The sequence below is a fragment of the Diceros bicornis genome, chromosome 28, assembly GCF_020826845.1.
Source record: "Diceros bicornis minor isolate mBicDic1 chromosome 28, mDicBic1.mat.cur, whole genome shotgun sequence".
Taxonomy (NCBI): domain Eukaryota; kingdom Metazoa; phylum Chordata; class Mammalia; order Perissodactyla; family Rhinocerotidae; genus Diceros; species Diceros bicornis.
Window position 1 is genome coordinate 42,043,193 of NC_080767.1, and position 60,948 is coordinate 42,104,140.

A 60,948-nucleotide genomic window follows, 5' to 3' on the forward strand; every position below is an offset into this window, starting at 1 on the left:
CTCTCAGCAGCCCATTCGGGACAGGAAGTCTTTAAACTAATGAAGCCGCTTACACAGTGTCCACACACGGATCAGAACCAGGCGCTCCACAAACAGATTTTCCAGAAAAACAGAAATTGGCAGTTTTGCCTCAAGCTATTATTGGGAGGGAAAAAACCGTGAATGATTTAAATGACAGAAGAGGAAACTCCCCAGAGGCCCCGATTCCCCTCTTAGACTGAGCAGGGGCCGGAGAAATCCCACGAAAACAGTTTCAAGCTCTTCACCCGAGCTTCCCCGCCCGCGAAGTCCTCTCCGTCTTGTAAAGCGGCGCTGGCAGAAGGCCTGCGGGGAGAAGGCAGGCGGGCGCCGCCACCGGACCGCCGTGAGGCCTCAGGCCAGCCTTCCCCGCTGCGCCCAGGTCCGCAGCCTGGACCCTGAGCCGGACTCTGGAAACAGCCAGAAGAGAAGCGCGTAACCGGGAGCAGGTGGGGCGTCGACGCTCCCTTCTGTATGACGTTGCTCTCAATTGTTAACCCTAAGCAGGTAATAGGTTTCGGGGGTGGCACTTGTGTCCATTTGCCATCTGGACTCGGGTTCAGAAGCGGATGACCCATCCGCCCATGACACACGCCGTCACTCGTCCACGCGTGGCCTTTTACTGTACTTACCCATTTGTTCCTGCATTTGTTTACCCACGTGTTACTCCAATGAACACCTTTGGCCCTCAAACCCCAGAACAAAAGCATTAACTTACGTGCTCTGGCCATCCCACCCGCTGCCGTCCTGCCACCCCAGAGATAACTAGAGCCTGCGCTGGATGTTTATTTGCCTTCTTTGGTTTTTGCAAACAGTTTTATCACACACAACGTTTGCCTAAATCATCTACCGTTCAGTTGGATCGCTTCGTTGATAAGATCCATCCCCATCACTGGCTGTGCCTCGTCTCCACTGCTGTGTAATAGTCCCACCTTCCCCGCGTGCCCTGGGTGCATCCTGCTTTTTGCACAAGCAGTGCTCCCAGTGCACTCGTTCCAGAGCTTCTCGGGCCTCAGGGCGTGTGAATGTTCAACTTTATAACACGAGCCCCAATTTTTCCAAAGCGGTTGTTGAAATCTATCCTTCCACTAGCAAGACAAGGCCCTATAGACCCCACCCCTGTCCACCACCCACGGGGGCACTGGACTGGATGTAGGACGGAGTTGCGTGTGGTCCTCATTGATGTCTCGTGTGCTGTTGCCGTGTCTTCCCTCATCTGAGAGGTGCCTGCCTGTGGCTTTTTCCCATTTTGCTGTTGAGTTGTATGTCCTTTTCTTATTGGTCTGTAAGAACTTTTTTTGTGTGTGTGTGAGGAAGATCAGCCCTGAGCTAACATCCGTGCTAATCCTCCTCTTTTTGCTGAAGAAGACCAGCTCTGAGCTAACATCTATTGCCAATGCTCCTCCTTCTTTCTTTCCCCCAAAGCCCCAGTAGATAGTTGTATGTCATAGTTGCACATCCTTCTAGTTGCTGTATGTGGGACGTGACCTCAGCATGGCTGGACAAGAGGTGCGTCGGTGCGCGCCTGGGATCTGAACCCGGGCCGCCAGTAGCGGAGCACACGCGCTTAACAGTTAAGCCACGGGGCCGGCCCCTGTAAGAACTCTTTGTATGTGCTGGATACTAATCCTTTGTCCACTACTCACGATGAAAATATCTTCCCCCAGTTCATAGCTTGCCTTTTTGCTCTCTTTAACTTGTCTCTTAATAAACAGGAATTCTTAATTTTAATATCTTCAAATAGACCTCTCTTTCCTTTTTTGGCCAGCGATCATTGTATCTTACTTAAGAAACCCTTTCCTCTTCCCTCCTCACAGCCCACAGGTCGGGAGAGGCTGGGGCACTGAGAGAGAAGAACAAGGACCCTATAAATGAGGAATGTCCAGTAGGGAGAAGGCTGGGGGAGACCCTGAGACACCCCAGGGTGCTATGAGGGACTTGAGTGCAGAGGGAGCTTGGGCCTGGCTCTCAGGGCTGGGAGCAGGTGGCCCACACGGAGCAAGGTGCCTGGTGCCCTAGCAGGAGAAGAACATCAGTGAGAGGCCCTCTAGGTGCAGTCACAAAAATCCCACCTCAAGGGGCTAAAAGCAAAGGGAACATTTGCTCCCGCATATCGTGCGAAGGCCCTGGCTAGTTCATTCAGCTGCCTGACCACTTCAACCCTCTGTCCTCCCAGCCATTCTGATCCTCAGGCTGGTGCTCCTCAAGACTGCAAAATAGCTGCCACAGTCCCAGGAATCACACCCAGACCCACAACACCCAGTGAAAGAACAGTCTCTTCCTCAAACCTCTTCGAAGAGTAAGAGAACTTTCCCCAGAAGCTGTCTTTATCAACTCACCTCTGTCTTTATCAACTCACCTCTGTCGGCCAGAACTGCCCCACCGACCACACCTAGACTAGCCCCTGGCAGGAAACGAACAGCAGGATTCTCCTGACAGGCCGAGACACACGGGATTCACCTTGTCTGGGAACAGCAACCCTGGGGGTGGGTGTCCACTTGGGGTTTGATACCAAGGCAGAAGAGGGGAGGGCTGAGGGCAGGCGCCACCAGGTCTGCCACAAGGAGCTGGGCTGAAGGAGCGCCTGGGTGGGGGCCTGACGGCTTCCCCCACGGCCACCGATGAGTCCCACACATCTCATCATTGCAGGGAACAGGAGAGATAATAGCCCACTTGTACAAGCACTTTTACATGTACTAATCCATTTAACTCCCATTTTGCAGATGAGGGAACTGGAGCCCAGAGAGGTCGGATGACTTGGCCAAAGTCACACAGCTCGTTAAGTCATAGAAGTGATATTCAAGCCCCAGCTCCACAGCCCTGATCATTAAGCTACACTGCCTGAGCAGCGGGAGCTATCCCGAAGGGTACAAGGAAGCTGGGGGAAGGCCAGCAGATGTGAAGGAGCCTGGGGCTGGGAGGAGGAAGAGGATGCAGAGTGGCCCACATGGCCTTGCACACCCAAGGCCCTGGGGCCCTCAGCCCTCTCCAGGGAGAACCGGGCCAGTGCCCAAAGCTGGAGGGGGCGACAGACAAGTTACATCCTGGCAGAGGGCGGCAGAGAGGAGCGTCCCCTGCACAGGGTCTCAGGGCCTGGTCATTTCTGCCACGCTACGTGGCCTCTCGGTGGCTAAAAAGTCCTGGATGGGCGCCTTCTGCCCGTGGGACATCCTCCTACTGCCCTCCCCCAAATCCCACCCTCCTCAGCATGTTGCCCAAGACCCCCTTCTGCTCACCGCCAAGGGGGAGAGCGAGGATGGAAAGAGACGATGCAGGGAAGGGCTGTGCCCGGGGCTGGCACGTCCGACGCAGGCAATGATAGCAGCTAAAATAACAATTATGATCCTCTCTGTGGCCTCTCACTCAGTCCCAGCCCCCTCGGCACTCTTGTTGCAGGTCCGCGGATGGGAGCTCTCCTCCCCGCACACCGCAGCACCGGCTGCTCCTTCCACCTGGGAGCCCCGCCCCCGCCCCCCCCACGGCACCCCCACCCCCTCCCCCAGCTTAAGACCTCACTCAGCATCACCTCCGCATGCAGCCCTCCCCAGGCTGGGTCAGGAGCCCCACCTCTCCACCCCCACCGCGCACCCCGTATCACCCAGGTCTGGTAATTGCATCATCCTGCTCCTCACCCTGGTCCCCCTCTGGACTGGCAGCTTGCTGAGGGCCGGGCCGAGCCTCGGGCACCTCCATGAGCCCAGAGCAGGCGCTGGCCTGACCCAGCAGAGTCGGCGGCCTGCGGCCTGGGCTGCAGCTCCATCAGCCCAGCCAAAGCTGCCTGCAGGCCCGTGGACAGGCGTCCCTCCTGGCAGCCTGACTGAAAACCGGAATCAAACCTGGGTGAGCAGAGGTCAAACAGCAGGGTCTGGGCTCTGCCCCTCTGGTCACCAGGGAATGGTGTGGAGACACTCCCGCCCTGCAGCCCAAGCGCTGCTCGCTCTGGGAAGGGAAGCGTGCAGGAGGCGGAGAGCGGCAGGCAAGGACACACCCAGGGGACGCTGAGAGCCGAGCTCTTCCTGGACGATGGCTCCAAGCCCGCCCAACTCCCTCAGGCAGATGAAACACACCTTGGCAACGCCTGGCCTTCCACGCAGCGCTGTCCCACAGAAACGCACGGGGCCACATTTAAAAAGCAAAGGAAACAGGAGAAATGAGTCCCGATAATACATTTATTTAGCCCAATCTATCCCACGCACCGTCAATTCCAACGTGTAATCAACATAAAGATTATTGAGCTGCTTTACGTTTTTCTACTGAGTCGTCAAATTCGGGCGGTACTAGACAGCACCTCTCCTTCACACCAGCCACATTTCAAGTCGCCAGGTGAGGCCTGGGCAGCCACATCAGACGTGCAGCGCAGAAAGGGTGAAAGACCCCTCCTCACTAGGGATGGGTGGACAAGAAGAAAAACCGCAAAAGCACTGTTTTGAAAAGAGAAGCCAACAGTGAAGGCCAGCAGCGGCCGGGAAAGAAGAATGTTTCCGAGCTCAGCGTCCACGGAGCCCAGCGCTGGCTGTGCCTCCCAGGAGCGGGCTGAGGGTGTTGGGACTGATGCTTCAAGCATTTAAGCACCCTTTGCGCCAGTCCGAGGAAGGGCGTGACTGCCCCCTGCTGGACACTCTCCTCCCTGCACCCCCACCTCTCCAGCGGGAGAATCCTGGCACCCAGTGGGCAGAGCTGGCATTTCTGCAAGAGGCAAGCTCCCACGGCCGGCCGGGCTGGGGCTTGGACAAACAAGAGCCCCCGGACTCAGTTTACCAAAACCATCCGAAATGGGTCTGGGACCAGAGTGAGGAACTTGCCTTGAGCGTAGAATAATTTAAGGGGACGACAGAAGACTCCGTAATCAAGATAAAAAAATATGTAACATAATTTTTTAAATCAAAATCAATGCAAAAATATCCATGATGAACAAAAAATAAAATGCTCAATAAATACAGGATCTGACGCTCGCCTCCCACTCGTCCAGCCCTGGCAGTGGGAACGGGTCCTTCTCGGCTGCAGGGAAACCAACCTAAGTCGGCCCAGGGCTCTCCCAGATGCCGGAGGTTCTTGCTGGAGAAGGTGGGTGTATTAATCTGTTCGGCTGGCATAACCAAGTACCGTAGACTGGGTAGTTTAAACAACAGCAGTTTATCTTCTCACAGTTCTGGAGGCCCGAAGTCACAGATCAAGGGGCCGGCCAGCCCAGTTTCCGGTGAGGCCTCTCTACACCGTCTTCTCACTGTGTCCTCACAGGGCCTTTCCTGGGTGCACGCGCTCGGAGAGAGTGTTCTGGTGTCTCTTCCTCTTCTTAGCAGGACACTAGCCCAATGGGATCAGGGCCCACCCTCATGACCTCATTTAACCTTAATTCCTTCCCTAAGGGCCCTGTCTCCAAACAGTCACACTGGGGGCTAGGGCTTCATCTTGCGGATGTCGGGGACACGAGCCAGCCCATGACAGTGCGATACAAATACCTGAAGCGAGCAAAGACCTCTGCTGCCTCCCCTCTCCTGCCTGGTTCTCCTTGGCTGCCTGGAGGGAGACTCTGTCGACCGGCAGCTGGACCTCAGAACCGGTCTACAACCCCAGAACCTGCCCACAACCCCAGAACCTGCCCAGCACCCTCCAACCCTTTGGCAGAGACGTGGGTTAAGCGTGGGCCCAATAACCCACATGATCCACCTGCCTGCACGACACTTGGCGTCCCCCCAGCTCAGACCAGGCTTCCCCGCCTCTCTTCAGCAGCCAGGCCGTGGGGTCACCCGCCAGGGTCTTCTGGATTCAGGGCTGACAGTGGTAAGGACTCTTTCTGCCCCCATGAGGATCCCACCAGTGGCCTCCGAGTTGATGGATGATTAATTTCTAGGACTCCCCAGTGAGGGGCCCGAGGTCACCCGATAGTAAACCCAGGACAGCCCAGATCATGCACACAGGCAGCCTCTGCCCAGGCCCGTCCAGGCCCTGCCCAGGAGGACCAGCCCGCTGTGGAGACGGAAGATCCACCACGCTCTCTCTGGGCACCTCTGCCAAACAGAATTGATTTCTTGGGCGATTTTGCAAAAGGTTCTAGTCTCCTGTTTGCACAAAAGTAGCTTGGCGGGTGCGAGGAGGAGTCTGTCTACGGCTTTCTCTCTGGGAGGCACAGCCAGCGCTGGGCTCTGGGGGGGCCACAGGGAACATTCTCTCTTTACGGCCATTTCCTGCACCGACCATCGGCTTCTCTCTTTTTATTTTTTTTAAGTGCTTTCCCAAAAGAATTGAAAACAGACATTCAAACAAAACTTCTTGGGCCAGCCCCAGTGGCCTAGTGGTCAAGTTCGGCGCACTCCACTTTGGCGGCCCAGGTTCGGTTCCCAGGCGAGGACTTACACCACTGTCTGTTAGTGCTGTGACGGCAGCTCACATACAAAAAGAGGAAGATTGGCAGCGGATGTTAGCTCAAGGTGAATCTTCCTCAGCAAACAGAAAAACTTCTATGCAAATGTTCACAGCAGCATTACTCACAACAACCAAAGTGTGGAAACAGCCCAAATGTCCCTCAACTAATGAATGGATAAACAAAACGTGGTCCAGCCATACAACGGAATATTATTCAGCCTTAAAAAGGAATAAAGTTCTCGGGGTCGGCCTGGTGGCACAGTGGTTAAGTGCGCATGCTCCACTTCGGCGGCCTGGGGTTTGCAGGTTCGGATCCCGGGCGCACACTGACACACAGCTTGTCAGGCCATGCTGTGGCGGCGTCCCATATAAAGTAGAGGAAGATGGGCACAGATGTTAGCCCAGGGCTAATCTTACTCAGCAAAAAGAGGAGGATTGGCATCAGATGTTAGCTCAGGGCTGATCCTCCTCACAAAAAAAAAGGGGCGGGAATGAAATTCTGATACATGCTGCACGGATGAACCTCGAAAACATCATTCTAAGGGAAAGAAGTCAGACACAAGAGGTCACGTGATTCCTCTTATATGAAATATCCAGAATAAGCAAATCGAGAGACAGAAAGCAGATAGGTGCTCCCCGAGTGTGTGTGTTAGGGGAGGGGGGAGGATTGGGGAGCGACTGCTTAACGGCCACAAGACTTCCACTTGTGGTGACGAAAATGTTTTGGAACTAGATGGAGGAGGCAGTTACACAACATTGTGAATGCACGAAATGCCACCAAATCGTGAGCTTTAAATGGTTAATTTTATGTCACGTGAATTTTATCTCAATTTTTTTAAAGTGCTTTCATCCCTGCAGGACACTCTGAACTCCAGCAGGGCCCCAGCTTTGAAGCCTGGGGTGGTTTAGAAATCTGGGGAGCTCCCGATTTTCTGGGGGATGCTCGATCTCACCATTCATTCCCAGTGCTCCAGAGCTGGCACTTTCTATCCCCCAGACACAAGGACAGAAGTGTGTTCCTTCATTAAAAATTTTTGCATGAAGTTCCATTCCAGCCTTGAAGACGTCTTGGGGACTCAGGTGCGGCGGCTGTAAAACATGGCCCCAAAGTCTTTGACTCTCTTCCCATTGAGAGGTGGGGTCTCTGTCTGGCTCCTTGAGGCTGGGTGGTCTGTGACAGCTTCGTCCAACCGAGGACGATGGCGGGGGGACCCGGTACGTTCAGAGACCGGTCAGCACATGCCAGGCGGCTTCTCCTGGTGCTCCTGGAGCGCCAGCTCCCTGCACGTTCCCTCTGGGGAAGCTCCCTCTCGGAAGCTGGGAGAAGCCCAGCCCACGTGGAGAGGCCACGAGCAAGTGCTCTGGTCAACACTGCTGTGGAGTTCAGCCTCCGTCGCCCACACTGTGACGGTCCAGCCTCAGGTCACCTCCAGCATCAACACGCTCCCAGCAGGGCCCCAGATGACACGGAACAGAGGCAAATCCACCCTGGTGCACCCAGCTCGAATTCCCAACCCCCAGGCTCCGTGAGCATCACAAAACGGGGCTGTTTTATCTTAGGTGATCATGGTTGGGGTGGTGTGTTTCACAGACCTAGATAACCACATCATCCATGGGGCTCTTTATTTGACTGACGGCTGTCCCATCACTTCCAATTTGAACAACCTGAAATTGATATCGTTTTCTATCTAAAAACTCGTGTTTTGCAAACGTCTGAGCTCTCCCATGTAAAGACGGTGAACAGCAATGTTCTCAGGGAGTACGGAATCTGCTGGAAAGCTCTATTGGTCAGAACTTTCCACTGCAAGGGGCAGAAACAAGACCCGAACCAGCTTACCCCAGAAAGGAAGGTGCCGGCAGGGCGGAGGCAGCCTCAGCCTGGGTCCAGTGACCAAGGACAGATTATCTGCCACTCCCTCTCGGTAAACCTCTTTCCCTCCTCTGCAAAAGAACCCTCTCCACGTGGCCAGGGGAAGGGACGATGTGGCCACAGCGTTCCAGGTTGACATGGTCCCACGTCACCAACCCGGCTGGAAGCTCTCTCCCTTTGGTGCGTGTCACGTGTGTGGAAGCACACCCGCACACACGCGCACACACAGGAAGCATTCTATCCATACAGGGAACGTTTTTGTCATAATGTCTGTTTCCTTCTAAGCTGCATACACACTCACGCACATGTGCACAGATGCACACACATATACACCTGTGTATACACACATGCACACTCTCACACACACACACTGGGTTATACAAACTTCCCACACTAACATCTCAGCCATCTACCCTCTCTCCTCGCTTGGCTGTGGCCCTGGTTCCCAACTGGCCACGTGAGCTCTTACAACCCCAGGCAGATGGCCAAACTATCATTTTCCAATGACACTTTCTACGAGGGAGGCAGACAGATTCTTTTAAAAGACATCTAACAGAGGGAAATATTTCCACTGAAATATAAAAATTACTACTCCAGGGGCCAGCACGGTGGCATAGTGGTTAAAGTTCGCGCACTTCACTTCGGTGGCTTGGGGTTCGCAGGTTTGGATCCTGGGCACAGACCTACTCACTGCTCATCAAGCCATGCTGTGGCAGGCATCTCACATATAAAACAGAGGAAGACGGGCACGGATGTTAGCTTAGGGCCAGTTTTCCTCAGCAAAAAGAGGAAGATTGGCAACAGATGTTAGCTCAGGGCTAACCTTCTTCACCAAAAAAAAAATTGCTACTCCAAAGAGCATTTTTAATCATTGCTTTGAAGCTGGGAGGGTCCTGGCAGGGTGTGGAACTTGGGAGACATGTTTTTTATTTCCTCCTGCCTTATTTCTCCTCTGGAAGGACGCTGAGGGGCTGGCACCTGGTCCTGGCCCCTGATACTGATCCTCAGGCTTTCTCGAGGCTCCCTGGCTGGAAACAACACCAACACTCCCATCTTGAAGCCGTTCTCCGGGTTTGCGAGGAAGGAGACGCGGCTCCTCGGCTGGGAGGCTGGTCCTCGCCCCCCCCCCCCGCCCCTCCTCTCACCCAGCCAGCATCCACGCCTCGATTCAGTCTACAAATATTTACAGAGTGTCTTCCATGTGCCAGATGTGTGCATCCATCAACTGGAACTCGCCTTCAGGTTGGAACATTCAAACCAGTTAATTCTCCCATTGCCTTAAATCAATCATGATAAAAAAAAAAAAATCTATGAATTTGTGAGTTACAAGATGCTCTAGGAGATGGTAGCTCAGTGCGAGGGGCAGCTCCTTCCTTTGTAATAGGCATATTTTTACACAAAACTATAAAACCTCCCATTCGATTTTCTGCCAAAATTCAGATCCCCTCTTCCCTCTTCCAGAAAGATTCATTTAAAGCAGGGTTTGCCCACCACGGCACCACTGACACTGGTGCCGGACGATCTCTCGTTGTGGAGATGGCCCGGGCACTCGCCGTAGGATGTGGATCAGCACCCCGGCCTCCGCTCACTAGACACCAACATCCCCGGACTGTGACAACCAGCAGTGTCTCCAGGCTTTGCCACATTTACCCCGGGGAGGCTGTGTCACCTCCCGTCGAGAACCAGATTTAGAGGGAATAATTTTCTTAGATTTTGGGTCTTTTTTGAGCCTGGTTAGAGAAGTTAAGGATCTCATTTACAGGCCGTGGGGAAAGTCTTTGTAAATCATTTGACCCAGAACATTTTCTTGAGGGAAAAGTCCCATCAAGCAGGACATTTTTACACGGAAATCTTCTGACGGCACGTTTTAACAGCTGTCTTCCCCCATCCCGTTAATCCCTCATTTTCTCCATAATTATGAGAGGTATTCTCTCAGGTTTCTATTTTTGACCAAGCTTTGTCATTCGTGACACATCTTCGACAGCCTCTTCCACTGAACACGGTTTGAACGAATTTCCTGGGAGGGAGATTTTAACCCGGGGCCTTTCATCTCCAATATCAACAGCAGAGGAGCGTTTCTATCAGAGCGGGAGTCCCCGAAACGCGACGCGCATAACCGCCTCAGAAAGAGAGGGCCCGGAGCCTGGGCCCAGCCGGGGCTCGTATCCGAAAACGCGGTCCTGCTTTGATGTTTCTTCTTTCTGCGAATCTTTCTGACGTTCGGCTCCTCTCTGTGAGTCCTCCTGCTCCCTGAGGAGCTGGCGCCCGTCACCTCCTGACCTCCCGGCTCCGTCTTGGTGGAATTTTCCATCCAGGGAACGTCCAGAACCAGGGGCCCCGATCCTTCTGACAGTGATAAACGCCCTGGGCACCCTTTTGTTCTGTGAAGTATCCAAAAGGAAAAACCATCCTTTCTCCCTTAAGGCTTTTACACAAATAAGCATAAGACTCAGTGGCAGGAAATGAGAAACAGAAGGGCCCAGTTCTTTCTTTTTTTTTTTTTTTTAATGAAACCTAGTGAAATTTGTACTCAGTTTATCCTAGTGGGAGGATTTGTTTAAATTATTTGAACTTAATAAATCCTCATAATACACACTTCTTTTAAAAGCTAAAATGCCGTAAAACATATTCCTAACACCAAGATGACTCCACACATTTCTTTCAGGAAAAACGATGGTTGTCTTCAGCTGGAAAAACAACCCTGAACACAGTCTGCCAGAGAGGGTCACTGTGTTTTTTAAAAACCTTAAATATTTACTTGAAAAGCGTGGGTTTGGGCCTGCTGGTAGGAGCACGGCTGCGTACATCAGAATGTGTACTTTATCCACCTAGGATCACATTAAAACAAGGAGAGTTTTTTAAACTCCATTTTCAGAAAAACTAGGAGATAAGTATTCAGTGCAGACTCCGAAAATTCATGTAAGGGAGGAAACTAAAACTGGGCAGAAGCCCCAAGGAGAAAACAGAGAAAAGCGGCTCAGAGGGTGGTGAGGGGCTCCAGAGCCGCGAGCTCAGGACGCACCGGCAGACGCGGCTCTCGTAGGTGAAGGGGGCTCCATCTGAGGTGAAAACACTTGACCGTCACAAGTGTGGGGCTGCAGGAAGAGGAGGGAGTTACGCTGTGGCAGAAGTCCACTCGGGCCCAGTTGGGTTCAGAGAAGGTAGGGGACACACGTCATCACACGGACCAGCTGTGGGCAAGAAGCCGTCCCCCCCAGGGCAGCGGGGAAGGGCCGGGCCTTCGGGTTGTGAGGGCTGGAAGGCTCCCTGAGCCCTCCTCACAGAGCAGCTTCCTGCAAACAGCTGGGCCAGCGCAAGCCACGAAGGCAGAAATCCCCAAGTGGACGAGACCAAACGAAAAGGCTTCTGCACAGCAAAAGAAACCATCAAGCAAATGAAGAGAGAACCTGCCTAGGAGCCGCCCAGCTGAGCCCCACCCAAACTTCAAGTCACAGCAAAACAAATCCCGTTGTTGTTGCTGTCATCTTAAACCAGTGTGTTTTGGGGCGGTTTGTCACAAACCAGTACGTAACTGAGACAATTACATTAAGCTGGAAATCAATAACAAAAAAAATTTAGGAAATTCCCATGCTTGGAAATTACTATAAAATTACTATGAGAGTTTTTTTAACTAAATGATAATGAGAATTTAATATATCAAAACTTTTGAGATGCAGCTTAAGTCATGCTTGGAACTTTATAGCCGTAAAAAGTAAGTAAAAATAAATAAGAAATGCTAAAAATTAATAGCTAAGCATCCATCAAAAAAAAAAAAAAAAACAGAAAAAGGATAGTAAAGTGAAGCCAAAGAAAAAGGAAGGAATAATACAGATAATAGTAGGAATTAATGAAATAGAAGAGCACTTAGAAAATTTCAACATCAAAAATTGATTCTTTGAAAAAACTAATACAATTGATAAAACCATGGTGAAAAGATTAATCCAAAAAAGAGATAACGTAATCAATACTGAAAATGATCACTACAGACCTTACACACACACACAAAAGACACTAAAGTGAAATTATGGACAACTCTACACCAATATGTTTGAGAAGTATTTTAAATGGACAAATTCTAAGAAAAATTATCAAAAATCTTATTCCTATTTCCCAAGTGGCTAATCTTGGACTACCCAGCGCTCCCACAACTCCTCTGGGGACTTGCCTGTCCCCCCCTCAAGCACAGCCGATGGGGGTGGACAGCTGACCCAGGGAAAGCCAGCCATAAAGTGGTCTGTGACCTGTGACTGGGAGTCTGGCTCAGAAAGGTGACGGACATCAGCCAGTCTCCCTCCCTAGGAACCGAGCTCAAGCACCAGAGACACAGATGCTGGTTGTCGGGACCCTGGAGCCAAGCATTCGGGGTGCAGCAAAGGCTGGTGGCTGTGTTTGGGCCATGCCCCTCGAGAAAAGTTGGTCAAATTGAACAGTGACCTGAGACACGGCCCAGAGAGGCAGCAAGATGTGCCTTAGGATACAGCTCAAAGCTTCCCGGCCTCAGCCCTCTGCGCCTGCACAGTCAGCCCTGGGTTCCCTCCAGGAGACAGCCCTGCATCCTAAGAAGACAAACTCCCCATCACGTGAGCCTGTTTGGACAGCTCTGTGCTCCTCTTCCCCCTCATCCTCCCAAACCAATCAACCAGCCAGTGGCCCACTTCCTTACTCCCCTCCTGTCTGTCCACCCTCTGCATCCCCAACTGGGCTCCCCACTCCTCCTGAATGACCGTGGCGGTCTCCCAACTGTCTCAGACCTCACTCCCATCACCCCAAAGTTCTTATCCACAGCAGCCAGCTGGTTAATCTTTCTAGAACACAAACAAGAACATGCCACTCTCCTTCCCAGAACAGTCCCAAGCCCACAGCACCTCATCAAGCATCTGATGCTGGAACACCGTGCTGCGTGTCTCCCCTCCATCCCCAGCATCCACTCTCCTCTCTCCCCACTCTGTACCCCCAGGCTCCCTGCCCTCTGGCTTCTAGTGGGATCAGCCAATGGGGGCCCTCCAGGAGACCAGGGGCGGGAGGGAGGAAGAGGCTTATTTACCACCCCCATCCCTGCAGGCCCTGGTCTGGCCACTCTCTCCCCCAACCCCTCAGGCTAGAGGTGCTAACAGCCCCCCAGGGTTGCTGGCCCCTGAAAGCTCCCCCTCCCCCTGCTGGCTCCCTTAACCTACCCCACTGTTTGGTAAATTGTCCCCTCATTAAACCCACTTATAAACACCAAATACATGCTTTATAGTTCAAATAAAATGTAGCCGTTAATTTGTATTAAAATGTAAACCCGTTGTAGGGAACAAAAACGGAATGTGGAGGAAAACGTTTTTTTTTTTTCTTTTTTTTTTATAATTTTATTTTATTTATTTTTCCCCCAAAGCCCCAGTAGACAGTTGTATGTCATAGCTGCACATCCTTCTAGTTGCTGTATGTGGGACGCGGCCTCAGCATGGCCGGAGAAGCGGTGCATGGGTGCGCGCCCGGGATCCGAACCCAGGCCACCAGCAGCGGAGCACGAGCACCTAACCACTACGCCACGGGGCCGGCCCGGAAAACATTTTTTATAGATCTCCCCCTCCTACCCTGCCCAGCCCTCTGCCCCTCATATCACCAAGACAGCTCCCACAGTCCTTCAGGTCTTGGCTCATCTGTCAGCACTGGGAGCCCCCCGACTCCCCCCACCACCCGGCTGGGAGCAAGCAGGTGGGCCGAGGGGCCTTACTGCCTAGACGGCCGACAGGGAGCAGGGTGGGGACTGAGCCACCGCCACCGGGGATGTGGTTCGGAAGCCATGAGCCTCCCTCCCCAAGAGATGATCTATGAAACTTCCAACAGGGGCTACAGAAGCCTGACACAGTCCTCAAATGTTCCCATCTTTCTCCACAACGTGAGAAATGTCACCTGCTTGTCACTTTACCATAGTTCCATCAGAAGAGAGGCAGTGGCAACCAGCTTGCATCCTGCTCATGGGTGGGTCTCTCTTGTCAACTTCTTCTAAGCTGGGCTGTGAAGCAGTTTAAAAAGACAAGTTCATCAGCAAAGAGCTGACAGGCCAGTGCTGCTAATATCCCATCATCACACAGTATTATCTGGAGCAGGAACAAGGGAGACTGGGTGGAAATCCCGTTTTGCGAAGCCTGTCCCTTGGACAGGCTCACTGTGTGATTCATAAAAAGAACCGACTAGTCAGTTTACAGCCTGACGGGGAGAAGGGAGTCTCCTCTGGTTTGGAGACCAAGAAGCCTCCTAACCCTCTGGGCTCTGTCTTTCCTGGGGCGCCGCCTCCTCTGCCCCTCACTGGAGGGGACCGCCGGAGGGTAGGGCTGGGTCTTGCTGCCTCGCCATCCCTGGCAGGGTGCAGGGCGTGCCTGGTGGGGCAGGTGCTCCGGAGGGTGACGTGGGATGGGAGTCCCACCACTTTTCCCTGAGAAAAGGCTCCCGAGGGCTTCGGGGCCTTGGGGGTAATCTCTCCTTTCTGAGCTTCTATTTTCCCGGTGGAGCGGCTGGATGGGCTGCTCCCTGCCACTGTCATATTCTACGTGCTCCCCGAACAACACCCCTGAGAGCCACGGGCACAGGGACCCAACCTTCCTGGATGGTCCTCGGGACTCTTGTTGGTGAGAAGAGCCGAACCCATGAGACTGGGACGGGAAGGCCCAGCGTTCACAGCCGCTGGAGACCACAAAAGCGCGAGAAAGAAGGGCCCTCTGGGCTGCGTGGTCTGCAAGGCTTCACGGGGGAGGGTCCCGAAGCCCTGCTTAAGGAGCCCTGGGCTGGGGGTGGAGGGGTACCGCGGGCAGAGAAAGGAAAAGACCACGGGGAGGGGTCTTCTGACGGGTTTAGTGATCGTAGATGAGGGACGGGTGATGGGTAAGAGGAGCCAGTGACCTGGAAGGCAGGACGGAAGGTGCCCAGTCACACTTTTGAGGACCAGAGGCCAGCAGGAAGAGGCGGCGAAGATGCAGTTGGAGACGGACGAGGAAGCCGCTGAGGGGCCAGAGCCGGCTCAAGAAACTCCTCGGTGAAGCCAGCACCTCAGGCCTGCAGAGGACAGCGATTACAACACAGGCTGTGTCCCTCTAAGTCACGCATTCTCGAGCGGTCACGTAACTTCTCTGGGCCTCGGTTTTCCCATCTGTGAAATGGGGTTGGTGATGGTACCTGCCCTTAGGACTGTCGAGAGCACTCACAGAACTGCAGGTGCAGCTCCTGCCTGGAGAGGGGCCTGAGTATTTGCGGGGTGAATAAATTGGGGGTCCTGCAGAGTGAGAGGAATTCGGGCTGTGGAAGCGCCAAGGGCCGGTGTGGGATGGGGAGGGATAGGCGAGTTCCCGGGGGAGCGATGGAGCAGATGGAAGGGGTTTGTATTTTCCAGGACCATGGTGCTCAGGGAGGCAGGGAGAAGCAGGCTCAGAGCATTTCTGAACGGTCAGAGGGGATTCGGGGAAGAGGCGGCTACATCTGGTGGGCAGATGGCCCTGCGTTGGCGCCACTCCGTTGCAGACTGTGATGCGCAAAGGAGGCTTTAGAGAAGCGAGGCTGGTGTTCCACGCAAGGCGACGTCTCTGCAGATGGTGCTCCTGGGAGAAACGTCTCCTTCCTCGATCTGGACGGGGACGGTGCTGGGCCTGACCACTGGACCGCCGTTTGAAGGTGTGCATGCACACACGCTCTGGCTGGTCAGGGCCTGCCACCCCAGAGCGTGCCGAGAGCACGACCAACAGCCACCGTCCTTCCTGCCGCAGTGAGACCTAGCACTCAGCCTGGGAAAGGCATGAATCCGGGGCGGGCCAGTGCATCCTGGAAAGGGGAGACCCCCGGGCAGTGTGGACATCCGGCTCTAAGCCACCCGGGAAGCGCTGGGCCCTGGAGCCCCAGAGCTAGGAAGGCAGGCCCGGTGGGCTGTGGTGAAGGGGGTCTCTGAAAACACCCTGGGTTGGGGGGCCTGGCCTCTAAGGGACCCTTGAGTGGGGGCTGGACCTACGGGCCCCAGATCCGGGCACAGAGCAGCCTGCCTGGGTCCTCTATCCTGGGGGTAATCTTCCTGGTTGATAAAGGGCAGGGGGCACCTCTGGGCGTCAGAAGGTGGAAGCCGGCAAGTGCTGGGGCTGCAGAGAGACCAGGCTTCAACACAACTGAGTTGGGAGCTACGGGGGCGCACAGGGCTGCCCTCTGCATCCTGAGGGAGGGGCCCCCTGAGCCCGGGAGCCCGGGGTTATCTTGATCACATCCTGAGCACTGCGAGCGCCACTGAGAATTTAAAGGGTGGACAGCCAACGTGCCATTATGTCACTGGGTTGTCTCAGTAACGGTGGGTGGTAGGGACCGTCGCCTCAGTACCTGTAGGGAAGCTGACGCAACTTCCCACAGCTCCTCAGCCATTGTGCAGCAGGGCCACAATTCGAATCCAGGACCGGCTGGCTGGGGAGCTCGGGCCAGTCCCAGGGGCGTCCCTGCACTGTGTCCCCACGACCCCACCGTCCTGGGTCGTTTCCTCCCTACTTCCAGGTGCCTATTTCAACACAGAAAAGTTCAGGCCTCCAGGGATACAAAGAGGTTAGAAATGGTTGCCCATCGTGGGTGCTTTGAAATTTCCTCTTTACAGATTTTATAGATCTCTCAAATTTCCCACAATAAGCCTGTATTACTTTTACAAGTTGGAGAAGGCAATACAAATATTTTAATAGTCTAGAGATTAAATCATTTCCTCCCCTAGAAAGATTCACGCTCTGGAGCAGGCCTTCCCAACATGTGAGATATCCCCGGGGGTGGCAGGGCACGCAGTCCCACTAGATTTAGGTTTTGCAAATAGGAAAAGTAATCCAGGGAGAATTTGGGAGAACAGAGTGAGTCATCAGGCAGGCTGTGGGTGTCAGGGCGAATACGGGGCTGGATGAAATCGCCCCAGGACTAGCTGTGACGGCAGCTCCCTCTGGAACCCCAGGCTGCTTTGCATTGTGGGAACACACATGTGGGGCTTTCAACACGTAATGGGTTCTGGCCTGCAGAAAGGAGCAGGAGCATACAGATTTAAACAGATTAACGTCGATGCAAGTTGTTTTACAGAGCTGGGGAGGCAGAGGGCGAGGGGAGAAGCGATCAGGCTGCAAGCTGACCAGACCCTGACCAGCTGGGTCGGTCTCACCCTGGGCACCCAGCCACCCAGAAGGGAGCCCGCACCGTAGGCTCCAGCGCATATCTAATGGGTGAATAAAAAGCACAGGAATGATGAAGAGCCGTCTAGGATGGAGGGTGGCTCTGTCCCTGGTTCCGACCCCTAGGGCCATTCTTTTTTTTTTTTTTTTTTTTATTGAGGTCATACTGGCTTGTAACATTGTGTAAATTTCAGGGGTACCTTATCATATTTCAGTTTCTGCATAGACTGCATCGTGCTCACCGTCAATAGTTTTTATCCATGACCGTACACATGTGCCCCTTCACCCCTTGCGCCCTCTCCCCACCCCCTGCCCCTCTGGTAGGCACCAATCTGTTCTCTTTGTCCCTGTGTTTGTTCATCTTCCACGGGGGTGAAACCACGCGGACGTGTCTTTCTCCCAGGGCCATTCTTGAAGACACACTGCAGGCGAGGCTGACTCCTCAAGTCGTGCCTCTGATTGCAGGGATCAGACTCGCACCCCAGCCTGTCTCTCCTCCCCGTGGGAAGGGGGTGGATATTAACTGCCCCTTGTCCTGGTTTCTCTGCCCATCCACAGCCCCAGGCCCAAGGTCTCAACCAGGAGTCCACAAGCTAAGTTCTCAGCCAAGCAGGCCCCTGGCTCTCCCCGGAGGTCACCATGCCACCTGGAACGTCAGAAGCCAATTCAGCATTGCCCCGCCCCACCCCCTGCCCTGCAGCCTGGTCCCTTAGGGCCAGCTCCGAGTCGGCAGCCCAAACGCTCGCAGGCAGCACCATAGCTGGTGGGTCTCAACCTGTCTGAGCATCAGAACCGCCAGGAAGCCCCGCCCCAACCCCAAAGCTTCTGATGGAATTGACCTGTTGAGGGCAAGGCCGGGGGCAGAGCCGACCCTGGAGGAGATTCTCAAACAGGCCAGGAGCAGGGGGTGGCAGGGACGTCTGGGATGGAGGCCCTTTGAGCCCAGCTGGACCCGTGCCCCAGCCTCCTCCCTCCTCCAAGAGACTCCTGTCCCGGGCACCCTGTCCCACCTCCCAGCTTCCATCTACTTCGGGGACCCTGATGCCACCCCCTCCCCACACGGCACACAGCAGGCGCCCAGTAAATGTTTGCAGACCCCGGGGCCAGTGGGCTGGGGGCGGCCCTGGGGCTGAGGCCTGAATCCACCTGCCCCTCGAGGCTGTACTGGCTGGCCTGGGCTGGGCGTTGAGGTGGGGCTGGCCGGAGTCAGGGGGCTGGGGGACCTCTGTACTGAGGCTCGAAGAGGGAGGGGGCTTTAGAATTTACTAGAAGTTTTCCAACTTTTAGCCTTGGCCCCTCTTCCATACCCTGCCGGCATCTCCGCTACTGTGTCTGACCCGCAAGTTCTACAGAACCTTGAAGGGCCCCTCCCTTAGCTGCCCAAAGGCCACTCTGCCAGCCCCAAAGGAGCCTGGGGAGGGAGGACCTGACTTCTTTCCTCAAGGGGTCTGTCCTGGGCCCAGTGCACAGGGAGGAGCCCTCGGCCCGCCCCAGCCAGAGGGCGGAGGGCTTGGGTGCTACTCCTGGGGGAAAAGGGGCCTCAAAAGCTTCCACTGGACATCAGCCTAGGACGCCCACTGCGCCTCCAGCTGTGGTCGAGGTGCGGGTGACAGGTGGGGCGCCTCCTGCCTCCAGGGACGCGTAGAGGAAGCAGCAGCCTCCTCCTCCTCTAGTGTGACCACTACCCACCCCGGTGCTGGAGCCAGACCCAGGCCCCAGGGGCCACCCGCACTCTCTCCCCACACCCCACGTTCCAACCGCTCAGCAAGTCCTGTCAACTCTCCACCGAAATAAACCCAGAATCCGACCCCGCCACCATCACTGGGCTTCTACTCTGCCCTAGAGTGCACCATCCCACCAAGACCAGAGAGACGCTTTTTACCTTCTTCAAGTCTGGTGAATTAAGATATAACACACACAGTAAAATTTACCGGTTGGAGAGTGGAACTCTGTGCACTGTAACGATTCTGTACTGTGTGGCCACCCCCACAGTCACGACTGGAACGCTTCCATCGCCCCAGACCTTCCCTCCCGCTGTTTTCTAGTCAACCTCCTCCTCCTCCTCCCCCCACTCCAAACAACCACCGATCTGCTTTCTGTCACTTGGCAAGTTCTAGAAGTTTATGTAAATGGAAGCGCACAGGGCTAGTCTCTCCCGTCTCGCTCCTCTCACTTGTTACGATGTTGCTGAGACCCACCCACGAGGTGCCTGTCAGGACTTGCTCTTCTTAGGGCTGAGTATCTTCCACGGACGGAAATTCCACGATTTCTGTAACCCATTCAGCAGCTGACAGACAGGGCTGTTTCAAATTTTAGTCCATTAAGAATAAAGCCACTATGAGCACTGGTGCAGAAGGTTTTGTGTTGCCGTGCTATTTTAACCTATCTTGGGTAAATATCTAGGAGGGGAATTGCTGAGTCACGTGATAAGTGCATGTTTATAAGAAACTGCCCAGCTGTTTTCCAAGGTGGCTGCACCAGCATTTTGCGATTCCGCCAGCCGTGTCTGAGGCTTGCAGCTGCTCCACGTCTCCACCCACGCCCGTTATTGCCAAGCTTTCCAACGGTGCCTATCCCAGCCATACCGAACCAAGCGGGCTCGCCTCCTGGTGAGTTAAGTAAGACTCTGCACCAGTGGAAGTTGTCTCACAAAGTAAAGCGTGTTTGCAGCAAGGAGGAGGCCATGAGGAATCATTTCCAAAGTCGTGGCGTCCCCGAACAGAGGGAAGCAGGAACTTTTATTTGGTTGGGGAACGAATGTTCAAAAGGGAGAGGCGGGTATTTCGCTTGCACAGGCGCAGTTGGAGAACACGCTTTCACATAAGGAGGCCTAAGCTCCTCCTGGAGAGATCTTTGCGTTAAAGATAAGGCCAAGGTCATGGGCACAGCTCCTGTGGTGAGCCTTGGTCAGTTTCAGGATGGCTGCTGGTTACATCTCCTTAACACACAAAAGGAAAAGAAACAACCTGGAAAAGCAGGTAATTGCTTCCAAACCCACCTTCGGGTTTCTCAAGGCCCCTAGTCGGTGACACCAGTACGTGTAGCACTATCTCACTGCGGTTTGCAGGGATCCTGTGAAAGTCTAATTGGGGCCACCTTCCTTTCCCAACACTCTCCAAAATCCCTCTGGCCAAATCTGGGACAATTTGAACAACAACAAAAAAATAGTAACTAGTTATAACAGATAAAATCAAATCATGGCCCAGGAGTCCATACTTATATACACACATGCATGCACACATAAACGGGAGAAGGGAAAGTCTTTCTTACGTAGAATGCCAACTGATAAAGACAGAGACCGGAATTGGAAAAAACACCATTTGGCAACCATCGTGGTAATATTTTTTTCTGGCAACAGTCATCGATGGATGCTAATACTCATGGGCAAAAGTATGATGAGAAACAGGATATTTACACAGTCCCAAAGTATCCCCCCTCAAGCTACTCACTCATTAAAATCAATAACCTCACAGTGGAGAATCCACCTTCATCAAGCGGTCAGTATCCCCACTACCAGGAATGGGACAAACAAACATCTGTGCTCCTGATCTAAAGCACGGAGAAGGACACAAGCTCACTTCTGTGAGCTCCTGGCAAACGTGCACAGCCTCAATCTACCCACAAGGAAGCATCAAAAGAAAAAACATCAGGAGGCCGGCCCGGTGGCATAGTGGTTAACTTCGCGGGCTCCACTGTGGCGGCCCAGGGTTCGCAGGTTCAGATCCTGGTGCGGACCTACACACCGCTCACCAAGCCACGCTGAGGCGGCGTCCCACATACAGCAACTAGTAGGATATACAACTATGCCATACAACTATCTACTGGGGCTTTGGGGAGAAAAAAAGGGAGAAAAAAAAAGGGAGGAAGATTGGCAACAGATGTTAGCTCAGGGCCAATCTTCCTAAAAAAAAAATCAAGGGCATGCTACAAAATAACTGGCCTGAACCCTTCAAAAACGTTGTCAAAGAGCAAAAATTCAACCCAGTAAATTTAAAGATCTAATTGGCTTTACTTAGCGATTCATGAATGGGCAGCACACCAACCCCTCCCCCCCGCCCAGCAAGCAGAAAAGAGCTCCAAGGAGCTGTACAAAATGGAAAGTTCTAGAAAGCAGAAGAGTGGCTTATTCCAGGCAAGGTCACCTTCTTTCAGGGGAAGGCAGAGGGTTTATCAGGCAGATTACCTCACTAGTGTTGATCAGGAAATTCCAGACTGCTTGGTTTAATATCCCACTCCTGGGACAGACTGAAACTGCAGTTGGGTTCGGTATGAAGTCTTGGTGGGGCTTAGCATAAGCGACTCCATTGCGGGCCTGGAGTTCCTCTTTTTTTTTGGTCAAGAAGATTGTCGCTGAGCTAACATCTGTGCCCATCTTCTTCTATCTTGTACGTGGGACGCCGCCACAGCATGGCTTGATGAGCGGTGTGTAGGTCTACGCCTGGGATCCGAACCTGCGAACCCCGGGCCGCCAAAGCGGAGCGCAGGAACTCAACCACTACGTCACGTGGCTGGCCCCCTGTTGTTTCTTTTTAACATCAAGGTCATGAGGACAGACAGACTGAGGAACTGAACTGACTCAAAGTAGCCAAAGACGCACGGAATTCAAGCCGCCTGCGATCTGAGTGGGTCCTGGGCCAGAGGAGAGGTGTCCTTTCGCTATAAAGGACATCACTGTGTCATCACGGTGTCAGCAACTTGAATCAGGCGTGTAGAGCAGATAACAGCAGTGTGTCAATATTAATTTCCTAATGTTTATCATCACACTGCGCTTATGTAGGACAATGTCCTTGTTTTTAGGAAACGTACACAAAATTATTTAGAGGTAATGGGCATCATGTCTGCAACTTACTCTCAACTGTTTCATGAAAAAAATGAGAGAAAATGAGAACAAGAAAGACAGATGTGGTAAAACGTTAACATTGGGGAAGTCTAGGTTAAGGATATAAAGGGCAGTGTTTGTACTATTTTTGCAACTTTTCTATATACCTGAAATTATTTTAAAATAAAAGGTTTACTAAAATAAAACCCTCCAACAGCAACTCAGGGCTCTTAGAAAAATATCAAGGGGCCGGCCCGGTGGCGTAGTGGTTAAGTTTGCATGCTCTGCTTAGGCGGCCCAGGGTTTTGAGGGTTCAGATCCCGGGCACGGAGCAACACACTGCTCGTCAAGCCATGCTATGGCATCATCCCATATAAAGTAGAGGAAGATGGGCACACGTTAGCTTAGGGCCAATCTTCCTCACCAAAACAAAAAAAAAAAAATCAAGACCCACCAATGTGGGCCTGGCCATCTCTCCCACCTCCAGCGTCCTCCTTGCTCCTTACATCCCAGTCACCTGGCCTCCTTTCCGTGTCCCAGAGCCACCAAGCACATTCTGGCCCCCGTGCCCTGCAGGGAAGCCCCTCCCCACCCATTGGGCGGCTCATACCCAGACATCATCCTGGTCTCCGCTCTGATGTCACCCTCCCAGAGACGACTTCCCTGAGCAAGGCCCCCATCCATCCCGTCTTGACTCCCTGGCCTTGCCCTGTTTTTCTTCCTAGCCCTTTTCCCCTCAGCACACAGCACATGATTTCTCCCTCAGACTGTATTTATTTATTCCTTGTTAACCCCATCCCCTCCCTCACGGGCCACCATGGGGTGCTCCTCTCTCATCTGCACTTTCCCTCCGGGAAACTCCCCACTCGGCCAATATCTGATTAGGGTCCATCCTCTCCACTGGCCTGTGCCTCTCAATCCTTCCTCCCACAGGGCCACCATGTGCTCCTATAGGACCTTCTTGTGACTTGGCCTTCCTTTGTGCAGTGAGCAACCTGCACACCTGTACATGGCCACCTTGCCCAATTCAGCAGCCCAAGAGGGGAGAGGAACTCTGATCCTGTCCCTCTGCTGCTCAAAGCCCTCCCGTGGCTCCTCACTGCATTCTGATCAAAACCTGGATGTGCCTTGCTCCGAGCTCCTCCAGCCTCACCTCATCGGAGCATTTACCTCACACTCAGTGGCCGATTCTCACCACACGGATTCCTCACTCACACTGTGGTCCTTGGAGAGCAGGGCTGGACTTGCATCCCCAAGGTCTGGCACACAGAAGGTGCTAAGTACACGTTTCATGAGTTCGTTGACACTTTCTGTTAGTATCTGTCGGGCCTGTGCCAGGCTCTGAGGACGACCCTGCAGGCGGGGCCCCCACTCAGGGGGTGCGGCAGGTAACCATGCATACAGCACCAAGAAGGCCGAGGCTGGTGGGTCAGGTAAGGCTCCCCCCAGGACAGAACCACTGACGGGGACCTGAGGTGACACTGAAGTCACGTTTCTGCAGCTCCCCATCTCCACTCCTCAGTGAGCACTGGCACAGCCTCGGACCCCAGCTCCCTCTCTGAGCGCCGGGAAAGGCCTGTGGGGGTCTTCCTGCCCAGCCTCCCTGAGGCCCGGCACATAGGGTCCTGCCCGGGGCACAGTGGCACCCTCCAGCGCCAGCCCGAGGGGTTTACCTGTTTATTTTAACAGCTTTACTGAGATATGACTCAAACACCACACAATTCACCCATTTAACGTGTACAAATCAGTGACTTTCAGTGTATTCACCACAGTGGACTGTGGAACATTCTCATCACCACAGAGAAACCCACACCCTGCAGCCATCACCCCTAATCCCCACCCCCGCCCAGCCCCGGGGAACCCCTAATGTACTCCCGGCCTCTGCAGATTTCCCCAAAGATGACGGCTGCCCGGTTATTTTTACCTGCTTTCTGGATGGGTGCTCTGGCTCTGCCGTGCTCCCCTGGGGTCTCCCGGCAGAGGCGGAGAACGTCCCCTCTGAGCCCCTCCCCTGGCCCCACATGGAGCAGCAGGTTTCCATTCCCCATCCTGGTGGACGGCAGGGGGTGCCGCGCCCCGCTGGATGTCTCCTCCAGAGACAGCTAACTATGATCTCAACCCAACCCTGGAGGTCACTTAAGTGCCGCTAAAGAAATGGGCGGTTTGCGCTGACTCCAGCCGGGCCCCCGAGGACACACTGGTCATGACTTAGGAACTTTGTAGCAAGACCGCAGACATCTGTAATTGGAGCTAAAACAGGACAAATCACACCCAAGGAGCCACCTGACCAGATAAGGGTCAACGTCGGCCCAGTGGCAGCCACTGCCGGGGGAGCAGGGACATCCCGGGCTGACGCGAGGCTTGGATGGGATCGGCGGAGAATCCTGTCTGCCGGGGACCCTACTGCTCAGCAAGGGCCTTCGGGCCAGCACAAGGGCATTGTCCAGGTAAGGGAATCTCGCCCCTTTAGATGTCAGATCTTCTTCACTTTTTCTTCTTTACTTTTCCTGCTTTTAAAGGAAACCCAATTATTTCCCAACTTAGCAAACTTGACTTTTATAAACATAAGCCGCAACTTTGTGGATGCTGAGCGAGATTCTGAACGTCAAGGGCCCTGCGGTCGCGGGCGTGGACTTGAGTTAGGACACCTGTGCAGCCCGACCCCCCTTATAAGGGGAAGGGGCTTCCCACATGGTCTGTGAAGCCCTTCCCAGTATTAAGACCCCCCTTAAAAAACCAGCAGCCCCATACTTCAGCTCGGCGGGCGTGAAAAGACTCCTGGCTGCCTTCCTTTTCCAGACGTCTCCTCCCGCAGCAGTCAGGGACAGGAGGGGCTGGGCGGCACACCCAGGGCTCAGAGCCCCACTCGTCCTTAAAAAGCTGGCAAAGAGGAGCAAACAAGCCCAAGTAAGTAGATGAAAGGACATGGAAGGAGAGGAAACAGAAGTGCAGAGACTCCATCCGGGAGGCGCATCGCAGCGCGGCAGAGGAAACACTTCTGTCTCAGCTCTCACGTGTCAAGGGCGGGGAGGCCGGCACTCCCATCCTCAGAACGGGGAAACACTGCACAAACAGAACCAACGAGTGTTCTTGGTCCCACTGGAGAACTGAGGTTGCGGGGCAAACTGCCGCCCCGAAATCTGGAGAGAGGGGAATTCAGACAGTCACAGCCCAGACCCGCCACCGGGAGAAGCCTCTGCAGCGGTAACCGCAGGCACGCTCCGACGGGAACACGGGGACCGCGGCAGGCTGAGCGTGCAACAAGAGTGGGGGCCAGTCTGGGGGGCCACATGTTCAAGGGCTTTCCCTCCAGGAACCCCACCAGGTGCTCCTGGGGAAGATCTGGGAAGACTCCTAGCATCCCTGGCAGGGGCAGGGGGAGGGGGAGAGAATGCTGGTGAAACACGCCAGGGCCTCCTCCATCCCCACCTTCCCTTACAACTGACCCAGGGAAGACCAGCCCCACACCCTGCCACCCCGACCGTCTGGGTGCTGCTGGCACCTCCTCCGCCTGCCGCTCCCAGGCCCCATCCAGTGGGCTTCCCGTGGGTGGCAACCGGGGCCAGGGGCTCCATCACTCAGGCTCCATGCCCTCGGCCGGCCCTTGGGGCTGCCTGCCATGTTCCTTGTCAGGGGCATGGAAGGTCTGCTCACCCCTTCTGTAGGGCCAGCAGCTGCCATTCCCCACACTCAGGAGTTCCCCAGGCATTCAAAACGGTGATATTCTACATCTATCGTTCCTTCTTCATTTATTAGTCGGAATACTTTGATAAAAAGACTCCCTCATGTACTATTTGGCTACCCGGTAGCACAGTTCACATGGAAAAGGCAGGAAAGATGCTGGACCCTTCCTCTTCACTTGCCTGTCTTCAAGAGAAGGAATTGCTTCCTTATCCTCCAAAGGTGACCAATTTGGGGTTTTTTAAAAATGTGATAGCAAACTCATGGATTAAAACCTATTTATGAGTTTCAGTCCATCGCAATGATTGTCTTTATTGAAGCTCAGGTTCTCTGGCAGGAGAGCGTCTGCAGCCTCTCTCCAGGGATGGAGGATGACGACGTGCCCTCCCTCAAGGCAGAGGACCCAGGAGGCAGCTTCCAGCTCTGTGCAGTGAGGCCACAAGGGGAGCCTCTGAGCGCTGGCTCCAGCGTGGAAAGGGGGTCCAGAACTAGAGGGGAGTCACACGCTCTAAACTTGTCCCCCAGACCAAGGTCTCAGGGTTGATGGTCGATGTCATTCTGTCCACTTGAAGTCTTCAATTAAGTCTCAACACCAGTGGTAAGAAAACTAGAAGGTACCATCAGGGTCAAGACTGTAATATATCTACTAAATTTTTACCATTTTTATCAAGACAAGCTACAAGTCCTGGGTCTGGGGCAGGACATTTTGATGATGCACTCTCTGCCATCGGCCTGTCCTTTGAGCCCAGGGTCTCTCGACCCCCCAGGGATGGGCAGCACGAGAAGAAGCTCTGTCTTCTCATTTGTACCTTCTCCGAGGGACAGGGTCCTTGCTTGGACATTTCTCGAGGAGGACCTTCTCCTCCACCTTGTTTCTCAGCTCCGGATTCTTCAAGAAAATGTCCGTGAAGCAGCTCTCTCTTTCTTCAATCACAAATGTTCTTTTCTTGGCTCCTTTCCTTTCACAACCCTAAAGGCTCGAGGCTGCAGCCTTCAGAGGACGCCTGAACTGACTGTCTCTGCAGCCCACGTATCAAGACCAGCTCTGGGCGTCTTAGGAAGACCCAGCAGACTCACAACAGGGAGACCTCTTCCTTCTCTAGGTCTTAAGGGCAAGGCAAAGCTTTGTTGTTTTCCAGTAGATCAGCCCAAGATATTAGGAAGATCCACAGAGCAGACACCATTGTAAGACTCACTCTCTCTTGGTGTCTCCTCTCAACGCCCTGGGTTTCTCCGCTGAGGTTTTAGGCAGACTTGCTTCTCCTCCAGCAGGCGGGGGACTCAGGGTGGCTGTCAGAGCAGGGCCCACACAGGGAGGAGCGGCTCATTTGTCACAGTGACGCTGGCAGCGGCCCCCACGGCCCTGGAGACCTCAGACTGTGCCGGTATGTTCTGTTCCAGCTCTCGGAGCAGGAGTGGCTCCTCAGCCAGCGAGTCTGAATGACACTCCTGTTCATCTTGGTGACAGACCAGACTGCAGATAATAACAGCCCCTAGGGTCCCACGGAGCCGACCAGTCGCTGCCTCCTCTACCCAGACCATCTGCTTCTGAGCCTGCCTTCCGAGGTAAAACTCATCTCCCTGAACATCTTCCTTTAACGCTGACCTAACTGAAGACACGCAAGTCTCTACTGCGTTTACGTCTTCAAGGCTGGAAAGAACACACAGCACTCTTAGGGTCTCCATACGTGAGCGAACCACACGGAGTGAAATGAGAGGTCCCTTCCGCCCAAGTCATCAGCTTAACCAAACAGCGGGTCACTCAGCTAGTGACCTGTATACTCGGAGGTGCTGCGTGGCCAGGTCAAAGCGTCTGTCTCTCTGGCTTCTACTCTAAGAGAAGAAGTTCGGCTAGGTTTTGCATCTCTCTTTCCGGTCAAGCTCCATTTGCCTTTCAGGCGTAAGATTGCGCAATGCCTCTTCCGCTGTAACCGGAGACCGTGGTTTCCTAACGTGGGTTAGGAAGCAGTTGAGTGGCTGCTTTTTATAAGAGGGCTCATCCTGCTATGTAAACAGAGCAGAAGGTGCCAGCTGGGCAGTTGTTTCATCTCTGAGCATTCTCACCTCCGTGCCCCACCAGCTCTCCCCATGCACATGCCACCTCTGCGGGGGCCTGGCAGGGGCAGCTCTCCTGTCCTTCCCTCCATCCTGGGCTTTGGGGGGAGGGGGGGCAGTGGTCAGGCGTGTGGACGACCACACTGCACCACCCAGGTCTAAAGTACGAGCACGCTTGCTCATCACGTTCACGGGGACTGAAACGCTGTCAGCTGAAAACTCCAACAGTAAGTGACAAGCCTAGACTCCCAGGGAGAGGCTGGGTCTGACTTCCTGATCCAACGGGGGGGAACCCCCACTGCCCCAGCTCTGTGCCCACCCTGTTCACTCCTCCCCCTCGGTTTCCGCAGCCTTGGGGCTTGGCCCCCAGAGCCTTCCTGAGGAGGGAAGGTCTCCCTCCTCTGGACCTGCCATCAAGGAGGACGGGTCCTGTGGGTGAGCGAGCGCGGCAAAGGCAGCCCAGCCTGAGATGCAGCTTACGCCCACACGCACACCCCACGCGGCTCCCCTCCCTTTCTGAGGGGCCCAGTGGATCTCCACCTTGACCCACAGACCCCTCGTCTGTTCTGTCCACCAGCTCATGACGTGACCGCCAAGAAAGCGGCTGGACGTTCCTCCTGGTCACGTACCAGAAACGTTCCCGAGGCAGAACACAAAAAGTGTGGTCGGGGAGGGGGGATATTTTTGAAGGTTACTTTAATATAAAATTAGATGGCGCCTTCTGGAATCAAAGAGCATAGGTTTCTCTCTCCCCTGTGGGCATCTTTCAACTCCTTTCAGTCTTGGATGGTCCTGAGGTGAGTGGAAGGCATGGATCTCCACGAATCTCTTCTTTTCTCGAACGGCACCAAACTCACGTCTACACAAGGAAACCAGAAACCGTCATCAAGCTCTGAGGATGCTCTTCACCACCATATCTCATATGGAGAATAAGTGATTCAGGATATAAGCAGATCTCTGTACAAAAATATAAAATTTTCTATACTGCTGTTCCAAAACTCAGAGAATGTGCAGTAGACGCCCTCTTTCTTCTGCCAAAGGGAAATCGAAATAGAATAACTTTTACGGATTTGGAGAAATTTTTTGAGACTTGAGTGTGAACTTTCTTATTTTCGCTCTGCACCACATTTCATTTACCAAGAGCGCAGAAGCGACCTCGCGACAAGTTTTGCCAGAATGTGTTTCTTTCATCGCATTTGCCGTCATTTTAATCCTGATGGTTAAAATTCTATTTCAGATTTTTATATCTAAGTCTTATAATCTTACAAATTCTTGACGCATTTTCAGCAGCCTCTTCCATTGAATGTAGTTGGGAGAGAATCTCTGAGAAAGATTTAACAAGTTGAAGAACTCCTTGCCTGAAATATGGAGAGAGAGCGCTGCTGGCAGAGCTTCCGAAGCACGAGATTCAAGTCGTTGCTTCCAAAGCACTGAAGTCCTGGACAGTTTGTGGCGGACACAGGGCAGCTGCCCAGACCCCCCTCAGGGCGGAGGTGCCAGGAGTGCAGCCTGCGCCGGCCACAGCTAAGACCCCTGAGGGCCACGCCCCAGCTCAGAGGACACTCCTGGACAGAGGTCACCTCCCTCCCAGGGGCAGCCACGTCCAGCGGCCTCTGTGCAGGGGTGTAAAGGCCCAGCCACTTCCCTCAACTGGGACAACCTGAGGGGCCATCTCAGCTGAGGCCTCCACCATATCCACAGCGCAGCCAACTCCCCTCTGCCCAGCCCCACGTCCCGCGGTGCTCCTCGCAATCCCCCTGCACACCCTTCTCCTTCTCGAGTCTGGGCGGGACCGACCTGAGGTGGGGCTCCTGTCCCAGAGCCCATCAGGGCCTAAGATGTCCCACCTCTGCTGGCCTCTGTCACTCTTGCCTTTTCTCCGTACGTCTGTCCTGCCTTTGCAGAGGGAGCTCCCATCCCGGCCCTGAGCCCCCAGTCCCAGCCACCTCTCAGTGCCACCCCCAGGCCCCCCAAGCTCTCCAAGGACAGGAACAACTTCCCAAAATTGCTTAACAAGAATAAGGGGCTTGGTCTAATTTATTTTCTGCAAAGAATCAGAGAAAATCATTTTTCTCTCAAATCCTGAAGTGGAAAATATCCCGCTCCTTCTTGACTGAATCAGAGGTGATGTGTCCCTGTTTTCCACGCATGACGCTCACTGGGCCCTCCTCAATAATCTCGTCTCAAGAGGCTTACTTTCTGTTCCAGCTTAGAGTGCCACCTCATAATAGACACTAGGGTGTGAAACGGTAACTAATAGACTGGGTAAAATTCATGCCAGGAGGATTCTAAGAACCTGACACTTAAGAAGCAAAACTGAATAAAGCCATTAAAAGTCGCTGCTGAAGCAAAAGCGGTCCTGAGAGGGAAACTCATAGCGATACCAGCCCACCTTAACAAACAAGAAAAAGCCCAAATAAGCAACCTTAAATTACACCTAACAGAACTAGAAAAGAGAAGAACAAACAAAGCCCAAAGTCAGCAGAAGGAGAGAAATAATAAAAATCAGAGCAGAAATAAACGAAATTGAGACCAAAAATACAGTAGAAAGGATTAATGAAACAAAGAGTTGGTTCTCTGAGAAGATAAACAAAATCGACAAACCCTTAGCCAGGCTTACTAAGAAAAAAAGAGAAAAGGCTCAAGTAAATAAAATTAGAAATGAAAGAGGAGAAATTACAATGGATACCATGGAAATACAGAGGATTATAAGAGAATACTATGAGAAATTATATGCCAACAAATTTGGACAATCTGGAAGAAATGGATAAATTCTTAGACTCATACAACCTCCCAAAACTGAACCAAGAAGAAATGGAGAATCTGAATAGACCAATCACAAGTAAAGAGATTGAAATGGTAATCAAAAGCCTCCCAAAAAATAAAAGTCCAGGACCAGATGGCTTCTCTGGAGAATTTTACCAAACATTCAAAGAAGATTTAATACCTATCCTTCTCAAACTATTTCAAAAAATAGAGGAAGATGGAACACTTCCCAACACATTCTACGAGGCCAACATCACCCTGATACCAAAGCCAGACAAACACAATACAAAGAAAGAAAATTACAGGCCAATATCACTGATGAACATAGATGCAAAAATCCTCAACAAAATATTGGCAAACCGAATACAGCAATACATTAAAAAGATCATACACCATGGTCAAGTGGGATTTATACCAGGGACGCAGGGATGGTTCAACATCCGCAAATCAATCAACGTGATACACCATATCAACAAAATGAGGAATAAAAACCACATGGTCATCTCAATAGATGCAGAGAAGGCATTTGACAAGATCCAACATCCATTTATGATAAAAACTCTCAACAAAATGGGAATAGAAGGAAAGTACCCCAACATAATAAAGGCTATTTATGACAGACCCACAGCCAACATCATACTCAACGGGGAAAGACTGAAAGCCATTCCTCTGAGAACAGGAACGAGGCAGGGCTGCCCACTCTCACCACTCCTGTTCGACATAGTACTGGAGGTTTTGGCCAGAGCAATTAGGGAAGAAAAAGGAATAAAAGGAATCCAAATAGGTAACGAAGAAATGAAACTCTCACTGTTTGCAGATGACATGATTTTATATAGAGAAAATCCTAAAGAATCCATTGGAAAACTATTAGAAACAATCAACAACTACAGCAAAGTTGCAAGGTACAAAATCAATCTACAAAAATCAGTTGCATTTCTGTATGCTAATAATGAACTAACAGAAAAAGAGCTCAAAAAGATAATATCATTTACAATCGCATCAAAAAGAATAAAATACCTAGGAATAAATCTTACCAAGGAGGTGAATGACCTATACAATGAGAACTACAAGACATTATTGAAAGAAATCCATAATGACATAAAGAAATGGAAAGACATCCCATGCACGTGGATTGGAAGAACAAACATAGTTAAAACGTCTATATTACCTAAAGCAATCTACAGATTGAATGCAATCCCAATCAGAATCCCAATGACATTCTTCACGGAAATAGAAAAAAGAATATCAAAATTTATATGGGGCAACAAAAGACCCCGAATAGCAAAAGCAATCCTGAGAAAAAAGATCAAAGCTGGAGGCATCACAATCCCTGACTTCAAAACATACTACACAGCAATAGTAATCAAAACAGCATGGTACTGGTACAAAAACAGACACACGGATCAATGGAACAGAATTGAAAGCCCAGAAATAAAACCACACATCTACGGACAGCTAATTTTCGACAAAGGAGCTAAGAACATACAATGGAGAAAGGAAAGTCTCTTCAATAAATGGTGTTGGGAAAACTAGACAGCCACATGCAAAAGAATGAAAGTGGACCATCTGCTATTGCCATTCACAAAAATTAACTCAAAATGGATCAAAGACCTGAAGGTGAGACCTGAAACTATAAAACTCATAGAAGAAAATATAGGCAACACACTATTTGACATTGGTCATAAAGGAATCTTTTCAGATGACATGCCTACCCAGACTAGGGAAACTAAAGAAAAAATAAACAAGTGGGACTTTATCAGATTAAAGAGCTTCTACAAGACAAACGAAACCAGAATCAAGATGAACAGACAACCCACCAGCTGGGACAGAATATTTGCAAAACATACATCTGACAAGGGGTTGATCTCCATAATATATAAAGAACTCACACAACTGAACAACAAAAAAATAAACAACCCGATCAAAAAATGGGCAGAGGAAATGAACAGACACTTCTCCAAAGAAGATATACAGATGGCCAATAGGCACATGAAAGATGTTCAACATCACTAATCATCAGGGAAATGCAAATCAAAACAACACTAAGATATCACCTCACGCCCGTTAGAATGGCTATAATCACCAAGACAAAAAACAACAAGTGTTGGAGAGGATGTGGAGAAACAGGAACCCTCATACACAGCTGGTGGGAATGCAAACTGGTGCAGCCTCTATGGAAAACGGTATGGAGATTCCTCACAGAATTAAACATAGAGATGCCCTATGACCCAGCCATCCCACTACTGGGAATCTATCCAACGAACCTGAAATCAACAATCCAAAGAGGCTTATGCACCCCTACGTTCATTGCAGCATTATTCACCATAGCCAAGAAGTGGAAGCAACCTAAGTGTCCCTCGACTGACGACTGGATCAAGAAGATGTGATATATACATACAATGGAATACTACTCAGCCATAAAAAAAGACAAAATCGTCCCATTCGCAACAACATGGATGGCCCTGGAGGGTATTATGTTAAATGAAATAAGCCAGAAGGAGAAAGACAAACACTGTATGATCTCACTCATATGCAGAATATAAACCAACACAAGGACAGAGAAAACTGTATTGTGGTTACCAAGGGCAATGGGGGTGGGGGGTGGGCACAAGGGGTGAAGGGAGTCATATATATGGTGATGGACAAACAAAAATGTACAACCCAAAATTTCACAATGTTAAAAACTATTGAAACATCAATAAAAAAATAAATAAAAAATAAAGGCAAAAAAAAAAAGTCGCTGCTGAGGTAAAAGATTTTTGAGATTGTTTTGCAAAAATAAAATTCACAAAGATCGAATCGAGTCGGCAGAGTCACTTGGACCTGGCTCTGGGGAGAGTGTGGCCATGACTGCACTTGCACACATGAACACTCACACGTTTCCATTAAATATTTTATATGAGTTAATTTTTTTATATACGAAAGCAATGCTCATGATTTAAAAAGCTGAAACAGTGTAAAAGGAGTCAGCCGGAACAACAACCGTCTCCTTGCCGGCCCCCCACCCCAGGCCACTTCCCGGAGGAAAGCTCGAGGCTAATGGTTGCTCACACGCCCTGGCGAGAAAAATGAGACAGTGCATCCACTCGGCCAGGCAGCAGGTCACCTGACACCCCCGCTACCCGCCTGTGAAGGCCACCAGGATGAGGCGTCACACTGACCTGCTCCCGTGGACACACGGACCGACCTCACTCCTTCCAACAGAGGCTCATCGGTGACGGTGCCGCATCCTTTGTTTCCTGTCGCCCTCCTGTCGGCCGTTCAGGGTTTTCTGCTTTGATAAGTGAGGAACAGTCTTTGCAGAGATGCGCCTGTAGCGTGACCTCAGGAGAGAGTCCTCAAAGTGGGGTCGGCGCATCCTACAGTTCACAGACACGCCAGGGAGGCATTCGGTTATCCTCCCGCCAACGCAGGGAGGCTGCGTCCCCCACGTCCTCCCGGGACTGTCACACGTCCTCACGTGCGGGGGAAAGGCGCCTTCTTTCATGGGGTCTCTTTAATTAGGAGAGTGTCATTAACTCTTCAGATACAAACATAGGGCCTTCTAGCTTCTCCAACGAGCACCCACTCACGAGGTCTCACGAGGCGCCCCGGCCGGCCCCCTGGAGGTGCCTCTACTCCTGTATGGAGAGGAACATCGAGAAGGTCCCTACAGATTCTCTGCTCCCTTGACAGAATGGCAAATGGAGGGCCAGAGGGGTGCAGTGACCGGCACAGGGCCCCAGAGCCTGACCACAGGCCCTCATGTCCGATGCCCACTGCTCTCATCCCTGACCCCACCGCTCGCCCACCTTCGGGACAGCAGAGGTACTGACTGTCACTCTAGAAGCCTCAGCCCTGGGCTGAGCAGAGAGATGCCGGGGATCCCTGCTCCCTCGGAGGAGAGCAGGTGGCCCCACTTCCAGATGGCAGATGCGTCTACTGCAACAACAGTGGGAAGGCAGCCTGCGAGCTGACGCCAGGAGACCCCAAACCTGCACAGTGAGGAGCCCGATTAGAGGGAAACTTGAGTCCCCAATGCCAAAGCCGGGACCTCTCACAACAGGAGAGTTCTGATAAAAATAGACGCCTCGGGCCAGCCCGGTGGCGTAGCGCTTAAGTTCAAGCGCTCTGCTTCGGCGGCCCAGAATTCGCAGGTTCGCATCCCAGGCCTGGACCTACACACTGATTATCCAGCCATGCTGTGGCGACGTCCCATATAAAGTAGAGGAAGATGGGCACGAATGTTAGCCCAGGGCCGGTCTTCCTCAGCAAAAAGAGGAGGATTGGCAGATGTTAGCTCAGGGCTAATCTTCCTCACACACACAAAAAAAAACAGACACTTCTTCTTATTCCTCCAATGAAGACCTCACAGGGCGCAGGTGAGGCCCCTAAAAGTTAAAAAAATATAGATATAGATATATAGAGAAACACACACAGAGAGATATATCCAAAGATCAGTGGCTTCAAAAAGGAGAGAAGAAAGTGCTCTCCCTTTCGAGAAACCGTTGATTCCCCATCACACACTTTGGGATCTGATTTCCCAGAAAGCCTTCACTCTCGCCCCTCTGTCTGAAATTGTTCTCTTATTTTGAAATTTAGCCCTTAAATTGGTGAACGCTTATAAAATCACAGCGTGGTGAGAGCTACCCCAGGCCTTACCCCAAAGCCAGAAACCATAAAAGGAAACTTGACAGATTTGGCTACATACCAATTTAAAACCTGGGCATTGCAAACAAAAAGCTAAATCCAAAGTTAAAAAAGAAAAAAATGACAAACTGAAAAATAAATGCGATGCCCATGAGTCTAGAGTAGCAGTGGGCTAAAACCCTTAATACAAAAAGCTCTAGAATAAAAAAAAGACACACACCCCAACAGAAAAATAAAATATGGGCAAAGAACACGTACAGGCAGTTTTCCAAACGGCCAATAATAAAATGAAAAGATGTTCAACATCCCCAGCAGTCAAAGGAATGGAAATCAAAGTGATGAAAGGCTTGTTTCACCTGAGATTGCCAGAGATGACACGGAACGACAGGACCCAGGGCTGGCAGGAGAGCAGAACGGCTGCTTGCCAGCCAGTGGGCGGATAGCACTCACACGGGCGTTTCTGGAGGGCATTTTGGCAAAACGCATCAGAGCCTTTGGCCCATCAGTGTCTCTTCTAGGAATCTTCCCTGAGGAAATACTCAGACGGCTTCCAAGCCCATATCATCAAAGATGTTCGTCACAGCACTATTTAAAAACTGTGGGAAAAAATGCCAAAATATTAATAGTCCATATCTCTGGGTGGTTATTAATTAGACCCATTTTCCCAAACTGTTAGTAGTGAACAAGTATTACTCTTATAATGAAAAAATACTGCTTATTAAAACAATTCAGTGAAGCATTAAAACCATGGTTTAATGAGTTTCTTGACACTTGGCCCCAAAATTCCCCAGACTGGTAAGACTAGAAATATCACCCTTCTCATTCCCTGTAGGAAAAAGTCTCTGGTTTCTGATCCTATCAAACCCCTGGCACTTTCTAGACAAGAAACGAAGTCCAGTTCAGCCCCAGAAACGTCCAGGTCGGGCTCAGGAGGCCAGCAAGGACAAACAGAAGGCATCTGTGTCTCACTTGCGGTCCGCCCCTTCCACCAGCCGGGCTCCATCCCCACAGGCCCTAGCATCCTGAACAGCATCTAGACGCCACAGGGCTTGGGCAGGTGAAGACCTCTGGACTATTTGAAAAACAAAACTGGAAAGACATCCAAGGCCACTCAGTCACTGAAGAGACCAGAAACAGAAGCTGACTTCCAGCCCAGGGCAGGCTCCCAGAAAACAGTACTCCCTACCTGACCTTCCCAAAACAGGCCAGACTTCCGGGACAGGAGGGCCCGGTCTACATGTGTTTCTTCCCGTTAGACCCAGGTGTGCAAATGGACCAGTCATCTGATTCCCCCCAGCCTCCACTCCACCCTTCCCAGAGCCGCAGGCTCTCCGGTGCTCACTGACTATTTCCTGGACGACTGAGGGATGCTCTCCCAGGTCCTTGCTGCTCTGAAGTTCTGGTCTCCCATTAAACTTCAGGCTAGAATCCTGCCTGCCTTGCTTCCCTGAGGCATGACCCTGGGCAGGTAACTTATCCATCCTCAGCCTCAGGTTGTTTATCTCTAAGTCCGGGGTGAGGCAGTGAGCACAGACACAGAGAAGCATTTGGCAAATCCAAAGGCAAAGGCAGCTGGAGGCCTGGGCAGCTTTCCTGGCGAGAACGCTGGCCCTGGAGCAGGCAGCTCCGGGATCTGGGGGGTGGGGGCTGGGGCAGAGGGGGCCGGCTGCTTCCAGGGCTGCCAGGCCAGCTCAACCTCGAGCTCTGTGCAGACTTAAGGCAAGGAACTTCACCTCCGCTAGCCCGGGGGAAAAAGGAGCTGTGGACGCGGTGCCGGGCACACAGTGGACGGTGGACACGTAGGAGCTTCTAGTAACACGGCAGCTTGTAATGAAGTAACAACAGCAGTCACGAAGCAGGCCATCAGTGGCTTTCCTACGGCCCACACCCTCCCAGCTCTGTACTCCCACCTCTGGGATCCTGCAGGCAGGGCGGCGTTCGCCCAACTTCCAACACTTACTCAGCGCGCGCCCTCTGCGCCCGGCACAGTTCGAGGCCCCGGGGCCAGGGCGGTCAGCAGGACCCGAGGGTCCCCGCCTCTAGCAGGGGGTGGGCGCGGGTCAGACATCACGCCAACGATTAATTCACCGACTGCGGCGGGAGCGTTTCTGGGGTCCCCGTGCGAGTCCGGGGAGGGGACTCGGCTGGCGCCGCCTCCGGGAGCAGGGCGGGACGCGGGGCCGCGGGGCCGCGGGGGAGGCGCACGGCGCCCGCGGCTCCTCCGCAGCGCGGCCGGCAGGTGGGCGCGCACTCGCCGGGCGGGGGTCCGGCCGGGCCGCGCGCCTCCCCCGGAACTCGGCCGTGCCATTCCCATGATGCCCAGCCACCGGGCACGGCTTCCGGAGCGCGGCCGCCGCCTCCCGCCGCCGCCGGTAGGTCCGGGGAGGGGGCGCCGGGGGGGTCGCCCCGCCCCGCGCGCCCCGCCCTCCCGCGCGCCCCGCGGCGCCGGGGGCCGGGGACGAGGGGCGGCGGCGGGGAGGCGGGGAGGCGGCGGGCGGGCCACCAGCCCTCTCCGCCCGGGCCCGAGGGGCGGGGCGCGCCGGGACCTCGCCGCCCCTTCCCCCGGGACGCCAGGCGGGGCGGGCCGGGCCCGGGACCGGCGCCGGGCCAGCGCGCCCGGGCCGCGGGGAGCTGGCGGGGCCGGAGCGGAGGGGCGCAGGCCGCGCCGGGCGCCCGGCTCCCGGGGAAGGGGCGCCGCGCGGGGGCGGGGCAGGCTGCTACCTGGCCGGGCGGGGGTCGCGGCCCCGCAGGCAGCCCCCGGCCCCCGCCTCCGCTGGCCCTCCGCGCCCCGCGTTCCTCGAAGGCGGCGGGGGCCGGGCCCAGGTGAGGCGCAGGTGAGGGCCCGGCGCGGCGCCTTCCGGCCTGGCCCCCGGCTCACCGCCCTCCGAGCGCGGCCGAGGGCCCGGGCCCCCGCGGGAAGGCGGTGCACGCCCTGCCCCGGCGCAGCTTCCGGGAGGGTCGCGGAGCTCCTGGCCGGCCGCAGCCCCGAAGCCCACGGACCCCAGAAAAGTAACCCCCGGGGCGCAGACCTGCGTGGAGACCGGACCCCTTCCCTGCGGGAGGTGCTCGCGCTTACCTGGCTGAGGACAAGTCCCTGGCAGGGCAGCGCTGGGGGTGAGCGCCCCCGGGCAGGGAGCAGCCTGTGCTCAGGGGTGAAAGGTCAGGACAAGGTCAGCTGCGAGGGGCTCGCCTTGCCTCCAGTCCCCCAGGCACACGCAGTGGCACTGCAGCTTTGCCTGGGGGAGACGTCGCTGCGATAGACGGAAATCTAGCCCACGCCCGCTTCAGGTTGGCCCGAGAGGGCCCTACCGCTGCCCGGAGGGCCGGGCTGCTTCTCCCTTGTACCCTGACCCTGGCCTGCCTAAGCTTGGGGGAGAGCCCCGTTCTGGGAGGTAAGAACACGAGCTGAACCGATTTTTGGTGAGCCTAGGAATGTATTGGGGGGCATTTTGTGCAGGGAGCCAGGCTGTTAAGATGATACGGTTTTGTCCTCCCTGGAGCTTGGTGTCTAGACAGAGATGATGTCCAAGTGCCCTCTGCTTTTTAAATTCTGGCACCATGTGGCTTTGGTACAGGGTTGGTGTCCTCACAGCCACCCTCCAGACCCGAGTCTTGGGCTCTCGGGGCGCAGGGCACAATTTGACAAAGCAGGAGCACCTGGCTGCAGCTCACAGCTCGGTCCACGTACAGTTTAGGGGTGTTTTCGAGAATGATTCATCTCATGTAGTTGATTGTTTTAAAGCCACAATTTGTCGCTGGAGACGCCCTCTGAATTTGTAACCTCGTTCTGACACTAGGTAATTTGACAGTTCAGAAAACCGTTCTCTAGGAGTCCAAGCTCAGTTTACCATCATTGCAAAGCAGTGAACACGGTTAGTGGAGTTCAGTGTTTCCCTTCCCCCAGCTCTGCTACCTAGTGGAGGAATCACTGCCACCCAGTGCCTTTGGGTTTATCCCTGGGCCCATTTTTTAAGATAGTTTTGCTGCTTAGGAAGTTCATAGTCGTGATTTAGACTCTCCACAGCCCAAGGCCAATGCAAACGTCTTGTAATCTCTGTAATTTTGCCAAAGCAGCTTGAATAATGACCATGGTGGCAGCGTGGGCACGGCCCCCTCTCCAGTGAATGAGCCCCCACCACCTTTGTCGGTCCCCCTTGCTCTGCCACAGTCGGGGCATCTCCCTGAAGGGTGGTTTTATGGGGGAGATTATGAGCTGTAGTGGGATGCCAGACTCTGAGGACTGGTAGATAGCCTCACATTCTCCCCCCAGCCCAATCCTGCCGTATCAGAGCTGTGGCCCAGGATAGTTGTAAATTAGCTGTGATTAATGGTATTTGGTCTCAGGGTAAGTTCTTACAAAATTTCATTGTGAGCCCTTAAATTGATGCTGTTTCTTTCCCAAAAAAGATTGACTAGCTGTAGCTTCAGCCTCTGAATTACGTGTCTCTGATTCTCTTTAGTCCTGGCAGTCAAAAGTCTACTTAAAAAGTGGGCAAAGGATGCTCGGAGTATAAGTGGAGCGATGAAGACCTAAACTCTGAAACATTTTGCAAACATTGATTGCTGAGTCATCACACTGAAACTGGACTGGAAGAGAATTTCAAGTAATTGCAATAAATTCTTTGACATTTTAGTTTCACTTTTTGAGCACAAATCACTAACAGCCAATGACTTGCTTCTGACTTTATCGCGCTCTCTGGTTAATAGCTGGCCGCACCTGTTTGGGCATGCCTGTGCCTAGGTGGCCAGGCTGTGCTTTCTTGGAAAGAACTCTGGTGTGTAAATGCAAGATTACGTGCTTGTCAGGAAGGAAGCTCCGGGTTAAGACGGGAAGCTCCTGGTAGAGAAGGATCTGAGTTGGAAGCAAAGCAAATACACAGGCCAGTGTATTTCCAGCCCACCCACTGAGGTTCCAAGCATGGTGACTGCCTTGCCTGGCCCCATTTTGGGGGTGGAACTCAATTTCCCTGTCTCCATCAATGGCACAGGGCTCTCCTCTTGCATCTCAGCTGCTTTGCAATTCCAATTTGGGGGCGGCCAGGGGGGCCGAGAAACATGTTAAGAATTAAGTTATGTGATGTATTGTATTTTTCTGATTGACTGCAGTATGCGTCATAGTCCTCTCTGCAGCGGTGGTCCTCAGACCTTTAGTGTGGAGGCTGTTTGCAAGCAGGTGTTGAGAGTGTTCCCAGGACAGGCCCAGCGGCTCTGCTGACGCAGCCACATTTGGTCTGAGATACGGAAACTGTGGAGTAACCACACAGGATGAAAAAGGGCGCATGACTGTGTTTGGGGCAACTTTTAGGGTAATTAGCTAAAAACAATGATATGGTCCCACGAGACCATGTGGCAAATACACACGTGATGTTTTTCAATCAAAAGGCTTTAGTGTAACTGACTCTTTAAAGATGTTTGGGGAAATAATTTTTGAATTGCTCACATCATGTAACTTTATTTCAGGAGCTTGTTCACGTCAAGAATGAACCAGCCCGAAAAGTGTCACCAGGCCTGGATTCATGGTAATCATTCTTTTTAACGCACAAAGAAGCATTTGCAGACTTTATTTCATTGGCCTCTCTTGAGGACCTTTTGGGGTCAATAAAACCCCTATTCTCTTAGAGAGAAGATGGAGGCCCAGGGTAAGAAGAGGGGCAGGGAAGTGACGTTTGTGTGTGCTTCTACGTGAGCATGCTGCAAGGTGGCTCAGAAGCATTTTCTTATTGAATCTTCGCGGCAGCTGAGAACACTGAGGCCAAGAAGCATGGGTAACCGGCCCAAGGGCCCCCAGCTAGCCGGACTCTAAGAGGCCTGCTGTTTCTCTGGGGCCGCATGCGCCGCTGACGGTGACATCGCACCAGTGTGCTCGCTCTCCTCCCAGGATGTGAAAGGGGCAGGAAAATAGACTTGCCTCTGCACGGCCCTCCCCGGCTGCTAGAATGTTTCTCATGAACGCCCCTCCTGTGGTGGCTCTCCAGTCGAAATGGGAGGCCTTTGGCCCGCCCGGGGGCTTTAGGTTCCCCGGGTGCTTCTCAGAGCCGAAAGAGGGCGTGGCAAGAGCTTCGGTGAGCGCCAAGGTGCAGATGCTCATCAGCACGCTGCAGAGCGACGAGGCTGCTCTGGGCATGAGCGATGAGCACACCCTGCAGAGAAGCCAGAGGGCAGAGAGAGGCCGCGACACCAGGCTGGCCGCCAGCCCCACATTTGCAGCCTGTGGACTTGCTGCTGATTTTGACTCCAAGAGGGAGGAGGGAGCCACAGACTTTGGCCCCTTGGTGCTGGATTCAGATAGTGATGATTCCGTGGACCGAGACATTGAAGAAGCCATCCAGGAGTACCTAAGGGCCAAGAGCGGGGCCGCCCAGCCACCTGGAGCCACCGATGGGGACAGTCGGTGCAGACCAGAGCCTCAGAGCAGCGCCCCGACTCCCCTGTGTCCCCTAAAACCTGCACCGGGCTCCGGAGGTGTCCCTGGCAGCCACGGGGGAACCAGCGAGGACCAGGGCTCTGCCTCCCCGGTTAGTGTGAGCAGCGACGACTCCTTCGAACAGAGTATCCGGGCAGAAATAGAACAGTTTCTGAGTGAGAAAAGACAACACGAGACCCAAAAATGCGATGTTCCTGCAGATAAAAAAACAGACCCCAACGGCAATTTGGCAAAATTGTCATTCAGATCCAGCAAAGAGCCACATCATCAGCAGGATCTGACGGGAGCTTGTAAGGAGTTTGTCTTCCGGAAACCTCCCAGGTTAACAAAGGTGAATGCACAGCCCAGGGGCCTCAGGTCTCAGGTCACCACCGAGCCGGAGGGCTTGGGCGGCACAAAGCCAGCAGCCCCCAAGCCCGCCGCCGCCTGCCGCCCTGCAGAAGCAGCCCAGAGTAAAGGGGCCAAGAGGAGCGTCGGCCTCAGGAGGGGGGGAAGGCGAGTCAGGAGCGCAGCCCTGGTGCGTGAGGCGTCCGACTCCAGCAGCGACGACGGCATCGAGGAGGCCATCCAGCTGTACCAGCTGGAGAAGAGAAAGGAGGCAAGTGGGGACCCGCTGCGGAAAACCCCGCCTGGAGAGGAGAAGGGGCCTGACCCCTCTGCACACAGCACAAGCCCCTCCATGAAAAGTGCCTTGCCTGAAACCCACAGGAGAACACCGAGCAAGAAGAGGCCGGCGGCCACAAAGGCCGTGGACCTCGGCCCAGGTGGCCTTAACCCTGACCATCCCTCCAAGCCACCGAAGGAAACCAAAGCTGCACCCCCAGTAAACACAGCTGCCAAAAGCGAGTCTGCGGACCGGTCTTCGTGCCGGGCAGACACGTCTGCCGAGCTGATGTGCGCTGAAGCCATCCTGGACATTTCCAAAACGATCCTGCCGGCCCCCGAGGAGGGCAGTGACAGACCCCTGTCCGCCAGCCCGTTCTTCCATCCCCTGAACGTGCCTTCCCACTCCGATGGCGACAGCAGCTCTGTGGACAGTGATGACAGCATAGAGCAGGAAATCCGGACGTTTCTGGCTCTGAAGGCTCAGTCGGGGAGTCTGCCGGCCAGAACGGAAACCTGCCCGCAGTCCGCGCAGTGCCCACTGCCGTCGCCTGGCCCCCACAGCCAGGCTGGTGGCCTCAAGGCTTCTGTCTCTAAAACGCTGGACCTATCGCTGGGCTGCAGAAGAAAACGCAGAGGGGGCAGCAGCACTGCGCGGCCATGCGCGCCCAAGAAAACGAGGGAGACGGCGAAGGAGGGCGCCCAGGACGCTGACCACAGCCAGCGGAAAACACAGCCCGGCCAGGAAAAAGGCAGCGAGGCCCCTGGAAGGGAAGGCGAGAGCAGGGGCCAGCCTCTGCCCTGCAGGACTGTGGAGCTGGGTGACGAGCTCGTGGCCCCGGATGCAAGAGGCGGCGCGTCGCCAGGCCACGGGAAGGCAGCTGAGGCGAGGCGCGGAGACGAGAAGGAGAGCTCCGACGACAAGAGCAGCTCGCTGGACAGCGACGAGGACCTGGACACCGCCATTAAGGACCTGTTACGGTCCAAGCGAAAGCTCAGAAGGCGGAGTAAGGAGCCCCGAGCTGCGTGCAAGAAGAGGGTCAGGTTCAGCACCACCCAGACGCAGTTCTTGGGTACACTGGGCTGCTTCCAGAAAGGCTGGAAAGACAAGAGCCCGCACTTGTTGAAAAGCTGCCTCTCAAAGCCCAGAAAAGATGGCAGGGAGAACCCGGGGAGAAAACCCGTGAGCGTCTTCTGCAGAGAAACAGAGAGAACAAAGGCAGACGGCGCCGGGCCCAGGGAGGTGCCCCCAGCCCTCTGGTTAAGGAGAAGGGCCTCGGAAGGGACTTTGTTCTCCAAGGGAACGGAAGCCCGGGAATTTCAAGGCTCGGCCCCCAGCCCCGGTTCCCTCTCGGACGACAGCAGTTCCGTGGACAGCGACGACAGCATCGAACTGGAGATTCGGAAGTTTTTGGCAGAAAAGGCCAAGGAGGCCGTGAGCGGGTCAGAAATTCCAGGAGGGGGCCCCACGGCTCTGGGGACAGGGAGCGGGCCCGGGCCAGAGCCACCGCTGTGCCGAAAGGGGCCGCCACCTGCCCTGGCCCTGCAGCCCGGCATGTGCACGCGGAGCCAGAGGGGCAGGGGGGCCTCCCAGCCGCCCGAGGGACTGCGGGGCGCCGGGAGAGCCCTCATCCCCGGCGGGAGGAGCAGCCCCCGCGCCGAGCAGGCCGGCCTCCCTGCAGCCCTGGCCAGAGGGGAGCTGGCGGTGCCCAGGAGCGCCAGTGGGACTGTATCAGCCAGAGGGTCACCAGCTGGTAGGAGAAACGCTTATGCTCACAAAGACCAGAGTCCTCGAGGAGCTGAGCCCGCCGCTGGGGACAGTGCTTTCGGGCAGCTGCCAAGTGGGGCAGAAGCTGGCACCCGGGCTGAGAGCCCTGCTGGTGCTTTTCCCGGGACCCCACGGAGCCGGGGCTCACTGACTCGGAACCTGGGAGCCAAGAGGGAAGGGGGACCCCCCACCAGCCTCGCCCTCCCGTGGAGTGACTTTGCCCACCAGAGTCAGCTGCAGAGCACATGGGCGCTGAGCCCGGAAGGCAGAGAGGCGGCGTGGAAAGGGGGCCTTGGGAGCGAGAGGGAGAGGGGGCCGCAGGGCCAGAGCTCGCCCAGCCTCGCCGTGGACCCCAAGAAAGGCCTGCCCTTTGCAGGCTTCTCTCCGCTGCTCTCCACGCAGTTATTTCACTTTGGAAAGAGTGTCTCCTGGGGGGGCAAGCCGGCCAGCCTCTTCAGTGCCCCCCTGAGTCTGCCTCTGCAGGGCCCCTCCTTCTCGGCCTTCCGGGAGACCCAGGCCGGCCACGGCCCTGTGTTTGGAGGCCCGCACTTGCTCATGAAGAAGGAAGGTGGACACTGGCCGAGTAGGAAGTCCCAGGCGGGGCTCAGTTTGCAGGACAGGAGGAACTCGGGTCCAGAAGAGAACCTTCTAGACCTGCGGTATAGACGGAGGGTGGCGGACAGGGAGGAGGAAGACCCGGAGGCCTTGGGCAGTGACGCCAGTGAATTCAGTGACACCTCCGTGGAGGAGGGCAGTGGCCCGCTGGCACAGGGCAAAGTCCTCAAGCTGTGAGTACACTTCCTGGTTCTCAGTGAGTTGGTGGAAAGCGTATACACGTGCGTGTTTCTGTGTGGGTGCAGACAAGGCCTGTGACCACAGGAGAGCAAACTGGAAACCGCTATACATAGCCCTGTATATATGTACACTAACACGAAACGATGTTTTTATTTAACAGATGTGTCCTGGTAATATGATTTTTGTAGCTTTTTTTGTAAATTATTTAAAGTGCTGTAAAAAATATTTTTGGAAAATAGAGTTGTTCGTTTTTGTAGGGCGTTCCTAACTGCGGTTCCCCGTGGTCTCCGTACGAGTCTTAGGTTAGCAGCACTGGTTCTGACCGACATAGCCCGGTTTGAGGTGATTCTGAGACTGAGACTCCGGGTGGAGCGCTGGTGGAAGTGTCCAGTGGTGCCTGTGGTTCCAGCCAGAGGAAGGCAGCAATTGACACGCCTCCCCCGCCCCCCTCCCCCCAGAATCACCAAAACGCCCCCCAGGGTCTCTGCTGGGAAGTTCCTGGTCACACTTCTTATATAAAGGACCCCCTGGTCCCAAGAGGGCAGAGTGTGTCTCCTGAACGCTGCGGTCACAGCCTTCAACTGGGAAACGTCGAAAAGCACGATGGCCAGCGAGCACACTGGCCGTTCCCTGCTGCCTGCAGAAACCCCAAGGGAGGTCCCGGCAGCAGGTCACTCCAGGCCACACCCGCAGCCCGTATCGTCTAATGTCCAGTCCTGTTCAGTCACTACATCATTCTAACGGCTCAATAAACCTCTTTTTCTGTGGGAGCTGCTGTTCCTCATTTTTAGTCACAGTTCTAAAATCGAATAAGCAGAGTGGCTTTACGAGTTTTGGTGCCCAGGCCCCTTGAGCACTGACGGCGTGCAGAGCCCGGTACCCTCCAGGGACGGAGCCTAGTCAGGGGCGTGCTGCAGTGGCCGAGCAGACGCTGTGGCCGGCTGTCTGAGGGCCTGCCTCCCCGTGCAGGACGAGAGGACCGTTTCCCACGCTTGGGCCTGTTTGCAGGCAGGGCCACCCGACCCGCATCCTTTCCCAGCACCCTCCTCGGGGTGTGAGCACAGAACAGGGAAAAGCATAGCACCCTGTGCCTTCTGCTCTGAGGCTGCTGTAGAGACAACAGGGACAGCTGTATCTTGGGGGCTGGGCGCTGACCGGTCACAATGTTTACATGTGACTGTCCAGCACACTTTCATCAGTTGTCCGGTTTTACGACTCACCGTTCCGATTTAGCTGCCATGGACCTGGAGCAAGGTTTCTTTGCAGCTGAATTTAGTTGGTATTCTAACGTGCAAGTGAATTTTCCACACATGGTGCACCCCTGGGTTTTAGTGGCATTTCAGTTTGGTACCCAAACGCAGATGTGCGGCGGCACCCACGGGCAACGTCGGCTGGGTTGGGCCCTGTGGACTCCGGGACCATCCCGTGGCTGCATGATGTGTGTTTGATATCTCCGTCGTCCGAATATTCGTTCACGTAAGTGCTTCCAGGAAAAATAATTCATGTAATCCATGGTTTAAATTTTATTTAATTTTTAAGGAGTGCTTTTAATACTCGAAAACAAAAATCAGCTTGTTTTGTATATAAGAACTGTTCTTTTCATGCTAATAAATCAAGCACTGTCATGCACGGTTTATGGAGTTTGTCCTCTGCCGAGTGGCCTTTGCAGGACGTTGACCTGAGATCCCAGCGTCCAGGACCTGCCATGTCCCGCCTGCCGTCAGCGCGTTGGGCCCTGAGCGCCTCTCCGCTCCTGCTGCCCGCCCCAATCTCCCCCAGGCCGGGGACCCTTCACACCTTCGTCTCTGCCTGCCCCCTGACACCGAGCCCCGTTCTGTGTAGTTCCCGGGCAGTGCGGGCAGAGCTGCTCCACCCCTGCAGAGGACAGCCTCTCCCACACTGCCTTCCATCAGTGCTGCCTAGCATGGTCCGGCCTCACACATGCGTTGGGGATTCCGTCTGCCTGCACGTGACGGCAGTTGCCAGGTGGCTGATGGTCATGGTACATGAGTCACTTACTACGGAGAACACTCCAGGAACCTACCTTCTTCTGTGGAACATGTTGGTCCATTTTCAGTTTCCAGAAAGAGGTAGTGTGTCTTCAGTGGGGTCTTGAGGGTCGGGTGGACTCAGAAACGCCCAGGTGCCCACACACGTTGACGGCAGCGTGCCCTCCCACTGAGAGTTCTGTACTGATGCCCTTGGGGTCTGGCGCTGTTGTCCCCAGGGAGTGGCTTCTTTAGACACTGACCAAACTGCCCTCCTGATGGGGGTTAAAACAGGAGACCTGAGCAGAGTCTTCTTTGGGAGCCCTTGAACCTGGGGCACCTGAACCTCCTCTTTTCCTGCCTTCGGCAGTAATCTGGTGCCTCTAAGCCTCAGCTGAAAAGGGATTCTGTTTACACAGGACTTGTTTTCACAAACGGGACGTGAACCTGATCGCGCCGGTCCATCCCTGGGATTGCCAACAGGCCACGTTGTGTGAAAGCTTTTGCTTCCGTGCCCCACACCCTGGGTTGTCTCTGCGTGCTGGGGCCCAGGTCAGAGGTTCCTCTGCACCTGACTGGGGAGGGGGCTGCAGTGGGAGCAGACGGGGGCGCTGTGGAGGAGTGAGGACGCTGCGTGTGGGCAGCCCCCACAGATCCCAGAGGTGATCGCGCCTGACGCTGCAGCCACGGATCTCAGCGTGCCGGGAGCTGCTGCGGGACACACTAAGTGTGCGCCCACTTGTGGAAAGAGAGTCTGGGATGGACGGTGTGTTACTAAAGCCAGCTGTAATTAGTAAGCCCCACAGACAAGTCCCACCCAGAGAGCCCCTCCCTCTTCCAGGGTGGGGGGGGTCTGCGTGCCTGGGGCCAGGCGTCATTCCATTTAATGCAAAGAAGGGGAAGAGGCCTGATTCTGAGATGTCTAGTGCCCTGGGCTAGGGTCTCCCAGGGTCACCGTGCCTCTGTGGGAACTGCCCTCTTTCCAGGAAGAAGGGGTATGTTTCAGAAGCCCCGGTGAATAGGAATGGGAGTGGGAAGAGAGAAAAAGCCCAGGTGGCTCGTGTTCGATGTTCACCACCCGCGTCTCCGTACAGAGGAGAGAGTCTTCTATGGGGCAGTCGTTCTATCTGTTGCTCAGAATCTGAATTGTCGGCAGGTGTTTCCAACCTGAGATACACTTGCACGGGGAAATCCAGCAATAAATTTAAATAGTAGCTCCTCGTCTGCTCATATAAATATACAAAAAGTATTGCCACCCTGAGCCCCCCGCCTTGAAATTAATGTAAGGGCCTGTTTAGAGGGGAGTAAACAGCATAATCCCACAATCCGTATCTGCAAACCACAGCCAGCTTCATGCCAGGCAAGGCTACTGGGGGCACATGATCTGCAGAACGTCTGGTATTAGGTGTGCTGGACCTAGAGATTTTTTTTTTCAATGTCAATATATTTTACTATATATTTGAAACCATTTAGTCTAATTGACTACAATTTAAAAAGGTTACTGAAAAAGATAAACGTAAATGAAAATATACCTTGAGTAAGAAGTTAGCAGCTTTAAGCCAACCCAGCAGCTAAATTAAGCGATTAGTCAAGCGTGATGAAACTTCACTTTTCAGTGTCTCATTTCAGACTGGAATAAAAAGGCCAAATAAAGCAAAGGCCACTAGATGAAGAAAGGCTCTCAAGAATTGCCGTGCGCTTTATTTAATCCTATGGGGAAACTGGATTTTGTCACATGAAGTGTTCCCATCGCCTTTTCTGTAATTGTCCTCATTGGATTTAAGACTTTGAAAGAACTCAGTGCAGAGGTCGGAAGAGGGATGGGATGTCATTTCCTGTCCATTTCCAACCATCCTTTCTGCATGCCGTCACCACAAACAGAAAACACGGTCTTGTCGAGTGCAGTTAGACCCATCAATCTAAACTCTTTTTCTCCCTCAACACATAAAGATCCCAGTTTGAAAATACATTAAAAAGATCAAGTTCACAGGACTGGCCCCGTGGCGGAGTGGTTGGGTTCGCACGCTCCACCTCTGTGGCCCGGGGTTTGCAGGTTCGGATCCCAGGCTCGGACCTACATACTGCTCATCAAGCCATGCTGCAGTGGCATCCCACATACAAAAAATAGAGGAAGATGGGCACAGATGTTAGCTCAAGGAAAATCTTTCTCACCAAAAAAAGATCAAGTTCACAAAGTTTACCATCGCTGGAGCTCCTGCATGACTAGTGCAAATATGTAGAAAATTAGGGCCAGATCTGTGGGGTCAGATGCTGACGACCCCGCCCCTCCCAGGACATCCCGAAAGTGGGTTCGAGCCCAGGTGTGGGCTCGAAAATGGAGGTCCAGGAGTCAGACTTGCCCCAGGTGTGAGTATCGGATGAGGTGACGACATCAAAGCCGTTTGAACACCGTAAGACAGCAGGCAAGGGGGAGCAGTGCAGCTACCCAGAGGCCCGGGGGGCCCCGGTGCCAGGACGACACAGGTATTGGGAGCTTGCGCTGGAGACAGTTACTGAGTTTTGGGGAAGATGGGCATGTATATTATACCAAAGGTATTTCTGTTTTCCACCTTTCCAGACACTTACTTTATTTAGAATAAATGCAGAGTCTAACTTTACATTAACTCGTTAGCAACTGTTATGGAAACAGCAGTTTATTGGCTGTGACCCATTCATTAAAGCACTCAGTGCCTGATTATGACGCCAGAATTAACTCAAAGCCCAGCGAGCTTGGCATCTGTCCTGTTGGTCCATGTCAGTTCGACTGATGCTCCCAGCCTGAGCCCTGATGGCGCCCACAGCTGAGAACGGGGGTCTTGTGCGGGTTCAGGGGCCTCTCCCGTGCCTTTGGCTCTGGGGACGCTGTCTCTTTGCACAGGGCAGTGCTCACCAGCTCTGAGTTGGGAGGAAAAGCAGTTATCCTGCCTGGACGGCGTGATCCTCCACGGCCGTGAACCCGCTTCACTGTCAGCTGCGAGGAAGGAATTCCTTCTTTTTGGTGAGTTTGGTTGATAAGGCACTCTTTTTCTTTTTTCATTTCAACAGAGGCTAAACAGAAGTGTTCTTGGTATCTTGGTATTTTTAATGAAGGGTTGTAAAAACTAATTTTCAGTTTGATGCCTGGGGTCTCCGCTGGTTTTCCAGCTAAGGAGAAGGACGTGACATAGATGCTCGCTTCAGGCTCAGCTTTGTCTCTTTCTATTAAGTGTATTGATTTTCTCTGGAAACCATTTCCATTCCAAATTGGACATTAAAAATGTGGCCAAAATGTTTACTTTTGCGTATTAATAATAAAACGTTTTTAGTGAAGAAATAACCAGTCATGGTGTTTAATTTCTGCCCAATGTGTATGTGAGTAAAATCTCTGGGTAAAAACCTCTGTAAAGAAAGTATTATTAATGGTCTGTGACAATGATTTCTTCTGTCTGGTTTCAGTATTTTCCAAATGTCCTGTAATGAGCATGTCTTGTTCTCATAAAGGAAGGTGGGGGATCTACATCTGAAAGATATATACTGTCATAGAAAATTTTTCTTCTTATTGAGGACCCTCTAAACCACAGTAAACATTGATTGAGGGCTAACTACATAGAGGAAAAGATCCACTTAATGTAGTTATTACCTCCACCTGAGAAAAATGTTACTCCTTGCCTGTTTTTTTTTAACTTTTTATTAACAATTTAAAGTGAACACAAAGTAGAGACCTCCATGTACACCTCCCCTTCCACCACAAGCAGCACTTGCCAGCCTTGTTCGTGTGCTCTGCCTGCTGCCCCCGGCCCTTGTCCCTGGCCGGAGGACGTTCCCTGTGACCCCACGTGTGGCCTCACGGATTGGGGACAGTAATGGCCTCCCTGCCTGGAGCTTTCCTGACGGGGTCTGCTCTCGGCCTTCCCGGCCCCGCCCTCGCCCACACCCCAGCCTTGCCATCCTACCCTCGCGCCGTGGCCTTGCTGTGTTTGTGCAGATTTCAGCCAGGGTGCTTTAGAAAAACAGGAAACCTGATCCATAATTTGTCATGAGTATAAAAATGGCTCCCAAATAAAGACAGGTGGAGTTATCGGGGTGTTCCCAGCATCCAGGCCAAGATTTGGGTCCCAGGACGCCCACAGCGCTGCTCGTTCCCTGATTACAGATGTGTCGGGAACTCAGGACGTGTCAATTTGTTTATTGGAAACTCACGCCGTTAAATAGCATCCTTTCCATCGCAGATGTAAAATAGAGAGAGTAGGACGTTACAGCCCTGTTTGCGTACTTTTCTGAGCTAGAGAGGAAAATAGTTTCAGAGAAAGCACTGAAGTCTGTACCTTTACAGTTGGGCAAATTATCAAACACCAGGGATGACGATTCTCCAGGTCTCAAGCTGGAGTCAGGACACCCTTGGAGGGGTTGTCCAGCCGCCCTCAATCACAGATGGACGGCTTGTTGACATTGTAACTGGGGTGGAAGTTGAGCCGGTCGTAGGAGGTGATGTAGTTGTCGGGACCTGTCACGATGCTCTTCTCCATGAAGACATTGAAAGTATTGTTCCGGAACATTCCACCAGCTGCAAGTTGTCTGGAAAACTTATTCGAATTTGGATAAAATACTTTCTGGAAGTGAAAAGGGAACACTGATTAATGATGCATTTTATTTATTTTTTTTTTTTTTAGGAAGATTGGCCCTGCGCTAACATCTGTTGCCAATCTTCTTTTTTTTTTCTTTTTTCTCCCCAAAGCCCCAGTACATAGTTGTGTATCCTAGTTGTAGAGTTGTAGCTCTTCTATATGGGACGCCGCCTCAGCATAGCTTGATGAGCGGTGAGTAGGTCTGTGCCCAGGATCCAAACCGGTGAACCCCAGGCTGCCAAAGCGGAACACACGAACTTAACCGCTATGCCACTGGGCCGGCCCCTAATGATGCATTTTAATACTCTTGCGCAGTCGTTAGGTATTTGGGGAAGAAAAATAAGAATTTGTAGAAAATGTCATCTCCATTCCTGGGAAGCAGAGAAGCCAGGGTGGGCAGAATGGCTGTTTGCCCCAGACCCTCCCAATTTATGCCTGATGTCCGAGAATAATTATTAATCATGCCTCCTTTCACTATACACGGATAGAAGGATCAATCACCTGGGTGTGGTTATGAACATTAACTTGGGGTCAGGCCCAAAGCAACCCCAGTTCTGCTTTTACCAACTGTGCTACGAGGGCCAGTTATTGGACCTCTCTGAACTTCAGTTTCCTCCTCTGTGGAAAGGAGAGAACCTCACTATCAGTGGGCTTCAACCTTGACTGTGTATTAGAATCCCCTCTAGGGCTTTTAAAAAATTCTGATGCCCACGCCCCACCAGCCAAGGGGTCTGGGGAGGGGCTGCCCTGGGGAGGGGCTGCCCTGGCGAAGTCGGGGTGTGGTGAGGCACACTGATGAGGCTCCTCATGTGTGCAGGCACCCAGAGGTAGGAATTATGCCAGCACCACAGGTGACCTTGAGGTTTCTGACCTCAGTGGCCTGGGCCTCTGCCAGATATCTTACCCTGGACAGGTGACCTGTCTTAGGCCATCCTTGTGTCAAGCAGGTCACTTGATGTTGTGTCTCCTTGGCAGGAAGCAAGTGCGGAGAAATGGCATCCGTGCATTTTCTTTAATAGACTATTTTTTAGAGCAGTTTTAGGCCTCCAGAGACACTAAGCAGCACATTGCCCCCCCCCACCACCACACACACAGCTTCCCTTGTTGGAACAGCTTGCATTCGTTGGTACATTTGTTACAGCTGAGCCAATAGCGGTACGTTATTATTAGCTAAAGCCCAGAGTGTACGGTAGGGTTCACTTTTTGGGTCGTATACTCCAGGGGTTTTGACAAGTGTATAATGACATATATCCACCACTATGGCATCACAGAGAATAGCGGGCTTCAGTATATTTCTTTACATGCAAACCAAGCGTGTTTATTTTCTGTTCCCGCATGGGAAGTAAACACTGAAAGCTGCCCATTGAATCCAGCGTCCACAGTCAGGTCAGGACACTGACAGACGGGCCCAGATGCAGCAGGGGGAGAAGCAGCAGCAGCACCTCCTCCCGACCTTCCTCGGGAGCGCCTGCCTGGTCAGGCCAGCACATGGCAGACCCCGCTATTTATAGGTGAAGCTTTGCTCAATGGTCTTTTCTATAAAAGCAAACCTTTGGACCTCTGTTAGTGAGTGAGCGTGTTGGTCTTTATCGTGGAAATGTTTGATCCCCGGGGAAAATCTGGAATCATTCAATTCTGGGAGAGTGACCCCCACAGGCTCTAGAAACTTTCTAGATAGTCTTCTCATAAGGGCTCTATCCCCCACAAAACAAGTAAGCAATTATCCAGATCTTTTGTGTGTGTGTGTGTGAGGAAGGTCAGGACTGAGCTAACATCTGATGCCAATCCTCCTCTTTTTGCTGAGGAAGACTGGCCCTGGGCTAACATCCGTGCCCACTTTATATGGGACGCCACCACAGCATGGCTTGACAAGCAGTGCGTGGGTGTGAGCCCGGGATCCGAACCTGCAAACCCCGGGCTGCCGCAGCGGAGCGCACACACTTAACCACTTGCGCCACCGGGCCAGCCCCCAGATCTTCTAAAATGAGGAATATTTTGGAAGAATAAACAACACTGTCACCCCAAAGTGGGTGGCCCTTCTGTCCTGGGTATCCGGGGAATGCTTACACTGGTCCATGTGGCCCTTCACCTGGACCCAGCATGGGTGTCTGGGGGTTCTGAGAGGGGCCCCTGGAGTGTGAGGTCCATCTCAAAAAGGGGTCGGGGTTCCCCAGAGGCTCATAGATCCCTGCATCCACCGACGTGCAACCTGTGCTTTCGGCCAGTCCTACCCTTCAGATCACAAGTTAACCTCTCTTAAAGTATTATTCCAGAAAGAAAACAGTTCTTCATTTATTTGCCTCAAAACGTACTGCCTTAAGCTGCAAGAGGTGTGTGTGTGTGAACTGGGCCAGCCCTTTGGGATGGCATCAGCAAGTCTACCTGAACTTCTTGCCTTCTTTCAACATTTCATGGCTAAATTCATTCATTCGTTTATTTCTATTCTGCCTTGTTCCAAAAGGACTTGAGGGCCCCCTCCCCCTTTGTGATGTTGGAACTTTGGGCCCCTCGCCATCCCCACTCACGATGTACGTGTTGCCCCTCTGAGAACTCCGGGGTTTTCGCCTCCTCCGAGAGACCCCCCCACACACATACACATACACATGCCCGCCCTCCCTGCTTCCCGCTTACCGGCATCTCATGCACCGTGGGGGCTCTGCCCCCGTAAGCTTGGTTACTGGTCCTGTACACTGAGGCAGGCTCCTTGGTCCTGCTAGACGAGAAACACACTCTATTTTCCATTCATTTATTCTAATTCTGCACAAGCCACAGCCTTAAAGTATCTGGTTGATGGAGCTTTGTTGGAAATGCCCCGGGTTGGTGATGCAGCCGTGCACATGGGCTCCCGTGGTGGGCAGGGTTGGCCTTCCTGGCAGGCTCAGCCTCCCTGACCCCTGTGCTCACCTCTGCCCTTGCTCTTCCCCACGGCAGGCCAAAGCCCCGAAGAACTCCCAGGTGGTAACTGCCGGCCCTCAGCCGCGGCAGGGCCTTGGCACGTGCTGTCATTTCCTGGGTAGGTCGGGAGCTGTGGCTCAGCCTCCAGACCCTGCCACGCAGGGAGGTCCCTGCACTTCTGAGCTTCCAGGAGAAAACCTACCTGCATCCTGATACTGACACTATTAGCAGAACAGTTTAACTGAGTGGGCTGTGGGTTCAGACATCCCAGCTCTGCCTCCTACTATGAGACCTCAGGCAAGGTAATATCTTTCTACATCCCAGTTGTCTGTCCTGGAAATGAGGATCAGAGCAGATTCCACTCCACAGAACCGTAGAGGAGACTAAAGGAGGGAGGGCCGGGAAGGCACTCGCACCTGCACGGCTGTGACTGAGGGTTTACTGTTGCGTCCTAGGGTTCACAGGGCACTGTAACCGCCACAGCTCACTCACCCAGCAGCATGATGACAGAGGTGCTGCCAAGTCACATTCTGCACAGGGTCCTCTCAGCTAGAGAGGGGAGGAGACCTACCCTGCCACAAAACAGTGGAGCTGGGACCAGAACTGGGTTTGCGACTTCTCCGGGAGGGGGGCGTGGATCACCCACCGCCCCACCTGCACGGACAGGAGGCCCACTCACTCCTGTCTCTAAAGATTTCGGCACCACTTTGGCAGCTCACTTGGCGGCCAGTAGCTGACCCCCTTTGAACGTGGGTGCCAGGACAAGCTGGGACCTGGGGGACTCTCGCATGCAGGACCAGCTGGGCACCCGGCTTGCCCGCTGGACCAGGCGGCCACTCCTTCCTCTGTGTAGGCCAGGTGGACACTGACGGGGCTCCAGCGTCCTGACCTGTAGCCCCGAAACCACGCGGGGTTGTTGAACCTGACCGGCAGGTCCTCGTGTACGCGGTAGTAGTCGCTGGTTTTCTCGGGAGGGACCTTGGCCTTGGCCTCCACAGGCTCCGCGCACTCTTGGGGGTTCTCCTCGGACATTTCGCCTCTGTCCACCGCGCTGCTGCGTCGAGGAATAAGGAAAAGGCAGGAAACAGCTTCTCCGCAGCCAGGGCCGCCAGGGTCGGCGCCGCGTCCTGTTGCTAAGCGACGGCCTGGTCACCTGACCGCGTGGGTCCGGTCCTTAAAGGCGCCGCGACTGCCAGGCCGGGGCCCCCTGCTGGCCCGTGGGGCTGAAATGGGAGATCTAGAACCTTCCACAGCGAGTAACCAAGGGCCCGGGCTGGCCGGGATAATAAGGAATTACTTCCTGGGGTTGTAGCGCGGGTACCCGAGGGTCTCCAGCGCACGCTGCGCGCTCAGCGCGGGAGGGTGGGAGCTTTCGGTTATTAGCACTCATCCGGCGCCAGACACACCCGAACATTTTCCCAAATGCAGGGGAAAGTGGATTTGGGGGCAAAGGAGACCCCAGATCCTGGGACCTCATCACAAATTGCCAGAGTTAAATTTCTCCAAGGCCGCTCGGCAAGCAACGATCTGACCCGTATCGTGTCCGCCAGGGGTGCTCCTTGACCCCGGGACTTCATGTCCCCAATACGCGGAGTCCAAATTTAGACTCCCGATTTGCCTAACTTGATGGAGTCCTCCTAAGCCAAATATTGTTTAAAAAATTAAAAACGATTTTGGAGAGCGAGACATGGTGTTGAACTGGCTGGAGGTGAGGAGGGTCCCCATCGCCCGGCAGGTTCCCACGGGGACGGCTCCTGGGTCTTCTCGGCCGCCGGGCCTTGTGCAGGGAGGGGGAGAGCTGGGGGGCGAGGGGCTCGCCCCCAGCGCCGTTCCCAGAGTGGTGGCGAGGACTCCGGAAAGGGGGACAGGGCGAGGGGACGCGCCTCCCAGACCCCGCACTCGCCTGCGCCGGGAGCCCGACCCTGCTCTTGCCTCAGCCCCCGCCCGGACCCCGACCCCGAGCCCGACCCCAGTCCCGGCCCGCTCCTCCGTCCTCGGGCTTCCGCGGTGCCCCGGCCGGCGGCGGCGGGCAGAAGTCGGGCTCAGGCTGCGCGCACCCCCAGGACGGCGCGCTCCGACGCGGGGAGGCCGGCGGGGGCGCACAGAGCGGGGACGCCTCGGAGAGGGGGTCCAGGGGCACAGTTGCGGGGCGGGCAGTGGCACCTCCGGGCCTGCAGGCGGCGGTGCGGCGGGGGCGCGGACCGCGGCGGAAGGAAGAGCCACTCCGGGGGCCGCGCGCGCGCGCCCGTGTCCGCCTGTCCGTCCGCTGCGTCCGCGCCATGGCGCCCGGCCTGGCCCTTCCCCGGCTGCTCGGCGCGGGTGAGCGCGCCCGGGGGGCCCTGGGGGCGGGACGGGGACCCTCCTCCCCAGGCCCGCAGGGATGCTGCCCCGGCCGGGCGGGCGCACTGGAGGGAGGGAAGTAGGGAGGGCAGCCGGGAGGCCGGGCGCGCGCCACGAGTCGGCTCTCTCCGCAGGTGTCCGGCCCAGGCCGCTGCGGTTGCATCTCCTCGAGGCGACGACCCCCGGGCCGGCCCGGGCGAGCGGCAGAGCGCTGGGAAGCGCCGCGGCCCCCGCCGTCAGCGAGCCCGACGGCAGCAGCGGTAACGCGGGCTCCTCCAGACCAACGCGGGGTCGAAGGAACGCGCCACGCCTCCCCAGTTTGGGTTGAAATCGTCTGCCGCCAGGAGTCCTGAGGGCCCTTGCTTTAGATGCGAACCCTGGAGGGGTCGGGCCGAGGGAGGGAGAAGGGGCGGCCTGCGTCCCCCGCCAGCAGCCCCACCTACTGGGTGCTGCGCGCACTTAAAGTGTCCCTGGGGTCACGCCCACGTGGGTCCCAACTCTGGTCCCACCCACTCTGAGCAGTTCAGTCATCCGCCCACATCTGAGGACGGGCCCCGGGCCTGCACCTCCCCCACGGGGTGGGTAGGGAGACGATGGTGGTCCAGCGATTAACGCAGGGCTTGGCTCCCTGGGGAGGGCCACCGAGGCACCCTGAGAGTGGGGGCACCTGAGCCCTCCCGGGACTTCTGATGGGAAGTTTGTGCTGGTGGCCTGGAGGTTCCAGAAGGACCTCAGAAACGAGCTGGGCCTCTCTCCTTTTGCAGGGTGGTTGACCCGGTTTACCCGGGAGCAACGCCGTGGTCAGAACCCCGCCTCTGCCCCGAGGCTCCTGAAAAGACCCTATGGCCCTGGGCACCTTCAGCGGCTGGGCTTCGCTGCCCCTCGCCCCAGCCCTGTGCCCCCACTTGGGAGGGTTTGGAGTAGAGGGGCAGGAGACCACAGCATCCTCTCCTCCCTGTCCTAGACCTCAACGACAGGATCCTCAGCGAGCCCCTCAAGCACTCCGACTTTTTCAATGTCAAGGAGTTGTTTTCCTTGAGAAGTCTCTTCGATGCCCGGGTGCACCTGGGGCACAAAGCGGGCTGTCGGCACAGGTAGATGCCACACCTGACTGAGTGTGGTGGTTCCTGGGGGGCAGGGGACCCTCCTGCTTTGGGGTCCAAGGCCACTCTTTGTACTGGTGTGTGTCAGTTTGAGGACAGCCCCCTCCTCCTCCCAGTGGGATCCCTGAGCCCCAAGGAGGAGAGAGGATTTAGCCTCAGACTCTGCTCGTGGCCACCCGTGGGCCAGACTTCTGTACCTTGGAGTGAGGCTCACGGCCCTCGGTGGGGACGGACCAGCTGCTGGCAGGGTGCTGCTGGCAGGGTCACAGAGAGAAAGGCTGGTGGCCGGTTTTGTGAGCTGGGAGAGGGGGTGAGTGGGCTGGTGAGGCCCCTGCATCTCGAGGGGAGGTCAGCGAGGTTACATAGAGGAGTAGTAACTGGGCCGATCTTCTCACGTGGCCATTCTGACAGTTGAGAATGGACTGGAGGGGCAGGTGGGAGGCCAGGAGGGAGGTGGTTGTGGGTTTCCCCGGGGAGGTAGTGTGGGCAGAGCCGACATCTGGGTGGGGTTTGGAGGTGGGGGAAGGTGGGGCAGAGCACAGTGCAGGTGTCGGTGTCCTTCACTGAGATGACCAAAACGAGGGATGCCTGGGTGACATCAGGAGCTTGGATTCTGTGAGGGGTGACCCTTTGGCCACCCCAGTGCAGATGTCACGCAGGGACTAGGAGGGAGCAGCCAGGGCCTGGGGAGCCACCACGTCAGGGGGACATTTTGAGAGCAGCTGGAGAGGAGGGTGGAGAGGAGAGGTCCCAGGCGGCAGTCCAGGAAGAGGAGGTGTGGCCAGGGAACGGGGAGGGGGAGGGTGGTCCACTGCGGGATGCTGCTGGGCAGTCAGGGGAGGTGAGGGCAGGAAAAGGCCCGTGACCGGGCAGGATGGAGGTCGTGGGTGCCTCGGGCAGACTCTACTGAGAGGAGGGGACGGAATCCCGATGGGAGTGAGCTGAAGAGTGACCTCAGGTGAGGACGAGGGAGCTGCTGAGGAGCCGGCCAGTCTCTCCTGTCCCCGTTCCCCTGCCCGGGGCCAGCAGCGGACCTCTGACCTCAGGGTTCCCCTCCCAGGCCTGGCTGCCCCCTGCCCCAGCCCCTCATACTTTGGGCCCGGGGCACCCCCTGCTTTGTTGGTGCCTCAGAGGGGCCTCGGTTGAAAATCCTCAGACACAACAATGATAATGACAAAAGTGGCTGCTAAATGCAGAGCACTGGGCAGAAGGATTAAACATCCAGACATCCATGTGCGATTAGTCCTCTTAGGATAGGATCCCCACGTGACGAGGTGCAGGTTCAAAGGGTTAGGCCACTTGCCTGAGACTTGGAAGTGGCCTGCCACCCAGACCTGCCCTGCTCGCCCCCACCCCACCCGGGGTCGCCCCCAGCCGTGACTCGTGGGACGAGTCCTCACTGCTGTCTGTCGTCATGGTGAGGGGTTGCACATCGTGCCAGCCCTGGGGACGGTGTGCCCCCCCAGAGGAGCCTGGGCATTACTGGTGGGGTCTGGATGAGAAGGGGCCAGTGGGGTTGGCTGCGTGAGCCCTGTTCACTCTCGCCCTGGTGGGGTCTCCGGCAGGTTTATGGAGCCGTACATCTTCGGGAGCCGCCTGGACCAGGACATCATCGACCTGGAACAGACGGCCACGCACCTGCAGCAGGCCTTGAACTTCACCGCCCACGTGGCCTACCGCCGGGGCATCATCTTGTTCGTGAGCCGCAACCGGCAGTTTTCACACCTGATCGAGAACACGGCCCGGGACTGTGGCGAGTACGCCCACACCCGCTACTTCAAGGGCGGCCTGCTGACCAACGCCCCCCTCCTCCTTGGCCCCAGGGTCCGCCTGCCGGACCTCATCATCTTCCTGCACACGCTCAACAACGTCTTTGAGCCCCATGTGGCTGTGAGAGACGCAGCCAAGATGAACATCCCCACGGTGGGCATCGTGGACACCAACTGCAACCCCACCCTCATCACCTACCCCGTCCCCGGCAACGACGACTCGCCCCCCGCCGTGCACCTCTTCTGCAGGCTCTTCCGCACGACCATCAGCCGGGCCAAGGAGAAGCGGAGGCAGGTCGAGGCCCTGTACCGACTGCAGGGCCAGGCGGGGGCCGAGGGCCAGAGTCCAGCCGACCCTCCTTCCCCAGGAGCATAGGCCAGGCTGGACCTGGGTCATTCCTGTGACGGGCCTGCTCTCCTCCCAATACAAACCACGGCCGAGCCTCTTCCTAAGCTGGGCCCCCTTCCCTGCCCTGACCGTGGTCCTCATCACGTTCCCGGTGCCTCCAGGCCTCGGGTCCCTGCCACTAGTAACGGTTCTCAGCAGCTGCCCTCCCAGGGCTCCACTTCAGACCCCTGGGGCCCGGCAGCCACACAGCCGGCAAGCGACCTGTCCAAAAAGGGCCCAAGACACTTGTCCCTGGAATCTGAAGTCCTCGCTTCTACCTTGGGGTTAGTCTTTGTGTGTTAGAATGGTTCTTACACCTGCTCGATTCTTCTCAACCAAAATGTCCCCAGGTTGGGCGGCTTCCCCCGCTGCCTGGTCTCAGGGGCTGTTTAGTAATGTAAGATTGCAGGTCTAGCCGTTTGGAAGATCCCTTCTGGCTTGGGACAGGCCAGGCAAAGCAGACAGCGTGACTCCAGCAGAAATAAAACAAGATTTGGGCAGAATGTGGCTTAGACCTTCAGGTTCCGCAGTGTGGTCCATGTGAATTCAGTTTCATCCATGTGGCATTTATCAGACACCCACCGAGCACACAAGATGCGTTCTTGCCCTCAGGGTCCTGGAGCTTCAGGGAGACGGCAGGTGTGTGGACCTGGTGTTTGGATGGGGCAGCAGTGTCCCCATCTGCCCCTCGAGGGCACCATCTTCCGTGTTGCAGCTCTGAGGTCCCCATGACCCCCCTGGCTATACCAGCCCAGGCGGGAGGTGGCATCAGAGCCTACATCTTGCACAGGCCTCCTCCCAGGGGGGCCAGGAAGGACTCGGGGGGGCACTTGTCACAGGGACTTCTTGATGCTCTGTGGGGCCTTCCCTGGAAGACTTGTGTTCCTGGGCTGAGGTGCAGGGCCCCTCTTTCCAGGACCC

The 60,948-nt window shown here is 54.4% G+C and overlaps 3 protein-coding genes and 1 long non-coding RNA gene across 7 annotated transcripts; 2 read left to right on the top strand and 2 right to left on the bottom strand.

The window, feature by feature from the left end:
- Window positions 1–33,449: 33,449 nt before the first annotated feature.
- On the bottom strand, window positions 33,450–37,475 carry LOC131393504 (uncharacterized). The gene is made up of 3 exons (XR_009215928.1): window positions 37,311–37,475; window positions 35,707–35,946; window positions 33,450–35,091 (listed from the first exon to the last, which is right to left on the bottom strand). It is a non-coding gene; the product is annotated as an uncharacterized LOC131393504 (long non-coding RNA).
- A 114-nt stretch (window positions 37,476–37,589) lies between these two features.
- On the top strand, window positions 37,590–45,259 carry PPP1R26 (protein phosphatase 1 regulatory subunit 26). Of its 3 annotated transcripts, XM_058524449.1 has the most exons (3): window positions 38,167–38,742; window positions 39,811–39,954; window positions 40,811–45,259. In XM_058524449.1, exon 3 carries the CDS (start codon window positions 41,287–41,289, stop codon window positions 44,935–44,937), a length of 3,651 nt encoding a protein of 1,216 aa, XP_058380432.1. In that variant the 5' UTR covers window positions 38,167–38,742; window positions 39,811–39,954; window positions 40,811–41,286; the 3' UTR covers window positions 44,938–45,259. The 3 variants fall into 3 exon arrangements, with proteins under 3 accessions (XP_058380435.1, XP_058380432.1, XP_058380433.1); XM_058524452.1 differs by lacking the exons at window positions 38,167–38,742; window positions 39,811–39,954 and adding an exon at window positions 37,590–37,722; XM_058524450.1 differs by lacking the exon at window positions 39,811–39,954.
- Window positions 45,260–49,493: 4,234 nt separating this feature from the next.
- PIERCE1 (piercer of microtubule wall 1) lies at window positions 49,494–56,367 on the bottom strand. 2 transcript variants are annotated; one of them, XM_058524454.1, is made up of 3 exons: window positions 55,317–56,355; window positions 54,164–54,242; window positions 49,494–51,517 (listed from the first exon to the last, which is right to left on the bottom strand). In XM_058524454.1, the coding sequence occupies exons 1-3, from the start codon at window positions 55,457–55,459 to the stop codon at window positions 51,329–51,331; spliced, it is 411 nt and encodes a 136-aa protein (XP_058380437.1). In that variant the 5' UTR covers window positions 55,460–56,355; the 3' UTR covers window positions 49,494–51,328. The 2 variants fall into 2 exon arrangements, with proteins under 2 accessions (XP_058380437.1, XP_058380438.1); XM_058524455.1 differs by having other exon boundaries at window positions 51,415–51,471; window positions 55,317–56,367.
- A 321-nt stretch (window positions 56,368–56,688) lies between these two features.
- MRPS2 (mitochondrial ribosomal protein S2) lies at window positions 56,689–60,547 on the top strand. Its single transcript, XM_058524453.1, has 4 exons — window positions 56,689–56,746; window positions 56,902–57,027; window positions 57,732–57,861; window positions 59,436–60,547. The coding sequence occupies exons 1-4, from the start codon at window positions 56,707–56,709 to the stop codon at window positions 60,013–60,015; spliced, it is 876 nt and encodes a 291-aa protein (XP_058380436.1). The 5' UTR covers window positions 56,689–56,706; the 3' UTR covers window positions 60,016–60,547.
- Window positions 60,548–60,948: the final 401 nt, after the last annotated feature.

Excerpts from the sequence above, each read along its gene's own strand:
- MRPS2 (XM_058524453.1), top strand. The coding sequence starts at position 56,707 with ATGGCGCCCGGCCTGGCCCTTCCCCGGCTGCTCGGCGCGG. Across the intron at positions 56,747-56,901 it reads TCCCCGGCTGCTCGGCGCGG|GTGTCCGGCCCAGGCCGCTG; the intron begins GTGAGCGCGCCC and ends CTCTCTCCGCAG. Across the intron at positions 57,862-59,435 it reads AAAGCGGGCTGTCGGCACAG|GTTTATGGAGCCGTACATCT; the intron begins GTAGATGCCACA and ends GGTCTCCGGCAG.
- PPP1R26 (XM_058524452.1), top strand. The coding sequence starts at position 41,287 with ATGTTTCTCATGAACGCCCCTCCTGTGGTGGCTCTCCAGTCGAAATGG.
- PIERCE1 (XM_058524454.1), bottom strand. The coding sequence starts at position 55,459 with ATGTCCGAGGAGAACCCCCAAGAGTGCGCGGAGCCTGTGGAGGCCAAG. Across the intron at positions 54,243-55,316 it reads GCGTGGTTTCGGGGCTACAG|GACCAAGGAGCCTGCCTCAG; the intron begins GTCAGGACGCTG and ends CTCGTCTAGCAG. Across the intron at positions 51,518-54,163 it reads CCACGGTGCATGAGATGCCG|AAAGTATTTTATCCAAATTC; the intron begins GTAAGCGGGAAG and ends TTTCACTTCCAG.